Source organism: Triturus cristatus, chromosome 3_1 (genome assembly GCF_964204655.1).
Source record: "Triturus cristatus chromosome 3_1, aTriCri1.1, whole genome shotgun sequence".
NCBI classification, from domain to species: domain Eukaryota; kingdom Metazoa; phylum Chordata; class Amphibia; order Caudata; family Salamandridae; genus Triturus; species Triturus cristatus.
In genome coordinates, this window is record NC_140583.1 from 1,001,968,300 (window position 1) to 1,002,029,247 (window position 60,948).

At 42.8% G+C, this 60,948-nt stretch overlaps 2 protein-coding genes across 3 annotated transcripts; both read left to right on the plus strand.

Moving 5' to 3' along the window:
• Positions 1–18,010: 18,010 nt before the first annotated feature.
• On the plus strand, positions 18,011–56,290 carry LOC146861392 (uncharacterized). Of its 2 annotated transcripts, XR_014978959.1 has the most exons (3): positions 41,695–41,819; positions 44,394–47,209; positions 54,917–56,290. XR_014978959.1 is itself a non-coding variant. In XM_085645698.1 (2 exons), exon 2 carries the CDS (start codon positions 44,404–44,406, stop codon positions 45,079–45,081), a length of 678 nt encoding a protein of 225 aa, XP_085501824.1. In that variant the 5' UTR covers positions 18,011–18,101; positions 44,394–44,403; the 3' UTR covers positions 45,082–48,755. The 2 variants fall into 2 exon arrangements, 1 of the variants encoding a protein (XP_085501824.1); XM_085645698.1 differs by lacking the exons at positions 41,695–41,819; positions 54,917–56,290 and adding an exon at positions 18,011–18,101 and having other exon boundaries at positions 44,394–48,755.
• On the plus strand, positions 54,938–56,290 carry LOC146861393 (uncharacterized). Its single transcript, XM_085645699.1, has one exon. It carries the CDS (start codon positions 54,938–54,940, stop codon positions 55,577–55,579), a length of 642 nt encoding a protein of 213 aa, XP_085501825.1. The 3' UTR covers positions 55,580–56,290.
• Positions 56,291–60,948: the final 4,658 nt, after the last annotated feature.

A 60,948-nucleotide genomic window follows, 5' to 3' on the forward strand; every position in this document is an offset into this window, starting at 1 on the left:
GTGAGGATAGGGTAAGGGAGAGAGAATAAAGAAGATGAAAGGAGCTGGACAAGTAGGAAAGAGACAGTCAGTGTGACAGTTAGAATAGGCAAGACCTGGATAGGCAGGAAAGGTGCAGGACAAGGGGAGAGAGCAAGCTAGGGAGACACCGGGTAGGAAAGAGAAGGGGAAACAAGCGCGCGCCACACGCTGCAAGTTAAAAAAAAAAAAAATAGGAGGCACGTCTGGCAAGTGGTGTGCGATGTGCATGCACCATGATGAGAGAGGAAAGCCAGGTGGTTCATCTACTCGTCATTGTGCGCATAACCGCACGCTCTATGCCACCCAAAAACGTGTGGTCAGCTTTTTAAAGCCCACTAACTAAATGTCTCGCCAGTGTAGGGCATGCGCTGGCTCAGGCAAGACCTAAAAAGTGATCAATCTGGGTTGCTTTGAACTTTTGAAGACACACTGCATAGGTGTTTTGCAGGGTATGGGAGACTGCATGAATTTGTGTTTGCGGCAGGCAATGTTTGTAGTAATATCAGGGAAATCAACAATAAACAAGCATCGGCAAAGGCAATAGGTCTGGCCTATACAAGAGCTATTGGCTTTGGCAATGTGTTTTAACATTTTGTATACCAGTGTGGCTGCTGTTCGGCATGGTTAAAAGTTATTGGTGTGGAGTGTTCTACAGTGAAGTGGGGAGAGTAGAGTGTTGTAGACTGGATTTGTTGGAGTAGAGTGCTGCAGAGTTGAGCAGGGGGACTAGAGTGTCAGAGCTGAGTAGAGGGGAGTGGAGTTCATTGGTTCAGTGGCAGAGAGAGTCGTAGAATGCAGTGTCACAGAGTGGAGTGGTGTAGAGTGAAGTGGGGTGGAATAGGGTGGAGCGGGTTGGAGTGGATTGAGATAGGGTGGATTGGATTGGAGCAGATTAGGATGGTTTGGATTAGGGTAGAGTGGTTTGTACTGAGTGGAGTGGGGTAGATTGGAGTGAGGTGGACTAGATTGGTTTGGGGTGTGGTGGATTGGACTGGGGTGAGGTGGATTGGATTGGAGTAGGGTGGGTTTGAGTGGGGTGAATTAAAGTGGAGTGGAGGAGGGTGGTTTGGACTGGACTGGAGGAGGTGGATTGGAGTGAGGTGGATTGGACTGGAGTGGGGTGGGTTGGACTGGAGTGGGGTGGATTGGAGTCTGGTGGGCTGGATGGATTGGGTTGAGTGGGGTGGACTGAACTGTGGTGGGGTGGATAGGACTGCGGTAAAGTGGAGTGAATTTGAATAGAGTTGGGTGGACTGTAGTGGGGTGGATTTGATTGGAGTGGGTAGACTAGAGTGGGATGGAATGGAATAGAGTGGAGTGGAATGGAATGAGGTAGAATGGAGTGGGGTGAAATGGAGTGGGGTGGAATGGAGTGGATGAATTGGAGTGGGGTGAATTGGAGTGGGGTGAATTTGATTTGCATAGAGTGGGGTGGATTGGAGTGGAGTGGAGTGCATTGGATTGCAGTGGGTTGGATTGGACTGGAGTGAGGTGGATTGGATTGGGGTGGGATGAACTGGATTGGGGTGGAATGGATTGGATTGGGGTGGATTGGAGGGGGTTGGATTGGAGTGGGGTGGGGTGGGGTGTACTGGAGTGGGGTCACAGACAGGATTTGGCTGGATTGGGGTGGATTGGGTTGGGTTGGGTGGGTGGGGTAGACTGGATTGTTGTGGGGTGGATTGGGGTGAGGTGGGTTCGATTGGAGTGGGGTGGGTTGGAGTGGGGTAGATTGGAGTGTAGCTGATTGTTTTGGATTGGAGTGGGGCAAATTGAAGTGGGACTGATTGGAGTGGGGCAGATTGGTTTGGATTGGAGTGGGGCAGACTGGAGTGAGCAGATTGTTTTGGAGTGGAGTGGGGCAGGTTACTTTGGATTGGAGTAGGGCAGATTGGAGTTGGGCAGATTGTTTACGATTGGAGTGGGGCAGATTGTTGTACGGAAGATCGGAGTGGGGCAGATTGTTTTGGATTGGAGTGGGGCAGATTGTTTTGGATTGGAATTTGGCAAATTGGAGTGGGAGCAATTTAGAGTTGTGGGGCAGATTGGAATTGGGTTGGTTGGGAGGATTTGAGTGTGGTGGATTGGACTGGGTGAGTGGTTTGGATTGGAGTGGGATGGACTGGACTGGATTGGTGTGGGGTTGACTGGATTGAGTCAGGTGAATTCATGTTGGATGAGGTGGGGTGATTTGGCTTTGATTGAAGTGGTGTGGATTGTGATACACTGCACTAAACAATGTCTCTGTGCAATAAAATAATCCTCATTTTATGAGAACAGCACCCACGGGCAAAAACAAAAGAAAATATGAGTGCATTGTGAGAAAAGAAGACTTGGCATAATAAAAGAAAGTTAACTATAAAATATAAATCCTTACAATTTAGTTTGCCCTGCTGGGCATGTTTTTGCTAGTCACACTGTATTGTTCCACCTTTCAGATAATACAGAATCTCCCACACGGTGGCTCAAACACAGCGAAGCAAAACATAAAACACAACACCTAGAAAGGGGTTACTTTACAAAATGCAAATACTCTTTTTAGAATAAGGCTTGGGGTTTTATTTATGCAATGCTCTCACTCAGAAAAGCTTTCTCAGATGTCAAAAGAACCACATTCAAATGTATAGAGATATATATTTATATGCAAGCAATAATTACACACTTGGTAAATGCAACAGCTAAATGCATGGATAATAACATGAATAAACAAGCAGCAAATAGTATGAGATAAAACTCAAGCAAATATACTGGACATCCAGCAAGAGATCAGAAAGATATATACACTGAATACATCAAATGATTACTTTGGATGTGCACCCTGACTCATTAACACATCACAAAGAAAACACCTCAAATGACCACAGCCACTGGAACCACGTATCACAATGGCACTAGTCAGAAACAAATCACCTCACCCGATCGCTCACTCGACATCCTTGCCGACTCAAGCTGGGGGGCCTGTTCACAGCTGGGCTTGGACTCTCAACCGGGACTCAGGTTCTGTTCGTCTTACGACAGTACGTCTACTCCGTAAGCGAGCTCCCACCTTAGCTGTCAACAACTCTCAGCTTCATAGTCTCAAAAATACACTAGAAGGTTCGAGAGTCTTCCCCTCTGTGTCAAGGAAACTTACTGGAACTGGCCAGCTTCCAGGCAAGCATTCCACGGCAGGAAGGAGTTCCCACGTTCCCTCTACATTCTCACATGTTCCAGCCTTTATCTTAACAAAGCTTACGAAAGCCTTCCAGGGTACATTTAACAATCTCTCACAAAACAATCCTTGAAGGTGATTAACCCAAACAACTTGCAAGCCTGTCTGTGCACACAGAAAAGCTCAAGCAAGGCAGAGTCAGAATTCAGGATGACATGAGGCCATGTCAAAGCCAATAGTAAGAAATTAATAATACTTGCCAATGTACAACACAATGCACATTTGTGCACCACTGCCTATTGCATCACATCCTTCATCTCTCAATGTACAACACAGTGCACCTTTGTGCACCACTGCTCATAACACTGCACTTCAAGACCAAAAGGTACATTCCACACCTCTCTCTCTTTCATGCTTTCAAATGCATATCCCACACGTTCTTTTCTTGGCAAGGCTGTTCTACTGTGACAGCTCCCACTGTAAGACTGCAAGATTACAAGAAAGAAACCTTTAAGAGAAACAAGGCATATGCAGGACGTCGTACATTCAGGCTAGGATAAAATAACACACCAAAGTCAATTAAAATGATGGTAGTCAAAGGTCATCACAGGGTGTCAGATCATAAGAGTGCCTCTAGCACTACACACACACCTTTTGTTTGCACGACACTAAAAGTTAAACAGAGCAAAATAGTCTCTCAATCACATCCGGAGCAGCGGAGGGCACTGATTAAGTTGAATCAATCAGTGCTTGATCCCTGCTTCACAAAGAGAAACAGAAATTATGTTAGGCCTGCCTTGACGAATTATGGCGAAGTAAAGAAGAATGCCACACAAGCCAACAAATGGTAAGCTATGGGTGGGCCCCAAACCCTTTTTGTTAACAACAGTGTCTTGCAAGCGAGACGCATGCACTAGCGCCTGCTCTCACAGGGTCAACCCTAAAAATAGCCCTATCAACCCTAAAACAGGTCCACAAGCAACAAAAAACACCCACTGACCTGTCCGCATTCCAGAAAAGCCATTGAGAAAGTGTTCTCCCCAAAGACAATAATGAATTTGCTTAACTCACTGTGAACATCTGCACCAATGGAAACAAGCATTTGCAATGCAATAGGTGTTGCATTAGTGAAAGTTTGAGCTATTGGCGTTGCAAATAATAATGCAACGCCAATAGCTCAAACTTTCAGTAATGTAAAACCTATTGCATTGCAAATGTTTGTTTTCTTTATTAAGAAAATTTGATGAAACCAAGTCCAGACTTTTTGAGCGCTGTTCTTTGGTGTTCCAGGATGCTGGTGTTGTTTTGCTGTGGTGAAGGAAGCAGAAGTTTTGAATCATTTGGTGCTCTGACTTAATACAGAGCTGATGCTAGATGCTGTACAGCCACAAGCGTTGCAGGTGCATGGTTAGCTACAATGAGCGTTGTTGACCTGCCCTCCATTTACTGCGCTGCTCCTGCTATTGGTTGCCTCTGACCTACGTCTTGCCGGGCTAGACTTTTATTTTGGTAATGGAACAGCAACCGGCAACAGTGCGCCTGCGCCGGGTGTGTAATGCGCAAGCGTAATTATGTTTTGGGGTCTGGTTTGGCAGGAGATGGGCAGTTCTGTTTACTTTGCTGAAAACAACAGGCTGGCAAAGAAGGGCACTTCCAATGTTTTAGCAACAGTGGACGAGATAGACAGCTATGGTGTTTAGCAATACTGTGCTTGTTGAGCACCCTGGCCGGGAGGCTGGTAGCATCTTGCTGAGGCTCAGGGCGTGGCATTTTTCAATTATTAGAGCCACAAGTGTTCAGTTGGGCGAGCCGCGCACAAGAAAAGAAAAAAGATGCGCGGCTGCCATTATTAGAGATATAGTGTGGTGTGCCGTACTAGAAAAAAAAACGTTGAGTTGGGCAGGCCACGGAAAGCAAGACACGCGGCCACCATTGTTTAAGGTCAAGCGCGGTGTATAAAGCAGCAAAAACATATATATAATGTTGCCTTGCACTGACTTTTACGGAGCAGCGCATGCTAATGCAACTGAAACCATAACAAAACACACCCAAAATTAAAAGAACAATTAGAAGAACAAAATGTCGGGGTTAGTACGGTTGGAGAAGTACACCGCTGTTGTGGCTGCAACTGCAACTGCTACAAAGAAGTGATTAACAAAAGAGTCCTGTCAAACAGTAAATAAAACGTCCTGAGTAAGGTCACATGTAAAAGGGGTAGTCCTTATGGAAGGTTACAATTGTAGAAAAGGAGGGACTACAAAAGAAATTAACCAATGAAGACGAAGCATTAACAAAAGACAGTCAAAGAAGCCAGTTAAAAACATGGGTGGAACATGGTTGGAGCTTAAACCCCATATCCTGAATACAGCATGTCTGGAAGTGACAGCGTAAGTACTGCCTAGATGAGACCTAAAATATTTCATCTTTGCTCCTGATGAACACAAGTGCCACCATCTGTAGGAGAGTAGGATCTGCTTCACATGGGTACCACCACTTTTTGCTGCTGTTTCACTGTTTTTCAACCTTAGTCTGGCTGTGGCCCTGCTAATCAGGACCACAGCCTTGCTGCTTCCTCTCTAAAATGGTTTCCATGTACATTAGGTACATATCTAATTGGATTCTGGAGTGCCTTATAAGCCCCTAGTATATGGTATACTATGTACCTAGGGCATAGGTACCTCAGAGGCCTACCAGGGGCTCTAGCATGTATTATGCCACCCCTGGGAAGCACTCCAAAATGACACCACAGGTCTGCTACTGCAGCCTGGGTAAGGGTGTGCTTGCACCCATTACTGTGGTATAGGCTACCTATATCACTATCTTATACAGACACATATAAAACTTTAAGCCACTCCTATGGTAGGCCTTGACAATCCTGAAGGCAGAGTGCTTGGTTTTATATGAGAGGGTGTCCAAGCATGAGCTGAGTCCCTCTGCAGCATTCGTAAATACTTCCTTATGGCTGTTCTGTGATACAGCCATACCATATACTCTTAAGTGCATTATAACTTCCCGGTAAATGCTAACTTTGGGATGGCTGCATCAAAACATGTCGTGTTTGGTGTCAAACGCTTTGGAATACTACCCCCTTCCCCCGCCAGTCCTGGCGGCGGGGGTAGCATTCCACCCTTCTAGAGGGAGAGACATGTTCTCACTGGCTAAACCCGGTAGGACTTTCCTAAGCCCTGGCATCACAAAATGGATGCCTCTGCCACAGACACGGGTCTGACCTCCTGCTGCTGACCGAAACTCCGGCAGGGGAGGCCTGGACAATAGGTTTCCTGTTGAGGGGAGGTGTCCCCACCTCCCCAGACAGGCTGATGTGTATTGGGGCTGGGCGGGAGCACTGTCTGGTGCTTGAAGTCCTGCACTGGAGGCACATTTGGTGTCCCTGTGCATACTCCAGTTCAAACCGGTTGCAGGGGCTACCTGCCCCTGCTCTGGCGCGAAACTGGACAAAGGAAATGGGTGTAACCACCCCTCTTTCCTGGCCCACCCATAGGTGGGGTCTTAGAGTTAGTCCATCCCCTAAACTTAGTATAAGTATAGGAATCCAGTCCCTAGGACTTTAGATTACCCTGGACAAACCTCTGCAACATATATCCTGGACCTTCGACTTTCTATCACGACTAGAAGACGGAATAAATCTCCCTTGGGTTCAAAGAGTGACTCCCCTGCTTGGCAGGCACTAAAGAAGCAACTGACCGGTCTGCATTTCTGAAGCTCCCGCCAGACGCCAAAGTCTCTGCATCCCCAGAGGTGGATTTCCAGACTTCTCCGAGGCTACCCTGAGTCCACAGCAAAGCTGAGGCCCGTGGCTATCGTGGGTGAAGTGGAACCGTGACCCCGGGACACCGTGAACTTTTGCAGCAACACTACCTTCCTGGTCATCCTCGAAGTTGTGCTTTGGGCTCCGAGTAGCCCCAGCCTTGAGCACCACCTGCACCAAAGATTGTTGGCCTCCACTCCACGAGTGACCCGTGGGCCAGCTTCGAGTGCGAACGCTGAGGCTCCTTCGCGATCACTAGCCCGTTGGCTAGCAGGTCCCCACGAAGGTGACTCCTTTTCTGATTGGGCTTACCTGGTTGCTCTAGACGTGCCCTGACTTACCCTCACTGGGTGAGTCCCTCAGACCTTGCTGGTCTGCACCGCAGTCTTTTCTCTGCAGTCCTGTGACTTGCCGTTGCCAAGGCTTGTTGGGTCCTTTCTGGTCGCCGACACTGCAGCATTCGACAAACTTCGTGGCTCGTGGACTTTGTCGACACCTCCTGGACCTCGTGGCTGAAGAGTCAAGACACCCATCAACTCACCTGAAGCACCCGACATCTGTGGGCATTGGTCCATTCTGCCCTAGGTCACTGGCTAGTGACCCAGACTCTGTCCCCTCTGCTTTCAGGTTCCTTACATCCTAGATCCAGGTTTGGATCTCTCCGGACACTTCTCCTCTTCACGGCAGCAGCAGTTCTTTGCAGGCTTCCATTGAAATCGATGACGCGACCCGACACCAAAAGACACCTATGCACCCGGCTTCCCTGGGTGAGGTAACTCGAGTACTCTGGTGCTCTCGTGGGTGCTAGCCCTAGAACTTCTTAAGTCCAAAATGGTTTGGTCCAGACTCGATTAGAAGTGTCCCTAATCTTTAAAATTCCAACCGCGTCATTGCCCATAGAAGATAATAGGAACCCGCGGTTGTGATTCCACACTGCATACAGCTCCCGTGGGTCCCCTGTGTCACTACCTTGGGTGGTTCCTTGGGGTCCCAGCGATTCTAGAGGCAATAGGCCTAGTGCCTATTTCAGTCGTGGTTCTTATACCACTTTTTTAGTATATGGTTTGGTGCGCCCCTAGGTCCCAAACGTGTATTTGTGCTTTTACTGATGCTTGATCACTTGTAACTTTAGTACTTCGAACTCTAGTCTCATAAAGAGACTAGAGGGGTGTGTTTAACCTTAAATACATATATTTTGAATATCTACCTGGTGTGGTTGTCCTTTCATTTGATCATTCAAGAGATTATAGACTGGTAAAACAAGCTGCTTTACATTCCTTCAAGACTTAGCCTGAAGGCTGCTCTCCATAGCTACCACTAGGATAGCTTTCAATAAAGGTTGTCTTTAACCTATCACCATAAGGGGCTGTTTGGACTGATACAAGGTGCCCACTAGAACTAGTGGACAGCATATATCAGGCCACCTTCTCACACCATCTATTTTATGATTGACACAGAGTTCAAAAAGCTATAGTGTAGTCCTGTTCTCCTGCCTATGCATGTCGGCATACATACCTATGGCTCAGGGAAGCCTTGGTTCCTTCTACTGCTAGGTTTTCATTCAGCAGTTAAAATGGACCTTCTTTAAGTTCTGTGCCAGCTGATGCCCTTATGATTTTTTTTATGCGACCAGTGTGGTAAAGGTGTTCCCTAACTTATTCCAGAGCCTGGGAAAACGTAAAGAGCACTAAATTCCTTTAGATATCGATGAATCAGTCAGGATGGTGGGCCGCCGTTTTAGGGGCTTTCTATTTAATATTCAGAAACAAGCTAGAGAGGTGATAGGCAACCTGCTGGCGCAGGATATCATCGGGTCTGCTAAAGAGACCCACACCACGGGTTCTTTCTTATAGTTCCCTTGGTCAAGCATCAAACAGGTGGAAGAATGTGTGTATACATTGATATGCATCAATCTAACCTAGCCATTCAGAGAGAGAGAGTGAGAGAGAAGAGGGAGAGGGAGAGTGAGAGAAAGAGAGAGAGAGGGAGAGAGACTTGGCTCCCCGCATCCAGTTGATTACGCAATTAACAAGAAACATAGGGTACCACCAACTGGAGGTAGAGGAGTGCGCCCGCTACATTACCACATTTGTCATGGAACTTGGTCATTTCAGGTAACAATATCTACATTTTGGCAACTCTTTGCAGACAATTTTTTCCAAGAGGAGATCAAGAGTATTCCCTTGGCATCTCGTCAGTTTTTAAAGAGGAGATTAGGAAAATAGGTTTAAACTATAGCAAGGACATTCTAGTGTTGGTTAAAGCATTAAAATAGCACAACAATACTTGATCAAAAACGTTCTTTCAGCTACCTTTAGAAAAGAAAAATGTATTGGGGCTGTACTTGCTGATCCTAGTCTCAGTGCTGTGTTACATGTAAATGATTCTCATTTATAGAGAGATCTTGAAAGATGTCAGAAGACACATACAAGGGTGCATCTCAAAGCCTTAAAATCGTAATGTTCATAATGAACTAACTTGCCATTGGAGTGAACTCCTATTGAGAGACACTCAACTATTGACATTCCCGTCACTACAGAAGAGACTAGTAGATATTGCACATGGAGGCCACCGTGGCCTTGTTATCAACACAAGACTACTCTGTCAGATATTGTGGTTTCCATTCCTATATGAGTTGGCTAAAAAGATGCTACAGACCTGCAAAGTATGCCAGAGCCTGGTGAAAGACAGTTCCCTAGAAACTCTTCTGATGTCTCACCTGCCTATGACATATAGACCAGAATAGCTATTAATTTCGAGGGACCTAATACCATTGAACAATCAGAATTAGAGTCAATGCCCAATCATACAATGGTCCACATTTCAGTTGCAAGGAGAACTTTGCTGACCATCTTCGTTTTGAAAACAATGCAAAACTACATGCCAATGTTTTTTGTGTAACAATTCATAGGAACCCTAAATACGCTGCTCCAACTTGCAAAGGCCACTAAGTCATCTATCTCTGACATCTTGTGCCACCAAACCCTTCATGACTATTGTATCACTCCTCACAGCACGACAGGTGGGTCGCCTGGAAAACTCATATTCAAAAGGAAGCTCATGATTAAAATTCCACACATCTCAGCAGAAGACAATCATCCTTTTCACAAGAGTGTGCATGAACTGGATGTCCTTCATTTCTAAATGAGGGCAAGGAGTAGTCCATTCAAGGCTTGAATGTTGTAGCGATAATGGTTGCTATGCAGATAGGCTGCACATATTGAGGAAGAAACGAGGGGTAAATTAATGAATTGCTTATTTATATTTGTTTACGTTTATGTTCAAATATATTTTTATGTTTATTATTATTGAGCCAGCCAATTCAAGAGCTGACTGAGGAGATGTATGCCAAGTATAATTTGTACATAGTCTGTTTCTGCAAGTAAGATGGCTGCCATGTACAAAGGTTGCATGCAGAGCGTAAAGCACGAGACTAGCAAGATGGCTGCTATGTCGAGAGGCTGCTTGGACTGCATTCAGCAGTCCTACGTTTATTATCATCAAAATACAGAAAGGTCCTCCAATAAGAATGCATGTTATGTATAAATAGTAACTGCTCATGTCACTGAACCTAACATTGAGAAAGGTGTGTTGCTGAAACGTGTTTGTCTTTTTAGCAAAATGAAATAAAATAATGAAATCAAGGAATACAGCGAGCCCTGCTTAAAATGCTGCAACAGGGCAGCTCTTCCCTCAATACAATCCATCTCCCTTCGCTTCAAAGCGGGGCACAGAGCTACAGGCTCCCATGGAAATGTTAACTTTGCAATAACCACGGAGCCCAGAAAATTCACTTTCATGAGCTTGGATCCCAAAATAGCCAATACTGGTACTGACAAACATTATGACACACTGGAAAGACTTCTCTTTGGAGGCGCCTTCTTGAAAGACATCTCCATATGTGTTAACATTTTCTCTTCTCTATATCGAGCTCCACTCGACCATCAAGATGGTTTTCATTAAAAGGTGCATCTTTAGCGGGGCATTGACAGTCAGCAGAATTCCACTGGCCCTTCAAGGCCAGGCCCCACTGCTTCTTCCGTAGCAGTTACACCAGTCAAAAACCTCATTTTCTTTAGAGGTGTTTCGTCATCTAGAAGAAGAGTACTTTACAGAGGCGGCCACAGAGGAGGCTCCAAGTTGCATAGAGCTTCTCATCCAGTAAGCCTCCCCTCTTCTTTCCCTCCTCCTCTTCCCCATCTCTTTCTCCCCTTAGAAGATAGCACTGCATCATTTTTCCCAATCGGCAGAAGATCACTCTAGACCCCAGCGTCCTTCAAACCATCCAGGGTTTTCTTTTTTACTTTCTAAACAACCCTACTGATGCCACTGCCCATCTCCTTACCATTTTTCTATAGTGAAAGCTTCTCTAGTAGATCAGGAAGTTCAGGAAATGGTTCAGAAAAAAAACATTGTTCAGATCACTCCCCAAGTAGGCTTAGTAAGCTCTATTTTCCTGGTCCATAAGAAACCCAAAGGTATAAGGTCAGTAATAAATCTGAAGTCCCAACATTTCTTTTTGTCAAGCATCACTTCAAAATTGAGTAATACACCTCCTTTGGGGCATCTTTCTATCTCGCAGTTGCTGGCCAGCCAAGAACTAAAAGATACTGCTCCTTCACTTCTATCCACTCCCTACACCAACAATTCCTGGTGTGTTAAATGTCAAGGAGGTCTCCTATGGTAATTCCAGTGCCTGCCCTTTGGTATCTCCTTCACCCCCTGGTATTTCACCAAGAATGTTCGTTCCGCTGTCTCCTATCCGAGGGTATAAGGTATCCACTTGATAATTTACCTAGACAACATTCTCCTGATGGTACAGTGCCCAGATACTCTCGGACTCCACCTCACATCGACTGCCAATCTTCTTCACTCCCTCGGATTCATAGTAGAAATAAAGAAGTCTAACCGCTCCTCAAACCAATCAATACACTTCTAGGCTTCACAATAGACACATAATCATGTCTCCAGAAGAGCATGTGTGCCACATTCAGAAATACCTTTGCCAAGTCCTCTTGGGCCCTTGCCTCTACCCCTGACATCTGCCAGGCCTAGTAGGCCTCCTCTCCTCATCTATTCAAGAAATCTTCCTGGGCACACTGAACTAGGGATCCCTTCAAAGATAAAAAGCCCGAATCTCCGCTCAAACTTACCTTACTCTGCCCAGATCTCCCAAGACCAAGACTCTTATGTGGAACCTCAATGGTGGATGATAAACATGTATGTTTGGAACAGCAGAGCCATCTTTGGCCTCTAACCCAGTCTGCATTATTGAATCTGAAGCAAGCAGCTCCAGATGGGGTGCTATTCATCAAGGCCTCTCCACTTGTGGACCTTGGTCCCATAAAGAGCTCTCTCTCCACATCAACTCTCAGACATTTCTAGCCAGACCAATTGCTGTATCCTTCTTCAGATGGACAGCATCTCAGCAGTTCACTATGTGAACTAGCTGGGGGTCAAATCCAAAACCTTCTACTGTCTCTCTCTGGGCCTTGGGAATTGTTTGCCTGGAAAGGAATCTTTCACTCAAGACAAAATACCTCACTGGTAACAACAATTAAGTAGAGGATTGTTTCTCCTGGCACAGACACAGTTATAACGATTTGATGACGAATCACAAATTGTTCTAGAAAATAACTGCACTTTAGGGCCCATTGTAAGAGCAATGGTTTGTTTCTTGCCTCACCACACAGCTGCAAAGGTTCCTGTCTTGGCATCCCAACCTGGGCACCTCGGAGGTAGATGCCTTCTTTCAAGACTGACGTCCCCTCTGGGTTTATGCTCCCCCCCTTTATCTTTGTCACTGCCAAGTGAAGTTGGTCTTTGTAACCTCAAGGCTTGGTTTCTTCTCCTCCTAGTGTGTGACAAAAACGTCCCCATCTTCTCCAATCTTTAAAGAGTACGAAAGACATATGAGCTCCCTCAGACAAACCCCAACTAACAAACTCCTGATTACCTTCGGAAAGACCCTACCATGTCTTGAGCACCCCCACCTTAGTCAGTTGGGTCCGTTGGCTACTATCTGAAAAAAGTAAACAAATAAAGATACTGCTTGCAACCTTGTCCTTTTCATTTTGTACTTCTGTGAATAACATGTGTTTTAATTACCCTAACCCCAAATCTTAATTTTTGCACTGATCATTCAATAAATAAATGTTAGTACAAACTAATACTGCACTACTGTGACCCTAAGTCATCTAATTGGGTGAGCTTAATTTCAAAGAATGCATTACCCACAGGTCCCCCTTATCCTGTCCCATTCGTCACTAATAAGGTATTTTTAACTAACAAGACAGGGAAAAAACAAGAATGAAAGGTATATACCCCTCCCATAAGGTGATAGCAGCATTTCTCCTTGTTTTGCAGTCTTCAGACAGGGACAAGGAGAAGGCAGACTCTGCAGGGTTTGGTCTGCTGAAGCATGTATCTGGAGTGAGGCTGTGCATGGGGTCAGCTTGGCGGGCTCGTGTGGTGCTGCTTTCTCCCCTGCACTGCTAGGCTTTGACAGGATAAGACACGAAGAAATGAAGGTATTGGTGCGTTTGGCGTCAGCTGGGCACTTTCATTATCGGCTTTTGTTCATTCGAGAGGTACAGCTTGGCTTCACATCCAGGTTACGGTCCGCACATGCTCAAGGATCGGGAGTTTGCACAGGAGCATTGCGGCTCTGCTTTTAACCAAAAGAACAACACAAACCCCTTCCAATAATGGCGCAAAAACTATCCCACAAAAGAGCTAACCAATATTATCACAAATTCATAATTTATTTCAGAGATTATATTTCTTTTTCATATAAAAATGTACATTTCGCTATATTTTTCAATCAAGTACAGAAATTCTCAGAACAAGACGAAGCCGCAGGGTAGTTCCAAATACATAATTCAACAACAAAATGACATACAATAAACATCTGGACAATTACCCAAAACAAAACAGAGACAGTTATTGTACAAAAATACATATAACAATAAAATACATCAGAAGCAAACGTTTCCTGAGGTTTTGCATTCAGATTCAGCGTTTTCAGTTTTGGGTCCTGCTCTTTGGCCTCAAGACGGCTCCACAAGTCTTCACCAAGGTGGTGGCTCCCCTTGTTGCTTTGTTCCACCTTCAGGGGATCTGCATCTACCCCTATCCAGACTACTGGCTTCTCTGAAGCACCTTCACAGGCCCAGTTGTATCAGGAGCTCGAGGTGGTTTGCAGAGAGGTCCGGGGGCATGGGCTTCTCCTCAATTTGAATAAGTGCTGGATGGTAATCTCACAGGATCTGTGTTTCAATGGGTCCAGACGTCAAACAACCTCAACAAGGTCTTCCTGCCAGACTCCATTGTGTTGGTCTTGCAGCCCCTCACTCTTCAGGCCTTCAACAGCCAGTCCCTTCCAGTGAGGGTTTGGTTGAAGGTTATGGGGCATTTGACAGCAGCGGTGTTCACAGTCCGGTGGGCCAGGTTCCATCTCGGGCCATTTTGGACTGATCTGCACAGCTGGTGGCGCCCAGCCTCATGGGATTTCAAGGTTCCGGTGACTCTGGACATTCAACAGGAGCTTCGTTGGTGGATGGATTCCTCCTTTCTGGAAAAGAGGGTTTAGCTGCAGCTGGATCCCTGAAAAGTAATGACAACAGAAGCCAGGTCATTTGGTTGGGGGCTACTCTGGAGGGGAGGTTTCTTCAAGCTAAGTGGTCCCTCCTAGACAACAAGCACTCCTTCAACTGGAGGGAACTCATGGCTGTGTTTCAAGCTCTCATGGGATTTTGACAGGATCTGGAGGGTTGCAATCTGGTTGTCCAGACGGATAAAATGTATGGCTATGGCAAATCTCAAAAACAAGGGGGGGTTTCAGGCCACGGTCCTTGAATCAGGTTGCAGCCTAGTTATACAGATGGGCAGAGTGCCACCTAGTGTCCCTTTGTGCAGTTTGTATCAGAGGATTGGAGAAAGTGGTGAGAGATTCCCTCAGCAAGGTATTCTCTTCCTCTCTGGAAATGTACCTAACCAAAGGTGTCTTTCTCCAGATTTCTGCCAGGTTCAGGAAGCCGAGTCTGGATCGGTTTGCCACCTGCAACAACACCCATGTTCCCAGCTTCTGTGCCAGTGTTCCTCAGGAGGAGGCTTGGTGGGGTTGGATGCTTTGCTGATCGCCTGGCCTCGGTCTCTTCTGTATGCCTTTCCCCCATTCATCTGATTTCCAAGCTCCAGGCGAGGTTGTAAGAGACAGCCGGCCAAACTCTAAAATGTAGTGAAGCTCTCTCCAGCCCCAGCTGCATTGCTGGGGCTAGAGAGAGCGGCACAGGCTCCCAGTCTGCCTGGGAGCGCAAGTTGCCGGTGCAAGTTGCCAGGGCTCAGGCCAATCCTGATGCTGCTTTCATGCAGAGCAATGACTGGCCGCAGTGCAGTCTAGGAGCCTGTGCCCAAGCGCGCGATGTGGGACCGACGGCAGTGTTCAGGTAAGTGTTTTTTTGTTTTATATTTTGTCCCCGGAACCCCTCCTCTCAACCTCCCTTTTCCAGTCCAACCCCCCACTTTGGCAGGGGATGGGCCGCTACTGAGTTTTGGGGGGATGGATTTGAGAAGAAGCTTTCTGTATCTACGATGAGGGCTCATTTGTTGCAGAGTTTCTCTATCTCCAGGCCTTTTGCACGTCCTTTATACCTATTGTAGGACATGCCTTTGGTACTTAGAGTGCTGGTTTCGCATCCTTTTGGGCCTCTTTATTCTGTGGATGTAACGTTTCTGATGATGAAGGTGGTCTTCTTGGTCGACATCACTTCTGCTAGGCCTCTGGGTGAATTGGGTGCGTTGTTGGTGAAGGAGCCCTTTCTTTCCATGATGTAGGTGTTGAGAATGGACCCTTGTTTTTGCCGAAGGTTTCATCTCAGTTTCACAGGACTGAGGAAATTGTGTTGCCTGTTTTGGTTGGGGAGGGTGAGTGTCTGGCAGATTTTCAGTGGCACTTGTTTGATGTGCGGAGGGATCTTTGGGTGTATGTAAATCGATCCGAATCTTTTTGTTGATCTGGCTCTCTTTCGGTTTCCTTCGGTTCCTCCAAAAGGTGTGAAAAGGCTTCCTTGCTGTCCAATAGTCTCTGGATTAAGCAGGTGATCTCCATTGCTTACTCTTTGTCATGCTCTTTGCCTCCCGATGCAGTTCAGGAGGGTTCCACTCGTGGGATGTTGGCATCTTGGGCAGAAATCCAAGGGGTTCCCATTGCAGAGATTTGTTGGGTAGCCACTTGGACTTCTCTGAATACCTTTGTCCGTCATTAACGCTTCAATAATGTGTTGTCAGATGGTACCAATTTTGGTGTGGGTGTGCTGCAATCTGCATTGTTGTGAGTTTCTCTCATGTGCTCGTCTCAAATAAATCGCGTTTGGGGTTTTGCAATCAAATGTGGTTTATGTGTTCTATTTTACTTTCTGATGAAGCTGCATTTAACGGCCGGCATGAGGTTGCTTTGGTATTCCTCATTAGTGACAAATGTGACGAGGACAAGGGGACCATGGGGGTAATGTCAAATTGCTTACCAGTAATAAAGGTTACCGGTAAGTAATATAACATTAATAGCCTATTTTTAAGTACATTGATAAACAATGCTTATCAACGTGTTATCAATGGATGACCTAGGAGTGTCGGGTTTTAACACCACAGTAAACGGAGCGCGGCTATTTCTGTATTTTCATGTGTTCTAAAGTGGCTGAGAAGCACTATGTAGCAAACACCAGTTTCAAAGACATAGCAATGGCAGAATGCTCACTATGCAAACTCGCAGGACGTGTTCCACCAAAAAATGAGGAAAGGCACCACCTTAATGTGAAACCACCAGAAGGCCTCCAACAACACGGTATTGCAGATAGGAGCTGGGACTCCCCATCCTCTTGGCCGAGATTGTGAAGTTTTTTTTTTCTTTTTCTGGTGGAGGATACTGTGCTGTCAATAACATAAGAAAACACAGCAGGACATAGCATAACCTTAGACCTCATAATACATACATGCCAATAGCCCTGACTCACGCTGTAAACTCTTGATTTTCTAATTAAAAAATGGCTTTATTTTGGCTGTCAGTCGTCTTAAACTGCCTCTCCTTCAATAGAAGTCAACGAGGGAAATACATTCTCCCGATTATGTTTGTTAAAATCTCCCACTTTCCTCTTCTAAAATGTTGGCATGTATGAATACAACATAACACATTATAAAACACAAAAACAATAAGTTCCCTGAGCAAACTGAATATATCAGAAACTTCAATTCCAATTCATAGGAGTAATTTGAAAATCACAGATTAGTATATTGATGGATAAGGGCTTTGTCCAATCTGCATCTTCTTGCTAAGGTCTCTGTAATCACGGCTGTGGCATTTATCCTCAGGAGACTTGTTTAAACAATAGGCGCCTTAATGTTCAGTAAGAAATCCAAGTCCATATTTGACTTTTATAGAACAAAGTATTTATTTCCAATTCATCGGGTCATAAAAGAACAGCTTTCATACGATAAAAAAGAAGCCAACACGTGTTTCGTCTAAGGATGTTATTCCATAAGACTTCATCAGGGCCTAGTTCCAAAATATCAATAGCGTCAACCGGAAAAAACAATAAGGGTGGCCGCAGTTATACCAGCCAACCCAACTAGATAGTATTTTAACAAAATCTTCCGTTGCCTCTGAATTCAAGGCACCGAGTACGGTCGTATACTGCCATATTCCATTGGCGTCTTGCAAAACACTACAAAACAAAACATAAAACACACAGCATAACATTTAATCGAATGACATCGCATAAAGTTGCAAAACGTAACAGAAATGAACACAACATAGTTTCATAAAGAACCATGACAGAACAAAATCACATAAAGAAACATATCATTTAAGAGACAAAGCTCAACCGAATAGTCAGTCATATCTCAGTGGTTTAATGTACTTTTTGCTTTAGACAAACAGCTGAGTCACTGACAGTCTCCCCCGCCCCACACGTTCACAATCCGAGGACACAGTCCAAACACATATATTTTACAGCTCGACAATTTACAGGAAGTGGTGTAGGTTTAAGTTTCCACGGAGGGCGGAGAAATGAAACCGAAAGCTTATTGTTTTTTTCATAGCAGACGAACCTCGTCGAGCAGCGGTCCCCTCTCGCTGCAGAAGCTCTCACGTCTCCACAACTGAAGGTGAGTGGATTTGGAATACTGCTTAAGCTCCTAAAAGGCATACGAACCCCAAACTGCTTCGCCAGAGCGAGGCTCCCAGCTTGTCGGCGCGTTACTGACACTTGGGTGAGCTTGCGTCTATCACGTCTTAGACGCCCCTCTGCCCAATGCAGATAGCTACTCAATTTCCTCTTCGCTCCTGAAGCAAAATATGTGGGGGGTATGGGGAGGGGAAGTTGGTGGTAGGATTGCTTCTTGGCCGGTTTTTTCCGGTACCCACTGGTATTTAATGTCCCGGCCGGTACAAAAATGAGTACAACTACCCGAAGCCCGTATTTTTAGCCCTTCTCCGTAGATACTTCAAACGGACAATATAATCAGAAAGCACTTTTAAATGCGTTCTACACCTGCGTTAACGACCTCTGACTAAAAGTAAACAAAGGCAAAAAAAAGTCGTGTTGCAAATGAATACATAAGACTTTGTTTAAAGTTGTATTTAGTGTCATGTCCGGGTCTTTGCACGCTTCTAAAACAACTACAATTGGCCGCTATGTTCCTCTTACAAAGGTGGCAACTGTAGTGGGGGGGATAGTCGGTGCTTGAAATGGAGAAATAGAAGTTCAGGTACCCTGTACCAGAGTACCTGCTTGTTTCTGAGAAGTGTCGGTACTCTCCCATTAAAAGTATTACGTCACTCTTGAGAAGTGCCGGTGTTGTGTAATATCTGGTATCCCCACGGTATCGTGTATCCCCTTCTCTTCGGCACTTTTCGGAAACGAAACTCAGCCTGGGCAGGTTCAGACAGAAGCAGCTGATCACTGCTCGGGCTGAGTTAGCAAGTGCTTCAAACCAGACAGTGTCGACCCTTTTAAAGCACTGGGGATAGTCAAAAACGTATAAAATAACATTGGTTTGATTGCTTTGGGACAACTGTCCCAGCATGCCTCTGGGCACGCCCTGTCAGAAAGTAAGCAGCACCGGTTTGGGAAGGCGGACATTCCGAATTGGGCGTTTCCTAAGGATCACTGTGAGCTTGTTTTTGTTAGGAGCTCTGTCAACCGGCCCGCAGACCCTTGCTGTCTTCCCTGCCAGGCCACTGTGATGTGGTGCCAGTATCATGGGCAGACAGGCTCTGATGAGGGGGTAGTTTCAGCAGCGTCGCTAGGCCAGTATTGTTCTGGCTGCTTTAGACTTTTTCTTGTTTTAGTAGTCAGCAAAGCCTGGAGCATAATTTTGAAAGAGGATCCTTTATACAATAATAAAAACGTCCTTATTCCTTCTTAACATGGCTTTTCTGCCTTTGTTTAAATTTAACTATTAGTTATGGATCATTAAAGCAGCTTAAAGACCCACATTTTATACTGCTTTCACCTTACAGTAACTGTTTAAAGTACATATTGTTCAGAGAAAATATCTACTTCGGTTGATTTTCTTCATTTTTGTACTGGCCAGGACATTAAAATACCGGTAATGCGGTAAAACGACCAGGTAGCAAACATAGCCAGATTAAGAGTTGTGGCCTGTGGGCCGCCACTTCATTTCACGTAGCTCGTCCAGCCAAAATGGAGTGCTTCTAGTTTTCACCAATGTTTGTGGTGCTATGAGTTTTAAAACAAATAATTTATCAAACATTTCACTAAAAATGAACGCAATGAGACTAGCCAAATGCTGTTTCATGAACAGGTGTGATCCAGGAATGTGGACTACTTTTTGGGGGTGCCCAGACCGAACTGTGATCCCAATCCAACGCTGAAAGTATTGCATAAACTTTTCATTCATCTAACACTTTCACTATTCACTTAAATTCAAATGCCTCATATATGTTGCATCCCCATTACAGGATGGCTACCACCCTATCCTTGCTTACTTTCCCTTTTTTCTTCACAGCCTGTTAAATAAAGACCTCCTTCACACTATTTACCCGGCTGCCAGAAAAAAATGTGCATCATCTCTACTGCTTAGCCTTTATGCGGCTAAACAGCGGAGATTATGAACTATTTTGCCAGCCTTTGGTTAAAATAGCAAGGATTATGTATGGTTTGGCCGGCGGTTGAGTAAGTAGCTACTCTGTTTATTAAAAGTGATGGTTTTAAAATTAAGAGCCGTTCCTGCTCTGTGCCCTGAAAACAATGCCATTAGCTAGGCGAGTCAGTTGTCATGTTGTCCCTTTATGTGGCCTAGAATCTTATTATAATTGGAGAAACATTAAAAAATTAATCTAGTAAATCAAACATGCAAGGTTTTTGTACATCACACATTCTGAAGTTCCATATTTTGATGGTGCTGTCATACGTTATAATTAAGAAAAAGTAGTCCTTTTAAATTAAAAAAAAAAGGTCTTAGGATCACACAATTTGGGCAAGTGGGAAAAGCAGGGTTGATCCCAGGCTTTCTGCTATCACATAGTGCATGTCAGCCACTAAATGAGTAGTGTTCTCTCACTTTTTTTAAAAATTCAAAACGTAATGCTTTGTTTATAATTCTTTGCAAACCAGGCTAGTGTGTGAGTGGCAGTCAGAAACCACATGAAAGCTTGGGTTGTTTTGGGCTCGAGGGTCCAAGGGGATCGCGAGCTTTCAGTGGCTTGCCCACATTTACTTTTTATTATTAATGATTTAGTTATCATGCCTTCAAGCAAATTCAATAAGCAATAAGTTAATATCCTAGATTCTGTGTAACACCTAGAGGCCATTCAGTTGTTCCTGGTGTGAGATGGGAAACAGGCATTACAATGCGGCTGTAACCACAAGAGTATCTTTACCATGCATGTGTTTCAACGTATGCACTGTTACTACGCTTAGCCATTACCACACATTTTTTTTTACAATGCATATGCCTTTAACACGCATGCCTTTACAACAAATTAATGCTGAAAAGTTATAAATGGTAAAGACATATATGTTGCACTGGTGGTAAGGGCATATGCTGGTAATAGTGGTAAATGCACTGGTGTGGTCAAGGCTATCGGCACTGTTAGAGGAAACGGAAGGACCCTTCTGCTTCCTCTTGACCTCTGCCGCACCTCACCTGAGAAGAGCAGCCTTGTTGTCCTGTAGAGGTAAGGGGGATTGGGCCTTGGGCGGGGGGGAGGGGGGGGGGGTACGGATTTAGTGCTTTAGACTGGGGTGTATTTCTTTCTTAAAAGTTCTTGGGATGCTTGGGCCCGGTTTTAGGGCTTAGGCCAGGGTCAGGTATTTTTTAAAAGGGGGAGTTGTGCTGGGGTCTAGTTTTACGGCAGGGGTCAGGTATTTTAAAAAAAGCTGGAGACTTGGTTGGGGGGGTCACACTGGGGTCTAGTTTTAATGCTTAGGGTAGTGCTCAGGTATATTTAAAAAAGGACTTAGCCCGGGGGTGGGGGTAAACTTTTAGGGCTCAGGACAGGGGTTGGGTATTTTAACAAGGGCTGGGGGTGTGTGTTTGTGTATTTATAAATAATATATACGCATGCAGACACATACGCACACTGTTCACGATAGCCCTTTGGAAGTAGCCCAACCAGTTTTATCTGTGGCCCATTGTCTCCCCCCTTTAAAAACACCTCTAGATGCACCACTGCTTCTATATTTTAATCATGCAGGTTTAGGCATTAGGGAAAAAGCACCTGACATTTTACTCTTGATACTTTATTTGCAACCCAACCAGAGCAAATTACTTTTACTTCAATATCTAATGTGCACTACTGGTGACAGACAAAAAACTGTACTGTTCTTGCCATTTCCAGTGCCCTAATTTAGAAAATATTTTGAAGGGTAAATGTCTTGTTAAATCTGTGGCATTGAAATTCCTGAGTATTTTTGTAAACTTCTTTTTATTAACGTCTGCTCTGTGTACAGCCAATATAACAAGCAAAGCAATTGTACAGTGCTTACATCAGTTGTAGAAAAACTCAACAAGACCTCCCTCCCTCCACCATCCTCCTCGGACAGATTTGTGCTGTCCCTCGATGGTATCAAACACTTTCATATGCGTATCCACGGTCCCTTCCCTCCCCCTCAGGCATTATAGTGAATATTTTGCTATATAGTCCTATTCTCTTACGCACTAAAGGGGAGGGCAAATGACTCGTCAATTTCCTGCGACATGACCCCATAATTTGATACTCCCCTCATGTAAAGGCTGCCTCTTACGTCCCCAAAGCCCTTTACCATTGAGGCTTTAGCTCCTTCATCACGCCCGCATCTGACCATTGGTTATGTTCAAGTTTTGAGAGCCACCTCTAGGTAATCACTCGGAAGTTCCTGAGTATTGAGACCTTTTTCTTTTTAATCTTTATCATTTTATGGATGCAGATTACACTAAATATTCTACAACAAAACCAGAAAAAAACATTAGCACCATGGCTCGGCAACCACTCCGTTGTGTTATTATGGATATCTCCATCTGTGACCTCCACCAATGAACTTGTCATGTTGGCCCACATCCCTTGCTTACTTTGCAACTGGATTCAAGCTAGCCTGGCTGATGAGGGGTGTTACCCCGAAACCGGTCCCAGGATGCTTGTTTCCGGTCCTGGATGCTTTTTTCCAGTCCAGGGAACATCTGGCTTGGCAGTTTGGGCTGGACTGTTCCCATGAGGAACCGGGTCAAGACTGATTTGCATATGGCTGTGTCTGAACTGGGGTGTCGATGTGAGCTAAAGAACGATGATGGATTCAAACCAGATCTGTGGCAGGGGGTGAGTGTCTGAAAAGTTTCAGCGCTCCGTCCATCATCTCATTGTGTTTGCTTTGTTGCCCCAAGTCGGCATGTGTGCCGAGACGTGGGTCCCTTGTTCACTTTGCCACTGGACTCAAGCTAGCTTACCTGATAAGGGGTGTTACCCCGAAAGCGGTCCCAGGATGCTTGTTTCCAGTCCAGGGAAGACCTGGCTTGGCAGATCCGGCTGGACTGTTCCCATGAGGAACAGGGTCAAGACTGATTTGCAGATGTCTGGGTCTGAACTGGGGTGGCGAAGTGAGCTAAAGAAAGATGATGGAATCAACCCAGATCTGTGACTGGGGGTGAGTGTCTGAAAAGTTTCAGCGCTCCGTCCATCATCTCCTTGTGTTTGCTTTATTCAACATACCAACTCACCAGCGCAACAAGCTCCTCCCTAACAACCATCCGTCATGGCCTCCTGTATGTGTGGTTCTTCAGCTAGGACCGATTTTAGCATTGCCTTTACCCATACCTTTTCAGAGGGGCCTTTGGGAGAAAACCAGTGCATCACTATCTGTTGTTTTGCTAACAGAAATTCCAGATCTGCAAATTTATACTTGTTGGAATGGCCATTTTTGCAGCATTACCCCAGACATTTAGCCTTCCTCCTTCTGTTTTGGCTGCATTCTTTTTGTTGGCCTTAGGACTCTGAGCACTTTACCACTGCTAATCAGTTCAAGTTATTACAGTATTTTTATGTAGCACTTATAAGACCGTTTCACAGTTTGTAAGTGATTTAAACAACCGCTGCTACTATTACCTAATGTAATGGTACTGAAGTTATTGACTGTGTATGGATGAAAGGCTGAGGTGACCTTGCCTAAAATTGAACTTGTGACCTGTAAGTCACATATAAAAGTCAGCAGTGTTAACTCGCTGACCCATCTTTTTGCATACATTTAAGGAACTTTTCATTGGCTAACAATGACTCATTTTAATGAATAGCCATAAGATAAATTGGCTTACCTGAGGGTGTACTTCCACCTAGATTTGGCCCTTCACTAAATGTGACACTTTAATGGGAATTAAAAAGAACCCTTTCTGCATTGGTTAGAATCTTTAGGACAAACCAGTTAAGCAAGCCCCTACACAGCTAAATTTAAGATTAGAAAATTGGTAATCTTAAAGTTGGTGGCACTGCATCTCTTCCTCTGGCTTAATTGTCCAGACTGCATAGTTTTGCCAATTTTCAGCAGGCACACCCATGGAAATACGCTGTCACTGGTAGTGCTGGTGTAACCAGGATGTATAGTGTGATGGCATGACAGCATCACTTTCGGAGCATTTCCTGAGACCTATTGACAATTGGGAATTTGGGTGCCAATTGGGGTAGCCTTCCTCTACCACCAGGGGAACGGCAATTGCCACTTACATAATTGGGGCTGGGTATGCTGCTCACAGTCATCATTGTTCTTATTTTTGAAAATGTTTGCAACTTTTCAAAATATGATTGCCTTGCTACTTTATATTCCGAGCTTTGAAAGCTCCACGTGCCGCCCATTCCAGAAGACACCTAGCTTTAATACTGAATCGTCTAACATCTTCATCCAAGTTCATATTTTCTTGTATGGAACAATGCAAATTTAACAACAAATGATGATGTTTCTCTGTTGATCCCAGACGGCTATCCCAATTAATTATTTATGTGGATATTAAGGAATAGTTTTGTTATTAACAATAAGTTATTTTGAGCTTTAGATTACTCGTTAACACGTGGCTCAACCTTCTCACTACCTGGTGTGAAATTTAATCCACTCCTATGGAATCTTTGAAAACCAGATCCAGTGTTTAGATATTTGTGTTTGAAGATGACTATAACACATACCTCTTACAGCATTAGGCAGCTTGGAGGTGGTTAAGTGACTAGCTGTGTAGATTCTTTGGATAAAAGAGAAGGACAGATATCCTGGATAGACAGGACTTGAGAATTATCCAGTACACCTTGGACGTCTAGAGTTTGGCAGATATGGTGCAAAGGGCCTTATGGTGTACATCAAGTAGGTCTTTGTTTTTAATAATAGAGTGTTAGCTTTGCTGGGTTAACTAAGAAAGTGGTGGCGCAAATGTGCCTGGAGTTGGTGACCAAAACCAACCTTGCTGGAGCTGCACAGATAGAGCTTTGTAGTTAAAAGCGCTGTCAGTGAGCGGGTGACCTCCATCATGAAGTTCTTGCTGCACGGGTCCCCTTTCTTTGTGCAGTGGTGAGAGATGACTTAACTGGGGCTACCGCAGAAGTTTTCTGGCGGTGGTGGCAGCAGCACTAGGTGTTACCAATTAGAGAGCATGTGAAGCTGGGTCCTGAATAAGCCAGGCAGCAATGTGAATGTGACAGGCCTTGAAGCTAGAGTGGAGTGGCATGTAAATACTTAAATTGATAAACATGAATTTTTCTTGTCTCAGGGATAATTCAAGTGGGAATCTACTAAAGACAAAAAGAAATGATGGGAAATGTTAGACTCTATGATGAAGAAATTGGATTAAGGGGAAAGTCTCTGTTAGAGGTGGTGGTGAGGCCAGAGGGGATGAAGTCTAGGTTTTTATGAGCAGAAGTGGTGATTTCAAGCATGGAGATATGATTGAAGGTGGTGTAAGAGAGATCAGAGACTGCAAGTTCGGTATCGTGTGATTTGATAGTCTTTCATAATTTGAATGGTGTGACACTTATCAACAGTAAAATAGAAGTCATGGAAACAGGTGTAGAGCTGCCAGTCTCCGCATAATAGGGTTTCCTTCCCTGACCACCAAGAAAGCCAAAAGAGGGCTCATGAGTTCTTTCTAGGGCAAAGCCTACCAAACAGCTGCCCTGTCTTGAATGCTAAAGACATCTTTGGGGCTTTCAGAAAGCTTCCCTAGGAATGCATTACGCCAGTTGCTTACCATTGGTTTTGTGATTTGTAACACATTTTCCGGCTTTCTATTTGCTGGCGTTACGTGTTTTAGGCTGTCCAGGATGAGGTCATCCCTCCCAAGGAGCAAAGCCTTTTCAGTCCAACTCCCCTTTTATTCGTCCATTCATGCTCCTTTCTGTAAACAGGCCTGTAAATCTTGTTTTTATCTTTTCACATTTGCTGTGCATTCAAAGACCGAGGTCAAATGTCAGGCTCTGTATTCCAAGTGAGCTTGGTGTTTACTTTTCTTAATCTGCTGGATACTGGAAGTAGGAAAGGTTTTTTGTCTAGCACACAACAACATTTAAATGAATAGTGCAAGAATTTCAGAATATTTCTGACATAGGAACACACATGAAGCACATGTTCTGGTAATTCTGAAGTGTGCTGAAAACAAATATTTGAATATGATCAAAACAAATAGTTACACTAGATGATGCCATTTCCACACAATATCGTTTGTGAGCTGTATAGTTTTATCAGTAAAACTGTATGTTAATACAAATGTAGTGGTCATTTCACATGAAAATGTGCTGTCTGTAACAACAGTGTGCTACTACACCATCCATACTCCCTTTCACAGCACTGCACTCTACTCTGCACCACTCCACTTTACACCACTGCACTCTCCGCCACTGTACTCTACTACACTCTGCACCACTTCAATCTCTTCCACTGCACTGTACGCCGCTTCACTCTACGACTCTCTACTCTACTCTGCGCCACTGCACTCCAGTCTAGGCTACTCCAATTTACTCTGCACAGCTTCACTCTACGCCACTCTGCAACACTGCGCTCTATGCTAATGCACTGTATGCCAATACACTTTACGCTGTAACTTGCAACTTTGCACCCCTGCACTCTACTGTACGCAACTTTAATCTACACTGTATGCCACTGCACTCTACACCACTTTACTCTACAACATAACACTCAACGCCACTCTACTCTATGCCGCTGCACTCTACCCTGCACCACTTGCCTCTATGCCACTTCACTCTACTCTGAAACAATGTACTTTACGCCACTGCACTCTGCTCCACTCTGAGCCACCCCACTCTGTGCCACTCAACTCTACACCAATGCACTCAACACAACTGCACTCTACACCACGGCACTCTATACGGGACCACTCCACACCACTGCACTCTTCGACACTCTACCCTGTAACACTATACTCTACCCCTGAACTCAATGCCACTCTACCCTGCACTACTACACTTTATGCCAATGCACTACATGCCACTCTACTCTGCATCACTGCACTCTACGCCTCTGCACTCTGCATTACTGCATTCTATGCCACTCTACTCTGCAGCACTCTACGCCACTGCACTCTCTGCCACTCTACTCTACTTCATTTTACGCAATGTACTCTATTCCACTAGACTCTGTCACTCTACTCTGCACCATTCCACAATGCATCACTGCATTCTATGATGCTTGTGTACTCCGCTGGATTGAGTGCCACTGCACTCTACACCGCTATATTCTGCCACACTCTGTGCCACTATACTCTGCAACACTCTACACCAATGTACTCCACACCAGTCCACTCTACTCTATGCCACTCCATGTCACTGAATTCTACTCTGCAGCACTCTTCTCTATGCCACTGCACTCTACTCTACACCACTGTACTCAATTCCACTGCACTGAATGCCACTACACTCTATGCCACTGTTCTCAACACCACTCTATGCCACTTCACTGTCACTCTACACCACTGCACTCCATAACACTACTCTGCAATACTGCACTCTACGCCATTGTGCTCTGCACTACTACATTCTATGGTAGTGCACTCTTCACCACTGCACTCTGCAGCATCCACTCTATGCCACTGCACTCTATGCCACTGCACTTTATGGTATTATGCTCTAAACCACTCTACGCCATTCTACTCTGCACGACTTTATGCCACTGTACTATGTGCCACTCTACTCTTCACCACTCTACACCGCTGAATTCTACTATGCCACTCCCTTTTACGATGATGCATTGTATGGCTCTGAATTCTATGCCTCTGCCCTCTACGCTAATACACTCTACACCAGTCCATGCTCCTCTATGCCACTCTACGTGACTCAACTTTATGCCACTCCAATACACGATACTCTTTGCCACTCCACTCTAATACACTCCACCCCACTAACTATTAGCCATGCTGAACAGCAGCCACACTGGTGTACATCATAGCTAAAGCACATTGGCAAAGCCAATAGCTCTTGCATAGGTGAGACCTGTTGGCTTTGCTAATGCTGTTCAAGGATCATTTCACTGCTACCTCGACCCCAGCTCCTTCGTGGTGCTGTGGGCATACAAATTCTCCTCAAAAGTGGGTGCTACAGACAATATTCGAGAAGGGAAAATCTGGGGGCATGAACTCATCTTGGACCTGTCAGCCACCTCGAAACAAATCTTGACTTACAGCAGGTGGATCCTTATTTTGCCTGACTTTAAAGTTGACACTGAGAAATAAAAGCATCAAATGTTAACCCTAAGGACATTTTTTTTGTCTCTGGGTGCACTGCAGACTCTTTCATACCTGGCCAAGCTGAAGGTGTTCTAATAGAACACCTCGTATATTCTCTTATGTGTTGCACTTGCATTATTCTTCCATGAAGGTGCCAATGTCTGCACATCCATAGGTTGGTCCTAAGTGACTGTTGTTGGTGACAATTGTTTTCTGTAAATGGACCACTCTCGTCCAGTACATGGTTTGATTCTTATCATTGCCTCACGAATGTCGGTGTTGAGTGCTAAAGAACAGCAGTTGTATTAGTTCTCTTTTCCTTTTGGGCATAAGCTCTATGGGAAAGTGGTTCCTCTGCTCACCCTCTTCCACTTCCCGTTCCCCCTTGTTCCATCTCCCTGCCCCTTTCCTTCCTATTGACTTATTCTTATATATACACCCTACTTGTCTCCCTCTTGGTGGGGATATGTTGTGTTTGTAAAAGCGAGATCTTTGCCACCTTAAAATTATAGTATATTAGTTAAATATGTGTTGAGGACATGTGCTTGGTGAGCGACAAGTCACACGTGTTTTTTCCTGTTTTGTTTCATGCTTTGTAAGAAGTATTTATAACACATACAGTGTACCTTTTTGTTTGTGTTCTACGTAATGAAAACATTTAAACCTAAATTCAGTGGCGTAGCTAGACCTACTGTCAGCCGGGGCGGACACTAAGTTTGTCGCCCAGTGCAGGTAACAGCAGGGAGTGCTGCCCAGGAGGACCGCCCCCACCCCCCTAGCTACACCACTGCCTAAATTAAAATACACAAAATGTCCCAATCACTAAAAGCAGAGTATAAGTAGAGACTTTTAAACAGTAATTTCCATAAACATACTATTTACAGTTCGCAACAAAAAATCAAGTCAAATGCAAATAAGGCAAATCATAAACCAATGGTGCTGGAGCAGAGTGAGAAGTGGTAAACAAAACGGGGAAGAAATGACAAAGGTTTGTTAAGCATCACTATGTTGTTGCATGCTGCCCTCCATATGGAACTGTAAGATATAATATGAAGTCTTCAGAGACATGAAGGAAGCTTCTGGAAAATGAATTATTCCAGTCTCTCTAATTAACATTTCAAAACAGAGGGTGTGCAGAATTAAAACCCCACCACTGAAGTTTTCCCAAAGTGACAAAATAAATAATGTTCTCATAGTTTCGACCTTTTTAGTCTGTGCTCAGTTGCATTTTTGAGTGATTTTTCCTCCTCAAAACGTTTTGTGTTAGATTTTTCCTAAAATATACATTTTTTGTTGGAGAATTATCTTGGAATAAGGTAGATTTCGTTTTTTTCTTTAACATACCAGTGTTTTGTGGTACATTTTCACCCATTAGTTACTATCTGTGGCATCCAAATGCTGTCTTCTTATTTGTGCATTTCATTAGAAGTCCCTCCTCTGTGTTTTTAGCTCTTTCCTGCGATTTCAGTCAGAGAGTATTTTGGTCTGCCACCACACAGTACAGCGTGTGATGGCTTCTCTTCCCTCCTCCCATTTGGCTATTGAAGGTGTGGTGTTTTTTGTTTTGTTTTTTGTTTTAATAGTGTGATCTGGATCCGAAGGTCACCAGTTACGTTACACAAGGACACATTCATTATTTGGTAGGCACAGACAGAATAAGTGATTTGCCCAGAATCGCCCGACAGTCACTTGTGTTATGGTGCTCGGTCCGACCGCAGCTTTGCAGTGCATTGCTGCTCGCACCCATGGCTGGGCCCCCGCTGTGATGGCTATAATTTAAATGCTGGCCGCCGGTGAATATTAATTCATTTACGAGGTTCGCCGGCCACAGGGAGAGAGCCAGGCCTTCTTCCGATCTGGCTATTGCAGGTCAGGCGTTGTTTTTTTTTTGTAGTTATAATAGCGCAACCCGTAGGTCACCCGTTACGTTACACAAGGGCACATTCATTATTTGGTAGGCACGGATAGATTACGTGATATGCCCAGAATCACCGGACAATCACTTGTTTTATGGTGCTTAGGCCGACCGCAGCTCTGCAGTGCAGGTGGTCGCACCCACGGATGGGCTCCCGCTGTGGGGGCTATAATGGAAATGCTGTCCGCCAGTGAATATTAATTCATTTCGGAGCATCCGAGCTCCACTGGCCAAAGGGTGAGAGACAGGCCCTCCTCCCAACTGGCTACTGCAGGTCAGGTGTTGTTTTTTTGTAGTTTTAACAGCTCTGACCGGACCTGAAGGGCACCAGTATGTTACACAAGGAAATATTCATTATTTGGTAGGCACGGGGAAATTAAGTTATTTGCCCAGAATCAACGATGTGCTCGCTGCATTGTGGGCCTTGTAGGTTGGCTTTTTAACAGTTTCATCATGGGCTCAAAAAGAAATTTGTCTTTCTTACGTTTCTTAGCACCCAGGATAATATGCTCCATAGCCAAAAACCTATAAGGTCCCAAAGGCGAGAACGATTGCATTGAAAAGGCTTGTTTAAACTGCACCAAGCCATAAAATTGATAACGTTGGCAATGCATTTTGAAAAACAATCTTCACTAAGTTCGCAAAAGCCAAATTTACCTACTTCACATTGACATATCGTCAAATGGTACTCTGCAACTAAGCATGGAAGAAAAGGTGACCAGAAAGGAGCATTTTCTACATTTGTTTGCATCTGTATCTGCAAAAGTAATGCTGTTTAGGTCTCGCTTACGGCCAGGTTTGTCTGCAGACAGATTTAGTTGTCCGTTGGCAACAAGCACTGTAGTACATCCAACTTTGACAGCGTGCCTCATTTATGAGGAATTGGCATGGGTCGCGCCGCAATTCGTCTTGCTGCGCTGCCCTACGCCAATGTGAAAGAGCAGGAATGCAACGTATTTACAATTTGCTGCCTAGCAGCGCCAACGTAGGCACCCTTGCACCATGGTGAGAGGGTGCCTCCCTTGTAGGCAGGATTGTTTTTGTGCAGGAAGCGGGTCTCAATGACTTTCTTGTAGATCTCACACACACACACACACTTTTTTACGGCCACCATCCTAGAATGCGTTTTAGAAGAATCATATATGTACCCAAGCACACGCAAAATTTCAGTTTTACAGTTAGTGAATTAGATTACACATGAAACACAATAAATCAATCTTTGGTTTCTTTCTCGTATCTTTCTTCTTTTTAATAATTCCGTTTGTACAGTAGTTCCCAAGCCAACACGTGTTTCGTCGCCTTCGTATGATCGTACATGCGACTTGTTCACAGCTAGGTAGAGAGTGATATGATATTTTACATTAGTTTGTTGTCATTATGATTCCTCGCAAACATTTGTTATTGTTACAAACAAATGTGCTCCCAGGGTGATTACAAAGACAATGTGCTAATTGATGTGATAACACCACATAGTTCGGTGTTAGTCCATGCAAAAGGTGCCATCCGTGACATGTAATCAGGTGTCGCGTCACACTTTGAGAAAAAGTTATACCGAAATATTCATTAGTGCTGGATGGTGAGAAGTGTGCGTGATAATGGCTGATTATGTGGTAGGAAATATTTTCTATATGGATTGTTCCATTGGTTTTTTCAATTTACGTTCTACAGGGGTCTCCCAGTGACACAACCTTAAACGCAACAATATGGTCCAAAAGTTACGTAAGTCAAGATTATTCTTTACCCTACCCAATTTATTCAATCAGGACCCACTGACCTGAACACTTTTATCGTATTGCGGTCTGTAAATATATATAAGAAGGAGAGAAGGGAGGAAAAGAAACACAAAACCGTGTAAATACAATTCTGTGTTGATATCTCAGAATTCAAGCTTGAAATAAAAGCTGTCAAGTGATGACACTCTGTTTAAACGGACCGTGAGTATATACGTACTTATAGTGCGACGATATTTCCAAGCCACACTAATCCTGTGGCTTGAGGGGAATTCCTAATGAGACAAAGTCAAAAAGAGAGGATCCCCCTTAAGGCACTGATGGATAACAAGCAACAACTTACAACAATCATACAATCACCAGAGTAAGACACCAAATCCTCCGTGGGCCAAGAGTTTCAAGTTATAAAATATTTATTCTCAATAAAACAGAGTCAATTAATCAAACAATCATTAAATATATAGATTCCTTTGGTTAAACAGAAAGTGCAAGCTAAAATAAAAAAACATAAAAGATAAAAAACACATTACAAAACCAAATGTGTATATCATAAATTGGGGAGGACCATACAAGAAAAATGTTTTCTTGTCAATATAGAGAGCACAGACACTAGATCCAGATCATCCGTTCTCCTTGCAGCAGTAATTCCAAATACTTGATTTATTTGAATCACAAATGTCTTGACAATCTACAGTCTGGCTTCTTATTGTTGCGTCGACGCGTTTTGGTGGATATAACTTATTGCAAACCACCTTCCTCAGGACAGGAATCTATTTCTCCCAAGAAAACTCTTTAAAAACATATATCTAAAAAAACAATAAAGACAAACAATCAATGAGGCAGACTCTTCATATTATACATAATAAAAAATGTATTCTTCTAGTAACATCACAATAAGATTTGCATTCTTCTGACAACATCACAATTGTAATAACGCACATAGCCCATAACCCTAATTAGTAAAACCCCCCCATAATAGGAGGAGGGTAATACTAAAACGGAAAACAGTGTAAATATTCTGGAGATTAATACATCCACACACTCATACTCCATCATAAACTGTTTACATTAACTCTTTACCTGTATACAAGATACAGTGCACCATCAGATAAAATGCAGGTAAGAACCTTGCAGGATTCCAAACAGGGGACAAATGTCACTCCTTGGAGCCGTATTCATAAACTGGGGGGATCCTCTCTTTTTGACTTTGTCTACTTGATGCCCTATCCCCCTCATGGATAATTAGGGCTCCTCTCATTTTATTGCTGAATTCCTAATGAGGGCTGCACTTTGTTATCACGAAGACTTCAAAATATTTTAACTTGTGGTCCCAATCTAATTTTAGAGAAAGACAAATATAGCATGTCTTTGCTTTAGTGGATTGTAGCATTGTAGTTGAAGCGAGATTTCACTTTGTATTTTTGAAGATCTTCTATTACACGTTCTAACGTGTACAAGGTAGAATATGCTATGTTTCCTTCCCTCTGGACTGTATAAAAATGCGCTGCCGAAAGACGCAGCTTCCTCCTCACGCCGGACTCCAAATGCGAGTACCGGCAAAATGTCAATACGCGACTTTCTAGTCCTGAGGTGTCACGTGATCACAGCGTCAGGAGCGTGATCACGTGTTTGAGTGTGAAATGGCAGGCTCCATGTTGAAATAGTCAACAAGTCGCAGAGTGCGTGTAAAATAAACGCCTAAAAGGCGATTCAGCGTTCGATTTAGTAGTGTTCGCATGATCTGTATTTGTAAGGAACAATTACCCCGTGTGGTAAGTGAGAGGAATTGCAAGAATTACTGTTATCAACACCTGATAATATTGTCCGAGAAGACCCTGTATTAAGTGGTCAAGGCTTCACTATACAGTGGGGCGAAAAGAAAAAAAAAAAAAAAATGTTAACAGAACCGTAAGAAGTGACGGTGTTCCCTAAGTGTGTTAATCCAAACTTAGTGGCGGCCATCATGAAATGAGACAAAGACATGCTAGAGAAAAAGTATTATGTAAATTATATTACGAGCGCGTGTTAGAGGTGATGAGCGTTCTTAATGATCAGGTATGCTAGTCTGATATCTAGCTGTTCTGTGGTAGTTTCATGCACAATTAGTACAAATATTGTGGTTATTAGTCACGTGCTGTAACCAATCCATGAATCTTCTGTTTCTATTGTAGCTCTCTAGGTTTGTACTTCTAATTTAAAGCACTACCAAAGAAACCTATTCCCATAGCGATATTTATGGACCAGTAGAAAACATAGAATTCGGTCTATGTGTTTGTAAACATTATACTCATCAGATTTTGTCATCAGTGACTATTGTGTATAAGTGACAGAGCTGTTCATAAGACATACTAACATACATTGAAAAAAGAAAAGAAAGAAAACATCACTTTTTTTGGGGTACGATCCCTATTATACCATTTCAATTCATATGCATCAGATCGCTTCAAGAAATAACAATTCAATGTGCTTTTAATTATAAGCATTAAGTCAATGATTCTCATTTTCCTAAGAAGTAATGCATCTCATCATCAACATTCATCCCAATGTCAGTCGTCCGCAATTTTAGAATACAGGAAGCTTCATTTCTGCGTAACGTGAGTTCCCTGTTGCCACCCCTCGGGTTCCTCATGGTCTGCTCTATTCCATAAAATATGAAGTCCTTGTGTTGACCCTGTGAATGGCATTCTGAGATATGCGTCGCAATAGGGTATCTGAGGTCGCCCTGTTTGACTGCCCTCATGTGTTCACCTATCCTTTCACGTAATGGACGGATAGTGCTCCCCACATATTTTTTGGTGCATCGACATTCAATGATGTACACTACAAAGTTAGTACTACAGTTGGACAAATGGACACCTACCCTCCATACAGGCAACAGTATTGATATTTTCCATAAATTAGTATTAAATGATTTGGACTGATTTAACTCAAAGAAACACACACCACACATAGTAAGTGACAATCTAACACACGGTGAAAGGCAAGCATTAAAAGAGAAAAGGAACGATGACAGCATAATCATCAAGGAGGAAGACAAAGGGGGGAATATTGTCATTATGTCTAATGTAGATTATGAAAATCAAATTTTTCCCAATTGGGAGACTTGGACTGTCATGAACACCTAACTACTAATCCTATTTGGAAACTTACGGACCATATCAATCGACACCTGAAACAGTGGCATGGAATGGGTATTCTAGATCAAGATGAATATAGTTACCTACGAGTTAACAAGCCCAGATATCCATGTATTTACACGCTCCCGAAAATACATAAAAATCTACCCTGTCCACCTGGCAGGCCCATTATTTCAGGGATTGATGGCCCCACCGAAAAAATGTCAGAATATGTAGACATCTTCCTTAAGCCATTGGTGTATAACCTACCGTCTTTTATACGTGATACCAAACACGTTTTGGGGCTTATATCAGACATAACATGGGGACATGACATGACACTAGTAACACTAGATGTTACCGCTCTCGACACAAGCATCAAGAGAGAATGTGGACTCAAAGCGATTAGGAAGATCTTAAGCACGAGGTCAGCCAGTACATGGGAACACACAGAGATGCTTATCACTATGATTGAGCTGATCCTGGACAATAATGTTTTTCTATTTAAATAAAAATGGTACCGCCAAAAACAGGGAGTTGCCATGGGTTCCAGATTCTCTCCCTCGTACGCCAACCTTTTCATGGGTTGGCTAGAGGAGGACTGGATCTGGGGCCCTGCGGGTTCAAATTGGACTGAGTTTATTCTATTTTGGGGCAGATATATTGACGACTGTCTCATGATTTGGACAGGAGATACTGACAAACTGATTGAATTTGTAGAACATTTTAACAACAACACCTGGAACATCAGATTCACATATGAATATAGTAGAGACAAAATAAAATTTCTTGACACAGAACTATATGTCAAAGATAATCAGATCCACAGTAGGCTGTATCGGAAGGATACAGCCTGTAATGCAATTCTACATGCATCAAGCGCACACCCCTCGCACCAGATTAACACCATCCCCTATGGGGAATTTGTTAGAGCCAGACGTAACTGCAGTCTGGAATCTGACTTCAAAACGTACCGAAGCAATGACCAAACGTTTCAAATTAAGGGGTTACAATACACACACCCTAGAAAAAGCTGAATCAAGGATTAGTAAGATCAAGAGAGAAACAACTCTAAGGAACACCACGAGTAAAAAGAAAAATGACAACAAAATTAGATTTGTTACAAACTATAACAATCTCTCTACCGTTTTAAACCAAAGTCTTAATAGACATTGGCACATTCTGAGAAAGGACGAGACAATGATGGGATTTATTAATGACAGACTTGAGATAACTTACAGAAGGGGAATTTGTCTCAGAAATCTTTTAAGCCCCAGTTACCCTACACCAATAACCAATAAAAATTGGCTATCAACACATATGGTGGGTTTTTACAGATGTGGACACTGTTCAGCCTGTAAATGGGCTAACAGAAAAAAATTGGACTTCACAGGTCCCAATAATAAACGCTATAAAATCACTACAAACATTAACTGTAGTACTAACTTTGTAGTGTACATCATTGAATGTCGATGCACCAAAAAATATGTGGGGAGCACTATCCGTCCATTACGTGAAAGGATAGGTGAACACAAGAGGGCAGTCAAACAGGGCGACCTCAGATACCCTATTGCGACGCATATCTCAGAATGCCATTCACAGGGTCAACACAAGGACTTCATATTTTATGGCATAGAGCAGACCATGAGGAACCCGAGGGGTGGCAACAGGGAACTCACGTTACGCAGAAATGAAGCTTCCTGTATTCTAAAATTGCGGACGACTGACATTGGGATGAATGTTGATGATGAGATGCATTACTTCTTAGGAAAATGAGAATCATTGACTTAATGCTTATAATTAAAAGCACATTGAATTGTTATTTCTTGAAGCGATCTAATGCATATGAATTGAAATGGTGTAATAGGGATCGTACCCAAAAAAAAGTGATGTTTTCTTTCTTTTCTTTTTTCAATGTATGTTAGTATGTCTTATGAACAGCTCTATCACTTATACACAATAGTCACTGATGACAAAATCTGATGAGTATAATTTTTACAAACACATAGACCGAATTCTATGTTTTCTACTGGTCCATAAATATCGCTATGGGAATAGGTTTCTTTGGTAGTGCTTTAAATTAGAAGTACAAACCTAGAGAGCTACAATAGAAACAGAAGATTCATGGATTGGTTACAGTACATGAATAATAACCACAATATTTGTACTAATTGTGCATGAAACTACCACAGAATAGCTAGATATCAGACTAGCATACCTGATCATTTAAAACGCTCATCACCTCTAACACGCGCTCGTAATATAATTTACATAATACTTTTTCTCTAGCATGTCTTTGTCCCATTTCATGATGGCCGCCACTAAGTTTGGATTAACACACTTAGGGAACACCGTCACTTCTTTTTTTTTAAATAATTTTTATTAATACTAATTGTACACCTTTTGCCAATACAGGTTTCATTCTCAAGACGCAGTTTGCAATCAGATTGTTCAAATTATAACACTCTTAATAGTACTGTTATACAGTTATATATAATACATTCACACATCTCATATTACCTCATAGAGCCTTTCCCATTCTTTGGTTACGTCATCTCTTATAGTGTAATGATGCCCATAGTCTATTCGCTTAGTTCGGACTCTGAGTCCGGCAGAGAGGGTTCACATATACTACCCCTGAATGTATTCCGGTTTCCCCAAATCCGCTGCCATCTCCGGGGGCAACCCCTGTTAGTACATACCACCCTTTCTGCAATCATGGCACCGTCTAGGTCCCGGCACCACCACGTGTGGGAGGGGGTTGATTGCGCCCCCCAGTGTTGTGCAATATTCCTCTTTGCTAATGCTAGTCCCATGGCCACCCAGGTTTGGTCGGTGAACACCGTCACTTCTTACGGTTCTGTTAACATTTTTTTTCTTCTTCACCCCGCTGTATATTGAAGCCTTGACCACTTTATACAGGGTCTTCTTGGACAATATTATCAGGTGTTGATAACATAGTAATTCTTGCAATTCCTCTCACTTACCACACGGGGTAATTGTTCCTTACAAATACAGATCATGCGAACACTACTAAATCGAATGCTGAATCGCCTTTTAGGCGTTTATTTTACACGCACTCTGCGACTTGTTGACTATTTCAACATGGAGCCTGTCATTTCACACTCAAACACGTGATCACGCTCCTGACGCTGTGATCACGTGACACCTCAGGACTAGAAAGTCGCGTATTGACATTATGCCGGTACTCGCATTTGGAGTCCGGCGTGAGGAGGAAGCTGCGTCTGGGACCACAAGTTAAAATATTTTGAAGTCTTCGTGATATCGAAGTGCAGCCCTCATTAGGAATTCCCCTCAAGCCACAGGATTAGTGTGGCTTGGAAATATCGTCGCACTATAAGTACGTATATACTCACGGTCCGTTTAAACAGAGTGTCATCACTTGACAGCTTTTATTTCAAGCTTGAATTCTGAGATATCAACACAGAATTGTATTTACACGGTTTTGTGTTTCTTTTCCTCCCTTCTCTCCTTCCTATATATATTTACAGACCGCAATACGATAAAAGTGTTCAGGTCAGTGGGTCCTGATTGAATAAGTTGGGTAGGGTAAAGAATAATCTTGACTTACGTAACTTTTGGACCATATTTTTGCGTTTAAGGTTGTGTCACTGGGAGACCCCTGTAGAACGTAAATTGAAAAACCAATGGAACAATACATATAGAAAATATTTCCTACCACATAGCACCTTTTGCATGAACTAACACCGAACTATGTGGTGTTATCACATCAATTAGCACATTGTCTTTGTAATCACCCTGGGAGCACATTTGTTTGTAACAATAACAAATGTTTGCGAGGAATCATAATGACAACAAACTAATGTAAAATATCATATCACTCTCTACCTAGCCATGAACAAGTCGCATGTACAATCATACGAAGGCGACGAAACACGTGTTGGCTTGGGAACTACTGTACAAACGGAATTATTAAAAAGAAGAAAGATACGAGAAAGAAACCAAAGCTTGATTTATTGTGTTTCATGTGTAATCTAATTCACTAACTGTAAAACTGAAATTTTGCGTGTGCTTGGGTACATATATGATGACTCTTTGTTGCTTTTGCCACAATAACTGAGGGAGGCAGGTGGTTCTCCCTAACCCTTGAGCACCGTTACTAATATAATCTCCACAAATATCTGGTGTATTACCTACAGGCGCCTATTACCTATTACCAATACCACCGTTTTTAGTAAAATTGCGTTTTAGAAGAAAATGTAGTCCAAAATGGAAATGTCACCCATGCATTTACCTGTACGGCAGGCCATCTGGCGAGGGAAAACATTGGCAAAGCCAATAAACGTCATAGGGGAGACCAACTGGCTTTGGTAGTGCTTGTTTTCAGCTTTCAAGTAACAACACAAGGGGTGGAAAAAGAAGCAATGGTAAAATTAAAGTAAAATGCTGAGGTGTATTTCCTTGGACAATGGGGTTAAATTGCTCCTTTAATAACAGCCAGAGGTTAGTGGTGGGCGATAAATCCTGCTCCACTGGCGGACTTCTCAAAGTTTTGCCCACTCCATATTGTAACTTGGAGTTCCAGCAAAACTCAGTCAACAGTCGCGTGACTAGTTTTTTCTTCTGCGTGGCCCACCATTAGTAAGTTGGAAAGCTCGAACGAGAATTGTAGCATGATTTTCAGGTGCTAGGACGGTACCTGGCAAGATTTTCTCAACGTGGGCTGTCGCAACCGTTCACGGTGAGAAATCTGCTGCTCGAATAGAAAATCTTCTCAAGCGGCAGCAAAGAAGCAGTGCCCTCTGGCACACCACGTGGTGCCTTTCGCGTTGATTTTGCAGCATGGAACAAGCTCCAACTGCTAAAAATCCGCACAAGCAGCGCGGCATGCTGAAGTCCACCTGCTTGTGGAACTCCGCGGCATCGCGCAAAAATTTTATGTAACTCCACAAGTTCCATCCACCCCTAGTTTAATTGACGAGAAGGCTCAGAGATCCTTAAATAGATTAAATGTATATATTGATGTAACTTTTTTGTTTTGTATTACACTCATGTCGGTTGCCTCCAATTACATGAAATGCAAGACGGTGCCATAACTCGTCATTGCAATTTAAATGTCTCTGCCAAAAAATACTTTTCATAAAGATACTTGAAATGAACATCTATTGATAATGAACTTGTCCGTGCCTTAAATCAAAATACTGTAAATTCGGTGACAAGGCAAAAAAATGTTTTACCAATTAACACAATATAGTGCAAAACAATAAGAAAAAGCTTTTTATTAAAATGCTATATTTTGGGGTTTTTTTTATTTCTAAACAGTATGTACATAAATAGTCCTATTGAATAAAACCTAGGGGTGAAATTTGCTAAATCTATTTGTGGAAGAAGGTCTAAAGAAGCTGTTCCACTATTGAGGCAGGCGAAAACACCACCACAGGCAGAATGAGCACCGACGGAACACTGAAACATGGAAGAGAGCTTGGTGGCTCGACACTCCAGCACACCCTGTGCAACTACATGGCCAAAACCAGTTTGACAAAGACCAAATCAAAACATCTGCCCTGAAAAGATGCTGATACCGAGCCTGCATATAGGTGGCTACTCAGATAGATATCTACAACTCACTGCAGTTAAAAAAAAAGGTACCTGCTGTATTATCATCATTCGTGTTGTGCACTTGCAAAGATCAATAGAGAGTCTGAAATGTTAAATGCATTATTAACGAAGTCAACATACCAAAAGTGCACAAAGGCCACAGTAAAAAGAACAGCACAATTAAAGAACTCAGGAAACTGCAAAACTCCTCTTAGAACATTCAGGACATTCAGAGAATCAATCACATGTAAGACTGACAAGCTGACAGAACTAAAAAAAAAAAGTACCTATGGACTGAAGCAGTGCCACCAGGTGCTGACCTGTGGATTGAATTTATACGCTGATGATGCACAACTCCTAAAAGTGATGATTCCGGATTGTGATGATCTTGACAGCATTGCTACATCTTTTCAGTATAACTACAGAAGCAGCAGAGACAAAGAAAGCTGAGTGGTGCACACTGAAATGGCTGTTTGCTGTGTCACATGCATGAATCCGAGAACCCATGCAGTGCTCCTAGCCTTAAAAGGTGCTGTCACACGTGCAAGCCTCAGCCATCCCAACACAGTTACCTATGAATGGGAACACCGTACCAGTCTGAGGGAAGCAACGTGTGACGTAACCTACCACAATGCCACTTTGGTGGAGATGGTGCTTGGAAATCCTGCATCAGACCATCATTACAATTTGCAAAGCATGGAAGCTCTCATGAATGCACTCAGCCCAGAGCAATATTTGCCCATCGTTACCATGGGTGCGTGGATTCTCTTTCTACCACTATGAACATCTGTCAGTAAACCACATGTACTCATCTGCGACAGCGAGAGCCAATGATAGAGGTGAGAATAATGGCTGAACTTGACTAGTATAGATGTGTTCTGTGCTGCTGCTACACAGTTTCTTTGACTTGTACTTAACTACTTTATGTCTCTTTTTTTTCCTTCCATAGAGGTGCGCAGATGACATTGCAGTCTACATCAGCCATGTAGCAACCGATAAACCTTTGTGATGCAACAAAACACCCTACGCCGCTCCATTGAGGCTGTATGGTAACTTGTACCATTGGGTAGTGCCGGGGGCCTCTTCCCATGTCCTTGCCATTTTGGGCCAAACATGAGCTCTACTATCAGTGAATCAAGTCAGTGCAGCGCCTATATGCTCAAGTGGACCTCTGCATGGGTTTCCTGTGGCCTGTATTCCATGGATGTATTTCATGCCAGGGGCAGATATGTCCTGTGCAGTGGATACAAGACCTGCTGTACATTCCAGCTTCTCTGCGGTGACGGATAAATATTCCCCAGACCTTATAATGGGAAGTTTGAGCACATGTAAATAGGTGGGATACCTGTGTCCTATTCTTGTTGTATGCTATATTAAACCCATCCCTTCCTGTGTGTCTGTTTATAGCAGCCGTTTTGTTACTTGCACTTAGGGCATGCGCCTCACTGCAACCTTTATGGAGCATCCACTGCATTGTTTCTGTAGTTCACTTGTTATTGTATTATGTAATCAATCACTTTCGCTAAAGGTGTTCCCTCATTAACATTCTACTGCCTGTGTCATTTACACTTGTGTGGTAGCACATCTATTCTTGTGTTTTTTGTCCGCTGATGGCTGCGTTGGTTGCTTTCACTGTTAATGCAGATGTTTTTCTTGTATTTGTTTTATTTCTGCAAATTTGTTATGAGCCTAAACTTGTTGGCATGCTTTGTAAAGTTTATTTTTTATTCAAATCTTCAAAAGACTATATCATTGATGAAATATTTATGATTTTACACGCACACCAGCAAATGCTTTGCCTAGGCCTTTGTTTGAAATTATATCAGTAAGTCTTTGCGGCTTTTCGGGGCACAGTGAGCTATACCTAAATATTTATTACTAACCCTGACTATGTGAAAAGCACCCAGAACCAGAATCAATTAACTAGGAAAGAGCTGATAAGACACACACGTTTCAGACACTCCGCTAATCGATGTAGTTGAAACAATTCTACTTTGTAAAACATCTAGTTTCAGAAAATCATGTAGGTTATTTTGAGTTAATTTCTAGTTTTAAGAAAAATTTGGTTCAAATAAATCTCTTAAAGATTGAGCCAGATAAAAAAAATGCAAAGTCTGGACTTTTTGCAAAAGCTTAGTTAATCGTGCTTGGCGGGTTAGGGCGGAGAAGGCATTTTTCATCATTTGTTATCATTGTGTTTGGATCCTGGGCACACATATTCAAAGGATGTTTGGTTAGCATTTGTACAGACGTAGTCCATGCTTGGGGTCAGGTCTGTTCTATCGCAAGGATCCAAAGTAAAGCAAAATATAATAATGATACAAATTCATAAATGTTAGTGATGCAGCACGCTTGCTGGTAAACTGAGTACAAAGCTGAAACCCCTGTTTGTAAGCAGGTTGCACGTCTGAGAAGGGGAGGTGCGAACTGATATTCTCAAAAGGTGCACATTTTCAATCTAATATATCACCACTGGCTTAGTCATATTGGTCTGAATGATCTGAATAGCAATGATATACTTTCTTAGTTTTTTATTTTTTGTTCCAAAGTTTAGTCGTAAATTACAGTTGTCAGTTGCCTAGGAGAGGGATCCGTCTTTAGCAGAGTAGAGGCCGACAAAGAGGCCTTCTGCCCTGTAGTTTTGCCTTTGGGTGGCTCTTTTTCTGCCTCGCATGTGCATAGACTTTGCACAACATGGCGTCTGTACACAAACTCTTGACTGACTGACTGATCCTCAAATGCTATTCCTCACCCACCCAGGTACCGATTATTCCGCACCCGCTATTCTTTATTCACCTAGGGGCATTTTCATTATCTCTGATCGAAAGCTAAGCCCTAGACAGTCTTGTGCTGATCTGTAGTAGGGGTGTTCATGATCAGAAAGATAGCGATTAATTGCTCCAGAGTATGATTAGATACATGCACGCAAAGCTTCACATCTCAGCAGGGCTGACTACTCAAGGTGCCACAGATAACGAAATCTAAAACGAAATCTAAATATCATTGAGTTGGTTGATAAGCACTAAGAGACAGTCCATATTGTGGTGTGTTGATTTACATGTTTATGAATATTGTTATGTGAATGCAGGTTCATTGATAATTTCTAATTGGTTACTAATGGGGTATTGTAACAAAAATACAAGCTAGCGTTGGGACATGTTCTTGATACAGGCTCCAGATAGTCTAAAATTTGTCTTTGGTCAGAGATCAACTGTCTTGCATTTATTTCAGCATAATGCAAATAGTTTATGTTTTCAGTTCAATCTTACAGTGTTATGAATGATGTATAAAAGTCTTTAAAGGTAATATTTTATGCTGATTAATCAGAATCCAATAGTTCTGTAAAACCTGCTTTCACGTTTAGAATTCTGGGCCATGGCCAACTAAATTTAGACAAAATACACGGCAGGGTTTGTAACCTTAATATGTGTGCTTTTTGCCCCATTGTAGGATGGATATATTGTACTCAATGTTAACCATGCATATTTATGTCTGCCCCTTGACAGGTATTTACTGTATAATATGTCATACTCTATACTGCACTGTAACCATGTTTATAATTTGGGAAAATCAATAAAACATTTTTTTAGAGAAAATAGGAGCATAGTAAACACATGTTTAAAAAAAATAAAAATGATAAAGGATAGTTGCAAAGCACACAGTATGACAATTATAAAGCAGGTGTTGTGTATGCAATTCATAGTTCAAGAGACAGTAACATTTCTATTTAAAGGAAAACTGTCAAATATAACAACACCAGTAAGTTGAACTAAAAATGTATTCATTGATTTGTTCCTTAAAAGAACTCACAAAGTCAAAATTGGCAAAATGTGTACATTTGGTGACTGCTAAATTTCCATCTTCGATTAATCATAGTTCAAATAAACATTCATATCAATTTATTCAACAGGATTCAAGGAATGGCTGCTGACGAGTCTATCTCGTTCTTTGGATGGGAGTCTGTATATGATCAACACGAACATTTAAGAAACACACAGGAGCCTAAAGGACACCTTGAGTACACAATGTACCATGGAACCCATAAGCAAAATGCAAGAAACATAGTAATATCAGGATTTAAACGTTCCAAAGGAGGACTTTTGGGAGCAGGAGTTTATGTGAGCCGAAATGTCAGGAAGGCCATGTGCTACCCACAAAAGACCAGGAAAGACGAGAAAGTGGTCTTCAAACTGAGAGTGAAAGTGGGCAAAGTCAAGAGAATTGATTGTGATGCTCACCCGTTACAAAAGACTTGGCATGAGAATGGGTATGACACGGCATGGGTGCCTCGCAAGAGCAATATCTCGGCTATTAAAAGTGGAAGGGAGGAGGACTGTGTTTGGGACCCACAAAACATCCAGATAGTTGGGGTTAGTTACTGCGAGGACTCCCGACTCAAAGAAGAACTTATAAGATTGTTAGCGGCACGGGATAGAGGATCAGGTAGTGACAGTACCCAGGAGGACATTTGCAGGGCGTGTGACAAGAGTATGGATAGTTTCCATCACATACTTCCCTGCTGGGCATGCGGAAAGCTCATCTGCCCTTTCCTAGGCAAACATAAATGTAGAAGTGTATTAGGCAATCGCAAATTATGACATTCTTTGATAACGACTTAGGGCCAGATGTACTTATCTATTTTCATGTCGCAAATGGCCCGATTCACAGAATCAGGCCTTTTACGACAAAAAATAGGATTTTCCCATGTACCAAACCCAATTTTTCTATTCGGTAACCTATTACCGAATTGCAAAATGGGTTAGAAATTCAGTATTAGGCGGGGTTTGTTAAGGGCATCCCTTCCTAATAGCGACTCGCAGTGGTATGGGTGAATGTTTTGCGACCGAAATGCGGTTGCAAAACATTCCCATTTTACCACCTACTTCAAGTAGGTGGTAAGCCATGCGCAAACGGGAAGGGGTCCCCTCGAGGACCGCTTCTTCTTTGTGAATGTATGCAAAAACATTTTGTATGAGCAGGCAGTAGTCTCATGGACGACTGCTTACTCCTAAAAAAATGAAAAGAACACTTTTCATTTTTGTTTTTGAAATACATCCCATTTTCCTTTAAGGAAAAGTGGCTGCATGAAAAAAAAGTAGCTTCATTTCAAAGCAAACACAGACTTGGTGGTCTGCTGGCCCCAGCAAACCACCATCCCTGTGTTTTGAGCGATTCCCAGTGGGTCGCAAATTGCGACCTACCTCATGAATATTAATGTAGGTGGGTCAATTTGCTACCCACTGGGAATCGCAAACAGTGTAAAACAAGCTGTTGTACATAGCTGTTTGCGATTTCCTAATAGCGAATCACACAAATTCGCTATTGGTTAATCGCAAACCTGAGTGTATGTACATCTGGCCCCTATTTACTTAAGAAGGGAGTACTACATATTGTAAGTTTAAAACACATTAAAAGGCATGCAACAACTACTAATAAACTAGCACAAAATAAAGTTTGCCACTGCTTGGGGGGAGATCCATGGACGGGAGGATGACTGTGTTTGGGACTCGAAGTTCATCAGCATGATCTTCAAATCAAGTTTGTTCTCCGACCAAGATTGTAACTTGGAAAACCAAGACTGTTGCATGGATTAGAAATCTGCATTTCTCTTCCCCCAGCAAGATCTGGAGTGGTCACTACAGTTCATAAAGACACTTGTAAACCAATCCACCTCCCATATCGTCAAGGAACATATTGTACGCAACTCAGCATCAGTTCTCAAATGAGTGTCAGGACCAATAAATTACATACTTGTGCATAGTCCACAAAACATTGCACGTAAAGGGAAAATATGTGCTTGTTCAGTGGGCATTTAGCTGATTTCTCCAATAAAATCACCTAAAAGGGAAAGAAATCCATTTTACATAGGATCCCAAAACATGAAATAAACCTTTGGAGCTGGCCCTTTAGAGTTTCCAGCCCTCACCAGAGAAACAAAGTCTCATGGCCCATCAAAGAGAACGCACGATTGCATGAAGGATATGATGGAAACCTACCACTTCAAACAAACTTGCAGCTACAAAACTCTTCTCAATTTAATGGTGCTAAATGAGCACATAACTACAACAAGCTTGAGCTTGTGTGCATGAAATTTCACTTGAGACTTCAATCCACAACCCTTGTGACTTTCATGAGACTCCATCAGAAACCTTATCACCCGTCCCTCGTGACAAGCACAATATGCTACCTGTAGCTGCAACATTAAGAACTTTCAAGTTACACAGTTTCTACATATACCACACTTTACCCGCATGAGGTACCCATGCCTATACTTGAGGCTACAGCATCACACCACTGTGATGAAGCTTCAGGAGAGGTGTCACCCCTAAACCGTGAAATGTACACGTGGCAATTGTTGAAACTCAGTGCCCTGAGAGAAGTTTTGTTGTGATCCAAAATTATGAGTTCACAGAGCGACAATGTGCAGCAGGATTTCTTCAATGATGAATATAACAACCAGCACATGTTTCTCGCTTGGAACGTTTTCTCCCGCTGCTTCTACCGAACTGAGTGTTAAGGTTGTTCTCAGAAACCGAAGAGCACCACTCATACACCTCTGAGAGGAAATCAGGAGCAAAATGTCAAGAAAGCATACTTTCCTAACGTTATGTACATGAGTGAGGTATGGCGTCCTGGAAGCGCTAAAATACCTAAACCAAGATGGTGAACATCGAGATTCAAGTATAGCTACTGTTGACAGTAACTGTACCCTTCCATTCTGCCAAGGTGAGATGGCACCACTGGTTGTAAACAGATGTATATAATACTAAATACAATTAAATTAAATAACAGTCACCTACAGCACTTTAACGCAAAACATCAGTATGAGAACACAGGGCCAATGACTTGGATTGAGCAGTGTTGTAGAGGGCCTGATTCAAAGAGTGATTTGTTCACTTAAGATCATAGTAGATTTACAAAGAGGCATTTGCAAGGTTAAGTTCCGGACTAAATAAAAATCAGACAGGATAAGTGGAATTATTTTAGACTTTAAAGTGTCAATTACAATGCAAAAATTCCACTAGCAAGTCAGAATCCCTGCACTCATCAATTTATGGTTAGGCATGGATGTGTGGATGTTAGAGGGAGATACTATCTGAAAAGGAATTGAACATTCACAACATGGTAATTAGGCCAATATTCACATGCATCTTGTAGGCAGACTGGCACCCTGAAACACATACAATTACAATCTTATTACTAGCAGTTACAAGTGCATTTCTAATGGGGGAATAAGGAGGGAACATCCCTATATTTAAATTGGTATTGAAGAAGTGGTCTTTCCATGGGGAATATATTATCCTAATACTAAAAAGAAAGTGGGTGAATGCAGATTTGTGTCAGATGTATGTGCGCAGAAGTTCCACTTGGAGGAAATTCAAAATGTGTAATATCTCCACATTTGAATATTCCTGTACATCTATAACCTCAGTAGATTTAAGAACTACTCCTTGGAACCTCCGGGGCTGCCAAGAGAGGCATCAGAAATGTGGCCCGAATTTAGATCTAACTCAGCACAAGCAATTCTCCAACTTTTCAAGTTAGCTCTTTATTAATTGTGCCCAATGGATTTAAATCAGGGCTTAAATAACATAAAATAAATTTAGTATGTGTTTTCACATTCATACAGGATTAAGTGTCTTTCTTTGGGGTTTTGAAACATTCAGCATTTTCCACTTAATGTCTGAAGAAATATCTATAATCCTATACTGCTTCTGGTCTCATTACATAAAATAAATCTGAATTGTAGCCAAGCCAATGATATTATTGTATTGCAAATATTAATAAAAGACCATAATAGGGCTAGAGCTTGGGAAGCACTAGTAAGAGAGTATGAGAAACCCAGAGCTGGAATCAGGCAAATCCTCGCCCTCGGTACAATCCCGACAGGGGAGCCCACTACTACAAGACCCGGAATGGTATGCAGAGCAGATGCAATGAGCTGAGTGAAATAAAATACCATGAGAGAACAGATGGGGGAATAATAGGGAAGGTTAACAGCGTTAGGGACAGGAAGCATCGACCTCACAGAGAAGTGATACTCCACACACAACTGAACACTAATAGTGACCTGAAGTGGGGGGAGCTAAAGGGGGTGTTGATGTAGGGTTTATTCATTCATGGAACAGATTTATACTATGCTGATGTGGCAAATGCTAATATATGTAAGCAGTTGACAATAATGTGACACTGGACAAGAGGATTGATGTCCAGGAAAATGTATGCATAAATTGAAAAGGAAATAAAATCTGTAAAACACATAATAATAAAAGACCAGCATTTCTATATGTTTAAGTACAGGAACAGTGGCATCCCTAGCATCAATTGAAATATTGGAACATCTCACTTTATGGTCTAATAATTCCATATAAATTACCCAATTAACCATTTAAAGTTACGCCCCTCTGTTTAAAAATATTATCTGTGTTCTACATGCTCAAATAATAATGTGTGTGCTGATCAGTTAATGTGAAGCAAGTGCACAAAAACAAATCTATACTACACTAGTCAGCTCACAGGAACAAATTATTTTCAAATGTTGTTGTTCCATTTAACATTGGTCCATGCCTCAGATGACTGTGTAAATGAGTAGTATATTTGATCAATTCTATTGAAATGTATCTCATGTGAATATCCTGAAAATTTGGAATGGTTCCAGTCGCCTGGACCTCAGTTGGACACATTTCATGTACATAAACTTGGATAGATACCGGAATTGGGAACATTCTGACGTAAAAACATTGTGAGCAATTGAGGAGGGGGAGGTCACCTCACCATTATGCACTGGTAGCAGGAAGTGCTAGTAGGATTCTTATCCCTAGTGAGTGAGGTCCTTTACAAAAATGAGGAGTGGTGGTGCAGGCCTTATCTGTGTTTGAATGTTGTTCCAGAACCTGGGTGCCTAACTTGCGAATGGCTGTTATAGTCTGGATTTGTCCATCCTTTACTACTTTCAGCATTTCAGGTATTCATTCCATTGGTCTCAAAAATGATGGTCGTAATAACACATCTAGTGACTACTCATACAGTGATTTACCAGGTATGCGATTACTGTCCCATTCAGGGTTCTCCAACTAAGAATGAGGGATAAGGCAGTAATACTGCAAGTTTTACCCTGGTTCCAAAGGTTGAAGGAAATATGGTCATTGTCACTAAAGCTAACCTAATGCTAAGCAGTGATTTGTACAAATACTGTAAATAACCAAATGAAAAATAGTTGATAATTCCAGAGAAAAAGAATTGCCGTCAAGAAGAATTATCCATAAGTCTTGATGTTCCAACAACACATCGTTGATAGAATAATAACTATTCATGATTAAGTTTCACTAAAATTGTGTAAACCTTACAGGCCATGTAAACATCATATCAGTTATTAGTGCAAGAGCAACGCTCCCTTTTCCAGTCGCTCTAGAGATTGGATTCTACCATCCAGTGACTGGTTGGCACTCAAAAGGGTGCTGTGAGGTGCAGCCTTCACTCCACTGTAAGACAAAACACTTTATTAAATCCTGCATTACCTGCTCCACATCACATTACAGTCTAAGGTTCCAGGCTACCTCCCTGTTGCATCATTTTGCTTGTAGTTTATTCTGTCGCTAAACTCTCCCTATAGCACATCTCAGTGGTAGGGCTTTCATCTGTATCTTGGTTCCTACGGTTATTATTATTCTTTCATAAACAGATTCTGGACTTTTCTGTTTCTTCTCCTATCTGCTCTCCGTTCTAGACTTTTCTGTTTCCCTTTTTGTACCTATTAGTTTTCCAGGTCTTACTGTTTCCAAGTCTTAGTTTAGCCTTCCTTTTTAGGTCTCGCCTGACCCAGCGCATGCGCTTGTCTGGCGAGACTTATTGTTATTGAGAGGGCTCCAAAAAGTGCTACCAGGCCAGCCTAGAGCTACAGTGCATGTGCGCGGGCGCGCGCCGCGCTTTCCCGCGATTACTTTCACTTTCGTGGCCGCTTTGATGTTTGATCGCGATCACTTTCGCGGCCGCGCCAATAGGTCTCGCTTTTGGGACCTTATAAGTATTTAGTTATGCAACTGTTGCATGGCTAAACACTTATAAGGTCCCAAAGGCGAGACCTATTGGCTATGCCAATGCTTGTATTTGTGGTTCCCTGAATTCTAGCACCAGGGGATCCCATCTAAACAATCTTTACGATTTGAACCACACAACAATACACAAAACGACAGGAAGCAGTATACATTTAGCAAATATATACATGATTAAATAGTATGTTTAATACACAGAAAAAAGATATATAAACATTGTAACTTTCATTTGATTGGGAACTTTAGAGTATTTCAAAATGTGTATTTATTTCTATAAGACAAAGCTATATGATTGCATACTGCTTTGTCATTTGTGCTCCTAATGTGTGCTTTCTGCCAGTGCATAGTTGTGCTTTTATGGAGGTCACCAATGGTCCAACTACTGCTCTCTGTACTTGTGCTGCTCCCACAAATCCAGCTTAGCATACCAAATTAACTTTTAGCTTTCAGTTTCAAATACATATTTACCGAACGTTTGAAAATTCCCAATTCTGAATTTATCTTTTTTTATGGAGATATACATTATTAACCGCTTTAATTATTAATTTTTTTTAAACAGTTGCAGACCCCAAGGGTCCATGGACCTCAGGTTAAGAATCACCGATCTACAGGGAACAGCAAAACATTTAACAGCTGGGGGATTGGGATGAAATAAACAGAGTGAGTGTCAGGAAGGAGAGAGAGTCCCTTTTCACAAAAAGTGGCAGTGGTCAGTAGTGTAGCCACATTTCTAAAGCAAGTATCCACCCTTCCACAATGTTTATAAATTCTTATTTTATTGTTCTATAGTTCAACTATAATTTCACATAGAGGCCTGCAGTTTTTGAAGTAAATTGTTGAATTGCCATATTTTCACAGTGTCAGGAACTTACTCACCATTTGTATGTATTATATTCAGCACTCTTTACAGTGTGATTCAAGAAAGCATTTCTTTGGTTTGTGCATGATTTTCACACATGCAAATAGGAAAAAAAGTGGAAACTGTGTTAGCTGAATTCAGAAAGGGCTTTGGGTGCAAATTGTCTACAATAGCCATACTCCAGATCCCTGTGTTCAGATTTTGCTCTTTGTTTGGAGTTGAAGGTTAAAGAGTGCGCATGATGAGTGCACGTGTGGCCGTATCTCTAATTCATAAATGATGTGCTTACAGATGCAGCAGCTTTAGACCTTCTTTTGCCTATGATGCTTCTGATCATTGGCTTGCAAGGCTGGTGGCAATGTGTAAGGCAAACAGGGGCCACATTAGTCTTAGAAACGGTGCAGGCATATTCAGAAAGCCATTCTGGTGTTTCCCTAGTATGCTACAGGCTAGTGGGTTGTTTTCAGAGGGAAGTGGACTGCATAACCCAACCACAAGGGCCCCCATGGGCCCATTGTTATTTGCTGAAGTATGTAGTTGGTGACGATTCTACATTTTTCAAGGATTGATTTTGGTTTCCAGTATGCCCCTGAGTCTTTCTGCTGGAGTGCTCCTCATACATGTTAAAAGAGCACATTTCTGGGCCTTTTTCAGTAACTTTATATCACCGCTAGGTCATACACTAAGGGGCTGATTTATTTTTAGGCAGACGGCCCGTGGGTTCTTCATGAGGACAGAATAAACTACTCCATCCCCATGGTGAAGAGGCCGGCCATCTAATTTATTAATGACCACCAAGCAGTCAATCATTTATAAAAGCATTTACAGGAACTGTCATCAAAGCAGTTCCTGTCAATGCATTTTACTGTTTGCTACAGGGCTGAGTTGGAAGGATACAGCTCTGTAGCAAACAGTATTTCTTTCTTTTTTTTTTTAAATACCAACATGCGATTTTTTTTCTTTTAATGAAAAAAACTCATGCTTTCCTTTCCATGGTAGGCTTTTCCCGTGGCAGGAGAGCAATACAATTATTTGACCTTAAATCCTGGTGGTAAATCAGGCCTTAAGTCTGTTGCCTTATACCCCTTAATTGAAGCACTGGCCCTGTGGTCTGCCATCTGGATGGCCAACCCTAATTTATCACATACTGCATCAGCATAGTCGTACATTTTTCACATTTCACCTCAATTAGGTATCAAAAAGAAACAAGCATTTGCAATGCAATAGGTCTCGCATTTATACGAGTTTGAGCTATTGGCATTGTATATGACAATGCCTTTTATTTATGTTTTAAAAACCCACACATAAATAAAAGGCATTGCCATTTACAGTGCCAATAGCTCAAACTCTTAACAACTGCGAGACCTATTGCATTGCAAATGCTTGTTTTAGGATTATGTGTTTTGAGAGCTTTCAGTCATGGGTCACTATTGGGGACAGTAGCTGGGAGTGTTGACATGTATCCAGATTTCTCCTTCAACCACAATGTAAATTTGTGGGTGCGTCGAGGCGCTGAGCTGCAAAGGGGTGGTGCAGTATAAAACGTATACATAACACGTTAGCCCTTTGCATTGAATGAGCATATTAGCGCACATTATTAATCAGTTGTGCCAGCACTGTGAACACGCGTTTACGGGACCCCCGTTGGGGGTAGCTGTGCGCTTAATAAAATTCTGTTTATTATTATTATTATCTAGGGCGGCTATGTAGCGCTACTCACTCTCATGTAAATATGCTCTGTTAGGATCTTCGACATGAAGCCCGTTCCGGTGCCCACATTTGGCTCTCGAGATGCAGGCCGAGTGAGGGTAAAAAACATCAAAGCGCTTCGACGCTGCGAACATGTCTGCACAGAGACTCTGAGCCGATCCTGGGGGGAGGCCAGTTAGAAACACCGATGACAATGAATTGCAGACATCAAAGGCCAAAGGGTGGTTTTAACAGTAGTGACGGGGGAGGGACTGGGAGTGATTTGTGGACGGAGCAGGCATAGACGGGAGGGAGGAGGTGGGTAAAACTTTTAAACGTGCACACAAGCTAACTTGCCCTTTTCCGACGTAATAAGTATTTAACTATAAAGGAGAAGCACAATGTTTTTTAGCAGCCACAAAATCATAAGGGGAAACACGCTGCTGTTCAAATGCCACAAAAGCACGAGTGCTAAAGTGTAAAAATGACAAGCGCGCATAAAATTCTGTTTATTATTATTATTATCTAGGGCGGCTATGTAGCGCTACTCACTCTCATGTAAATATGCTCTGTTAGGATCTTCGACATGAAGCCCGTTCCGGTGCCCACATTTGGCTCTCGAGATGCAGGCCGAGTGAGGGTAAAAAACATCAAAGCGCTTCGACGCTGCGAACATGTCTGCACAGAGACTCTGAGCCGATCCTGGGGGGAGGCCAGTTAGAAACACCGATGACAATGAATTGCGGACATCAAAGGCCAAAGGGTGGTTTTAACAGTAGTGACGGGGGAGGGACTGGGAGTGATTTGTGGACGGAGCAGGCATAGACGGGAGGGAGGAGGTGGGTAAAACTTTTAAACGTGCACACAAGCTAACTTGCCCTTTTCCGACGTAAATAAGTATTTAACTATAAAGGAGAAGCACAATGTTTTTTAGCAGCCACAAAATCATAAGGGGAAACACGCTGCTGTTCAAATGCCACAAAAGCACGAGTGCTAAAGTGTAAAAATGACAAGCGCGCACTGAAGTTTACGAGGAGGGAGTGGGGGCGGGCACAGTGCAAATGGTGTGCACTTTGATGTCCTCCGTGGCCACGCGGCTCACTGAGGACATCAAAGGAAGTGATCAGGCAGTGCTTTTCAGGCTGCCAAATGGTGCGCGCGCCCGGCGCACATGCACTGTAGTTGGCGGCCTGAAAAGCACTGTTTGCACTTCCAAAACTCGCTTACTATAAGTCTCGCCAGAGGCAGCGCTAAAGCGCTGTCTCAGGCGAGACCTAAAAAGTGAATTTCCGCAGACCGGTATCTGGAGACCAAACCTCCCACACATGCCTCTATCACCCATCTGTGCAGGATTGCTGACAATTGCCAAATTCAGTTGAAAACATAAACACTGCTATGCGCTTTTCAGAGCAGATCATCCTATCTATAAGCCCAACACCTCATGCCCTACCTGAAAAACTTCCAGAAAAAATTTGTTTGGCAAAGAACTAAGCTTTTAGTTATGACCAAACCTTCTTGTCCCGTCTTGCCCAGTTAGTATTTCATCAAGAACTTCCTCTTGATGAGGTTGAGTCCACCCTGGTAGACCTATCTTACCAGGGTGGGAATAGGTTGCCCATGATGAAGCATTCTACAGCTAGTGGGTAAGGCTTCCTCATCCACTTAAATTCGCACTAGGACTGGTCTAGATCCCCTTGTGATCCTCAAAAAGTTTACAAAGTCTGTTCATAAAGGAAGTGGTATGGGCTTCCTTTGATGTTGTTTATTAATCTGTATTATGTACATCTATGATAAGTCAGTTGTATGAAGCCAGTTTTATTTTTATTTTTACAGGATTAAGACATTAATATCACAATGTCTATTTCATTTGCTGGATGGAAAAATATTTACGAACAGAAGCTAAAGAAGCATGATGAGCCTAAAAGAGGTGGTCAATACTCAATGTACCATGGGACACACAAGGCCCATGCAGCAGCCATCATCACTAATGGCTTCAGACCTTCCACCGATGGACTTCTTGGAGCAGGGGTATACATCAGTCGTAATAAGCAAAAGGCGATGTGCTACCCACTGAACAGCAGTGACGATGACCGAGTAGTCTTCAAGATTAGGGTCAGAGTGGGCAAAGTAAAGAAGATCGACTGCGACAACCACCAGATGCAGAAGACTTGGCACCAAAATGGATACGATACTGCTTGGGTGCCACCTAACAGCAACATATCTAGTATTAGAAGTGGTCGGGAGGAGGACTGTGTCTGGGACCCCAAACGAATCACTATTCTTGGTATCAGCCACTGTGAGGATGAGCAGCTGAAGACTGAATTGAAACGCCTGATTGCAAAAAAGAAGCGTGCGTCCAGCGCCAGGAAGTTCAAGAAAAGACCTTGTAAGGCCTGTCGGAAAGAAATGAAGGACACCCATACTTTGCTGAAGTGCTGGTCCTGCGAGAAGACCATTTGCCCTTTCCTCTCCGAGCATAAGTGTAAGGGAAAATAAACACCCCTTGCTTACTGAAGACATCTGACCTCCATACAACCGTGATCTTAGTGTGGATAATGATGGGGGAGGCAAGAGGTGATGTCAAACTTGTATAAAACATCCATTTGGATGAAACCGCTAGCCAAGTGTGTGTGTTCAGCCCTCAAAAACAATATATCAATATGTAAATGGCTTCCGGTTGGGCAACACAATTTAGTGATAGAAAGCAAGTCCACCCTATGGACTAAATGGTATCTGCCACTCATGTAAGATTTAGTAGTGACTAAGTTAGGGGATAGGTTTGTTCATTCTGTAGGCCTAAGTTACTTTCAACCAAACAGCAACACCATTTCAACAAAGGATGAATTGTAATACTGCCAGCATCATTTCATAAGATTCATAATTTTGGATGGAATGAAACTATTTTTTGGGGAAGCTTCTGAAGAAATTCTCCAATTTGTTTTAGCAAACTATTTTGTCGAATACGATGTTTACAAAAAAAATTGCTGGGTTTAATTTCTTTTGGGAACCAATATTTGGAGACTTTTCCCGAACTTAAAAAGTAAACTTTGCAAATTTTCTGACATCCATGAAGGTCTTCATAGAACTCAATGAAACTGGCAGGAATTAAGCGCCTCAATTTCCTTGCAGTCCTGATCTGTGAATCCTGGGTATTTATGCGACTGCACAGGACTTGTAATAAACTATGTCATGGACTCAGATGTGAAATATATGCATTATATTTTTATGTTCGCTATGTCTTATCTTGAACAAGTGCTCAGCCCTTTTTTTTATATGTCAACCCAGTATGGATTCACTCTTAAAATCTTTTGTACACTTTAAAAAATTGACTAACATCTCTGTAGCAAATTACTGATCATGATTCCCAGAATCACAGTGATCAGATTTATATCTCTACATATGGGACTCTATAAAGCAGAAAATATGCCATTGAAGTGTAGCTGTGGGTCACAGGCTAGAAAATAAGTGTTCTCATGAAAGTCATTGTTGTTATTATTATTCTTATTATTACTACTACTATCTTTATTCGGCATGTGAAAATACCATAAAAGAAACAATCATATTAATAAAGGAATGTTACAGATGCAAATTTAAAAAAATCAATCCATCAGACAGGGTTCTACATAATACAATTTCAATAAATAGTTAAAAAGGGAAAAATAAAATATATACATCGTATAAGGGCTATCCCTCAGCAGTCTAATTCATCTTTAAACTCTATATCCACCGATTAAAAAGTTAACAGATGTGAGATAAAGGAACCGTTAATCAGACAAAATACAGGAAGAGCAGGCAGGAGATCTATGGGCAGCCGCTACCCCTTGTGGCCCTTAATCTAAAAGCAGCTCTTAAAAAATTGGTTATACAGAACAGCGTAAAAGTATCTGGGGCCAATCTTAAAAATAACAAAGCCACCCGCGCTTGTTTAAATGTAGCTTTCTTTGAGATACCCTTTAGCTAAAGACTTCTGGGACGTGAATAAAATGGTCACAATAATACAAAGTGAAGGGTGTCCTGTGGAGACCTGTGGTCGCAGCCACAGGGCCCCTTCAGCTCTATTGACGATGTAAACCCTGCCGGCTCTGAAAATACATGATGCAGAAGGTTTAGCCTGAACCGTGTCATTAAGAATCTGTCGTGAGCATTACTCAAACAAGACAAGTATGGTTCAATACCCTCGATGGATTTAACCACTAAATGTTCTCTCACCGACGGTTTGGCTAACTCTCTGTGTTCCCGTAGCATCAAAGCATTCTTAAAGAACCAGTCCTTGACCAGGGCCTTATCATGCATGCTCAGTATGGAAGGGTTAGTAAATAGTTCTGCACATCTCATTTCCTCAAAGCACTCCTTCACATATTTTAGCCAAGGGATTTTTAGCCCATGGTCAAGAGAAAGACAGTCTACTACGACCTGCCTACTTAGAGCCGCCTTCTCATTTGCCCAGATCTTTACCCAACATACTAAAGGTTTGACTGCCATCCTATCCGTGATGTGTTGAACACCCAATTCTGCATGGACAATATGAGCTGGAGGGCTTTGGGGAACTTTTAGCAAACGCCGGAGGTAGATGTTCTCTTCTATTTGCAATTGGGTGGCCTTGATAAATCCCCATACCTCGCTTCCGTATAGCACTTTAGCACAACACATAGAGCTATATAATCTCAGAATCTGTTCTGGGGACCAACGTTCTAGCCTTTGTGTAAAACTCATTATCGATCCAGTGCTGCTAATCATTGCTCTGCATTTCTCTCCTAATAAGTGTTTAAAATTTAGTCGATCATCAAATAAAATCCCCAAATATGAGAAAGTGTGTTCCTTTCCTAAGCGATGAGATCCAATTTTATAGTTATAGGATTTGCCTGTTTTTTTCCCCACTTCCATAACATAAGTCAAGTATATTTGGCACTGCCAATGTGGTGAACACTCACAAAGTGATATGTTTGAAAGATTTGCATACATTTCCACTGCCTTTTCCTCACACTTTTTGAAATTCTATACATGCAACTAAATGCACTAGGTGACCGTGATGCAAAGAAACGAGAAAGTGTCCAAAACACCCACCCAATAAAAAGTTCCATGAGAAAACAAAAACAGCACATACTTAAAAATACAAACTTGTAAAATAACAATTTATATTAATAAATATGACCCTAGATAAACATTGACCTATTTAAATTCCTAAATACGGTCACGCTCTTAGTAAAGATGTCACAAGTATGAGCAATCTGTTTGAAATGTTGAGGTTGGATCAGCCAATCACAGTGCTTAGATTTGTGGCATTAACTACTAGTTGCCTATTTTCTGCTTTCATTGACATGAACGTGAATTAGACAGCGAGAGTATACGTGTTTATCTACAATAATAACGGTTAATTGCCCTGCCGCTCATTGTGTGCCCCTGTTTGGCTAATGACTAATATTGTGGGGCATGCCGTTAACCAGTTAATTCCATTTGCAGATGGTTTTAACCATTTTCAACACCCTCGGTATAGGGTTGTAACACACAGTTATATTTCATGTGTAGCAGTGTTTCTGGACAAGTTTGTATGCATTGATGTCACAATAGTACTATCTTATAGGATTTTCTAGAGGACATTAGGATGCATTTGCCAAATGTTATTCAGTGATAGCTCACTTACCTCATACATGTACCTTAATGTTTGCCTTTGATGAAGAGAAACGCACCAAAACCAATCGAACTTTTGCCAAATATATCTTATCAGTGCATAAAATGTGGCTATATGTACACAGTCATCTGTGGAATGTTCGCATCACATGGACTGTCTACTTAATATGAATGTGTGTGTGTGTCTAATTCTGTATGACTTTTATTTCACGTGATCTGTTTCTCAAACATGCTTAACTAAGGTATTGGATTTGATATAGAAACTTAATTGGCGCTCTCCTTAGCGCCGTGATATCCATACGGATTAATGTTGCGCTGTATAAATAAATAAATGAATAGAATACGCGTGCCCCGTGAAAGCCCAAGAGAGCAGGATCCAAGCCAGATTTTCAGGATAAACAATAAGTGTGTGTTAGAAAACCACACTCCCACACCGGAAGGGTGGTGGTGGGTCTTCCAGACATACACTGTGGTAGCTTGGCTCGAGTGGTCAGGGATCAGGCACCGTGCTAAGCATACGTCATACCCACACAATAACCATGCGTGCATCCGTTCCAAAAACGACACTACACCTTAAAAATTATACTGAAAATATATCTCTTTATCTTCTTTTCTCTTAGTTGCTGATTAAATAAATAATAATACAATCACAGTACACAAGGCTTTTCCTGTGGAAGGGTAAGTCAAATAAATACTATCTTAACGATTCAATAAATAAGGTAGATCATAAATAATCAAGGCGTAAATATAAGTGCATTACATGAAAGGCAATTAAATATTATAAGGCAATAAATACTGCGAGACAATAAATACTGTGCGACAATAAATACTGTGAAACAATAAACACTGTGAGGCAATAAATACTGTAAGGCCATAAATAGAATGAATACAATAAATACAGTGCTCTCAATAAATAATAAAAGCCAACAGTGACACTTGAAAATCAGTTCACATTCCTGAGGTACTATGGGATGATTTGACCCAATCCCAGCTTGTAGAGATTTGGATGGCCTGAGGGGTATACTCCCTGGCTTGGACAAGGCTGAGGCCTAAACTGAGGTAGATCAAGGGGGAATCTAGAGATCTGGCTCTCCCACACTACACAACCCCTCTGTATTAGTCTCAGCTCACCCCTGGCACTATCAAACTGGTTCCAGCACCTCTCTAGCCTCTAGGATGGTCTCTTAGGGCTTCACAGGGCCTTAGGCGCCCTCTATTCCACTTACTGCCCTTTTTATGAAGTTCCGACGCCGCTGGAGTCGTGTTGACGCCGTGAGGCGGCTCCGGTTTGATGTCGGCGGCCTCGGCGCAATAACAGTTCTTGACGACGCCGGTAGGCGGTTCCGGTTCGATGTCGGCGGCCTCGGCTCGATGTCGACCTCCGGTTCGATGACGTCGGGCAGTCTTGGCTCGATGTCGACTTCGGGCGGCTCCGGTTCGATGTCGGCGGCCTCGGCTCGATGTCGACCTCCGGGCGGCTCCGGTTCGATGACGTCGGGCGGCCTTGGCTCGATGTCGACTTCCGGCGGCTCCGGAGTGCGATCTCCACTCCCGACCTCCGGTGCTCCTTTCCTCAGGTTCCGGCGACTCCGGAGTGCGACCTCCACTCCCGACCTCCGGCACGATTCTCTTCAGGTTCCGGCGACTCCGGAGTGCGATCTCCACTCCCGACCTCCGGCACGCTTCACCTCGGTCTCCGGCGACTCCGGAGGGCGGACTTCACTCCCCCGTCGACGCCGCACACTCGACCTCAGGTGACTTCCTCCTCGACCTCTGGTACTCTCCACGACCTCCGTCGGCGCCCTCTCTCGACCTCTGGCGGCTCCGGGTACGACGTCTGCTTTCCAGTCAGCGCCGCTTCTCCACCTCGGGGTCCAGGTCTCCAGGCTTCTCGACGTCGGACTTCAAGAAGTTACCAGTAACCAGGTCAGGAACTTGCTGTTCTTTACTTTTAAGGCCTGTTCCTGCTGTCCAGGTCCTTAAGATGGTTTTTCTTGCTTTCTCCCACACAGGGCTCTAGGCTGGGCTCAGTCAGTAGGGACTAGTATCAAGGGTGGGTTTATGAACCCCACTCCAGGCACAAGTTTCCACCCCTGCTGCCTCACTCCTTCCTCCTTCAGTTCTGTGCTCCTCTCTCTTCACCAGTCAGGTGCCAACTGCCAGCTCCAACTGCCAACCCTGACTTAGCTTCCCAACATTCTAAACCTGCCTCACACTGTCACAGGGTTCTGGAATGT

Bases quoted from the DNA above. Each gene is read 5' to 3' on its own strand.
- LOC146861392 (XM_085645698.1), top strand. From the start codon at position 44,404: ATGGCTGCTGACGAGTCTATCTCGTTCTTTGGATGGGAGTCTGTATAT.
- LOC146861393 (XM_085645699.1), top strand. From the start codon at position 54,938: ATGTCTATTTCATTTGCTGGATGGAAAAATATTTACGAACAGAAGCTA.